General features: G+C 41.1%; 3 protein-coding genes across 4 annotated transcripts in view; 2 read left to right on the top strand and 1 right to left on the bottom strand.

Moving 5' to 3' along the window:
* Positions 1-22,936: 22,936 nt before the first annotated feature.
* Positions 22,937-40,132, top strand: erlin2 (ER lipid raft associated 2). Of its 2 annotated transcripts, none has more exons than XM_085293474.1 (12): positions 22,937-23,071; positions 27,160-27,267; positions 27,631-27,712; positions 30,390-30,436; positions 30,668-30,729; positions 30,833-30,958; positions 31,067-31,140; positions 34,193-34,251; positions 36,707-36,798; positions 36,909-36,998; positions 38,106-38,185; positions 38,273-40,132. In XM_085293474.1, the coding sequence occupies exons 1-12, from the start codon at positions 22,986-22,988 to the stop codon at positions 38,450-38,452; spliced, it is 1,086 nt and encodes a 361-aa protein (XP_085149600.1). In that variant the 5' UTR covers positions 22,937-22,985; the 3' UTR covers positions 38,453-40,132. The 2 variants fall into 2 exon arrangements, with proteins under 2 accessions (XP_085149600.1, XP_085149601.1); XM_085293475.1 differs by lacking the exon at positions 22,937-23,071 and adding an exon at positions 27,012-27,056.
* Positions 40,133-49,309: 9,177 nt separating this feature from the next.
* Positions 49,310-54,953, top strand: ch25hl3 (cholesterol 25-hydroxylase like 3). Its single transcript, XM_085293473.1, has 2 exons — positions 49,310-50,105; positions 53,238-54,953. The coding sequence occupies exons 1-2, from the start codon at positions 49,666-49,668 to the stop codon at positions 53,611-53,613; spliced, it is 816 nt and encodes a 271-aa protein (XP_085149599.1). The 5' UTR covers positions 49,310-49,665; the 3' UTR covers positions 53,614-54,953.
* A 4,728-nt stretch (positions 54,954-59,681) lies between these two features.
* Positions 59,682-59,998, bottom strand: part of bmp10 (bone morphogenetic protein 10) — a 3,992-nt gene continuing 3,675 nt past the window's right edge. The window contains exon 2 of the mRNA XM_085293472.1: positions 59,682-59,998. This exon is cut by the window's right edge and continues 2,308 nt beyond it. The gene's annotated coding sequence lies outside the window, so the exon portion shown is untranslated.

Here is a 59,998-nt window from a genome sequence, read left to right as displayed (position 1 = left end):
TGTTCTTTAAACTCATACGATATCAAAAAAATGGAAAACAAATGCTAATGTTTTCATTCAGTGTAGGACTGAAAGTGCTTCTAGTCATAAGGACAGCACAGTAATGTGCAGCAATGAAAGTAATCAGAGTAGTAGTAGTAGGTAGTATCAGTGGAGGTGGTGCTGGAGGGCACTAATATTTTCCTCTCTGTGCGTCAGTGCAGAGTGCCACTGTGAGGTCCTGAGCAGTGGCTGACAGGCTCGGTGATTAATGACGACAGGGTGTGGAGCTGCTCTTCAATTAGACGCCAGCTCTACCCCGGCTCACGTCTCTGCTGACAGCCAGGACAGAGAGAGAGAGAGAGAGAAGGGTTTTTCAGTCTCTCTCTCTCGTTCTCACTGTGTCTTCAGAACAAAACATTAACCTCAACTCCATGACTACCACCTCTGTGTTTAACATCAGGACACAATACAGAGCCTTCGGCATCCAACAGTGACCGCAGTGTTAAAGCAACCCAGATGGCGTGAACACATCCCTCATCAGGGCCTGTCACACAATCTCTGTTTTATTTCTCCACATAAGCCCTGTGACTGACTCCTCTACATGCCTGTGTCGATTCCGCTCTCATTCACGTCTGCAGCCAGCCATGCTGAAATGCTCTACGTGGAAAAAATAAAAGCCATATTAAAGACTTCCAGGTTGGTTTGCAGGGCGAAAGGTGGTTGGAACAAGTTCCTCCAACACCTCCAAGTGCAATCATGTGCACTTAATCAGAGGAAATAAACCTTTTGACAAATAAAATGCATGTGGACAATACATAGCTTTAGTTGGGTGGGTCTTGGTCATCTCTCTTGGAAATGTCATGTGTTTTTGTGGACAATAGCACAAAGACACTGGGCTACGATACAGTCCTGTCTCATAAAAAATTAAATTCCCATTCAAATAAATGGCAGATTTTCCCAATTATAGTCTTAGAACTCCAATTGTAGGACTAAAAGACTAAGACTCCAATTTTTCAGAAGAGGCTTTATCCGGAAGAGAAATCCGTGAAACCTGTTGAAGAATTAAGCAACAAAAGAAGTAACATTAGAAGTGTAATATCCAAGGATACAAGGTTTTTAAAAACCCTATTTAGGACAAAGTCAGGCAACTTTTTAAACATGTTTTGTCAGCTTCGAGTTGGATTCTATTCATGTGGTAGTGATGTCCTGGTCACCACCAAGATTAAATTTAAATGCGATAGTAATTCCAAATAACTGCCTGGAAGGATTTAAAGATGTCAGCTCAACGTGGGACATGATTCTAGAAGGACCTTAATTCTTCATTGCATAGATTCAAGATGATGCTAGAAATGCAGCTCAGAGATTTTGCTTCGCACCGACATGACAGCATCCGATTTGTCGGCTTCACATCCATGATGTGAAACTCGTCTTCCCCCACATCTCAAATGGACAATACAGTGAACTCATTGTCATGTTCAAGAAATTATTTTGAGATGATTTGAGCTGTAATTGGATACACGGTGGTCATAAAGACACGGCCAACAGCAATACTCACGAGGACTGTGGAGTTTAAATGATGCTCGGTTGGGCTGAAGGGGCTGAAAGTGTGCAAAGAAAGCATCCCCCATAATATTACACCACCGACAACAACCCGAACTGTTCATACCTGGTGTGGTCTTCTGCTTCCTTGGCCCATCAGCTTCAAGCGATCGATATGTCGTGCCTTCAGAGATACGCTACGGCATATGTTGGTCGTAACCAGTGTTTACTTGAGTTACTGCTGCCTTCCTATCAGCTCAAAGGAGTCTGGCCATTCTCTGACAGCAGCACGGCATTTTTGAGCAGATAAGAGCCACTCAGTGAATATTTTCGCTTTCTGGACATGTGAAGCCTGTAGATGGATCCATGGGAAAATCCCAATAAATCAGCAGTTTTTAAATACTCAGAGTAGCCACATTCAGAGTCACTTAGATCACCTTTCTCATATGTTTATATGTCTAAATGCTCGTCTGTACCCAAAAATTCTTCAATTTTTTAAAGTAATTTTCACATTTACACAGCTAAAGTTTATATAAAACTTGTGAGTTATTGGATGCAAAGTATTAACAGTCAACACAAATGAAATGTAATACATAACTAAAAATGTGATGAACCTGAACAAATTGTACAAACTTGATCGTTTGTACAATTCATTTTGGGGTTGAGTTATTTATTGATTAGTGACTGAGAGAGGCTGTCAGCTCAGCTGTATAGCTGCAGACAGAGAAACAGTGCTCTCGGTTTGATTTCCATCCAGCCCTGACCTTGGAGAGCCTCACTTGGCCTCGACGTGGAAAGCTGCCCGGAGCTGCTGCGGTCTACAAAGTTCTCGTGGTGAGAGCGAGCACCGTTAATAGACATACCCTCCCTAACCACCAGTGGAGAAATGAACGTTTCAATTACAGTACGGTGCTCTGCTAATAGCGCTTGAACCGTGCGTCCAGCTGGATTCCATTTGCCGCCACGCTGGGAGATCGCTGCAAAGATGTCACGGCCGTTCAGAAACGAACGTGCCTTGGCGGAGAGCGAGCAGCTGCTGACGATCAGGATTCATGCTCGGACTGACAACTTGGGTATTCCTTCCACTTTGGGACGGCCTGTGGTCATAATGTGCTTGGTGTCAGCATTGTGGGTCTAATTTCTGTTTTATGTCTCCATTTCATATTTCATGGTCCTTCCTGCTGCTTTCTTTTTTTCTTTTTTTCTTTTTGCAGGATTAGAATCTTTAATAAGAGGTTATGTGAACTGGAATTAATTCATCACAAATTGTCTGTGTGAGTGTATGTCTAAATGTGTTTGCAATGGCTGGGTGTGCCAAGGTCTCTCTTCGGTCACTTAACACACACGAGATGTTTGTTAGCTGACTGTCAGTTGAGTTGGACTTCAGCTGCCAGATCCAAACACTGTGCCTGTGTGCATCACTCAGCTGTGTGTTGTTCAGACACCACTGCAGAAATATGCATTATTCCACCTGTCAACACACTGTAGTACGCAGCTGCACACACGCACGCACGCACACACACACACACACACACACACACACACACACACACACACACACAGGTTTGCTGTATACATTACACATCTGTATATATTACATATAATTTAATACATGTGAGCTATTCTCAGCCTGTGTAACAATGCATTAAAGCTATGAATCATTAGGTATATTGGATGCATAAATAACGGTTATTTAAAGTGGAAATGACAACTGCTAATGAAATCCTTTTGTTTGGGTACTGCTCATGTCCTCTGTGCCAGAGTTGATATCTATCATTGTGAGAATGCTATCTTCCCTTTTGCTAAGAGAGAAGACGCCATTCAAGTTTCATTTTCTGTCAGGGACAAAGTAGTCAAAAGACACCGAGGCAGAAGCATAGCATATTATTCAAAAAACAGCTTGTAATCTACTCAAAAACCAAGAAGACATAATTACGAAATAAGCTGGCGCATACATCAGCTAAACAGAATACTACCCAACAAATCAATATCTAACTCAACAAACTAAACTTTTTTTAGCGTCTCCTTAATTTGTTATGGGTCAGAATAAAGCAGATGTTTGATTTGGCACAGGTTTTTACAACATGCCCTTCCTCAGAGTGTTTGTTAGGCAAACGTGTGAACCGCTACACTACAAGAAGAGGCTACACCAGAAACCTCCTTGTGATCACTTTGGTCACAATTAGATTCCCCTGACTTGCCAGAAAATATTCGCTAAACAACCCCAAAGCAGTAATGGAAATTGAAATGGAGTAACACAATCCGCTTGGTGTCAAAGTATAAGTTGTGCCTAACTGACACACTTCAAAAGGCTCAACTTTTACTTTGAAGGTGACCCAGAAGGAGTAGTATTTGCCATCAAGTCAGCGACTTCCATACAAACTACAGGTAATTGTAGAATAAAGAACAGCACTGCTTACCTCTTTGCAACCATTTTTACCACGTTGCCAGTGACTGACCTTTAGGCCTGTTTGACTCTAAGGGAAAATGTATGTTCTCCAACAAGTTGTGAGTGCCTGTAAAGGTTGCTGGCTGTCACTGCGAAATTGAGCCCCATTCATGCAGGGGGCTTTAGCAATCAGTGACCCCGTGGTAATCACCAGTTGCTAAAGTAAAATATTTTTATGTTATGTTTACATCTGGTTAGCAAGTGTTTGCTGGTTTGCATGCTGTCACTGGAGTGAAATTCATTGCAAAGTGATGGGACAACACCAAAACACTTCTTTGATTGCTAGCAGGTTGCCAACAGTTTGCATGGAGGTTGTCAACTTGTCTGCAAACACTGCTCACAATAGAAACTGGAAGTTGCACCATTTGAAACATGTTAACTTCAGCAGTAAGGCACAACTTTTTACTTTAACAATGAACAATCTCTATTGCACCTCTTCAAGGTCCATAACTGCTCAGAATAAATGGCACGTTTTGGAGATAAGTTGGATTCTTCCAGACAACCTACAAGAAACATCAGCAATCTGCTCGAGACCAAAGTACTTACAAAGCAGTTTTTGGTCCTCTGTTTGAGACAAATTTCACTTGGCAATCACTTGTCAACAGTTCAGGAGATAAACATTTCACCTAGCAACCGCACACTGCAAGGGGGTCGCCGACCAGTATCTGGAACTGTGTGAGTGAGGCTTTAATCAGCAAACAGGTGACATAAACTAAGTGGAAAAACTTGAATAGTAATTCATGACAAAATTGTGTGTGTGGATATGGCAGTCACACTCACTTTCTGCTTCACTTCCCATGTCTCCCTAAGCTGCTGCACTTGAAGCTCTGAGACCCTGGACAGGCCCGGCCCAGTGTGAAACAGGTTCCCTGATTTCTTTACATTAATAAGCTGTTCTGTCCTGCAGATGGACAGAAACCAGATACCCACCCAGCAAAAACTGGAACAAAGATGTTGGAGAGGATGTGCCCAGACATTTGAACACTGAGATTTGGTTAAAATAGTGAAAATTGAAAACCTTTGTCCTGAAGTCATTGAAAAAATGTCTACAAATAGACAACTAAAGTTGGTGAAGAATTTTTTAAACAGAAATCATTCTGTTGAACACTTCCTCAGATTTGTTGAAATCATCTTATTCTGAGGTAGCAACGCTAACCACAGCACCATCGTGCTGTTTAAGCATGTGGGAGTAGGGCTGGGCCATATCATACCGTTCATGGTAATACCGGTTTAATGTTGGGCAATGATAAGAAAATGAAATATCGCAATAGAATATGGGTACAATGCGCATGCACAGTGCCTTTGTTTTTTATACGCACATGGTGGAAAAAGCATGGCGGTGACGGAGAATGAGAAGGGCGAAAGTGGACCGTTGAATGAAACGGATGAACCAGAATTGGTTTGTGAAAATGCTGCAACTTCAGTGGTGTGGAACCGGAGAGAGGGCGGTAAGGGAAGCATGTTTTTAGACCTCTAATAAAACTGCTCAGTGGTTAAACATCAAATGGTGAATGGTCAAAATGAGGTTGAATTCAGGTCACTGCAATAGCCTGAAAAGACAACTCTTCTCCACTCACCCTTGAACCAAATTGTGACAACAGGCAGTATTAAAAAGTGGATACAACTTCTGGGTCTGAAAAGTGAAACCAAAGCAGAAGGGGCTTAACCCCGTAATATTTTTAAAGGCCGGCAGGCAGTGACTCATGCAGTTGCAAAAATACATTCAGTTGTGAGGGAAATCAGCCCTCGGCTCCTTTGCTCTTTCACCTCAGTAAACACTTTCCTGACAACTTTATGGTCTCTGTCACTAGCGTCGGGTCAAACTGAATAAAACATGAAGTTTGTTTTGTGAAATGTTGATCATTATTGGGGCGTCACGGTCCGGGTGTGCGGATGGAATTTTCCGTCAGGCTCCTGAGTCTACGCGGTATCCGCCCCTGGGCCGGGCCATCTGCTGACCCGATCGGGGTCAGCAGATGGCCCGGGTCACTCTGCGATCGGGTCAGAGTAATTTTAGCCGCACGTTGACGTTCATTCACCACTAGCTCGTCATCAACTCATGTTGGTAGCGGCACACATGCTTCAAGCTCTCTTTGTGAATACTCCACTTACCTTGTTTTCTTATGCCACAGTTCCTGGACTCACCACGACTCAAATCTCAAGCTTAAGCTCGTCTTTCCGATTCAGGATACCTTACCAACATCTTCAGTGGAAATCACTCAGTGCCTTGTCTGCCCTCCTGCCACCGCATACCATCAGGAACCTCTGGGAACTCAGGTCAGCCATCCCTACATCATCCTGCTCACTCCGGATTCACGTCACCCCTCCTCTCAATGCTTACTCTCTCCACCTGCAAGTAAGAAAACCATGCATTATACTCACCATCTTGCGCTTCTCCACTACCTCCCTAATTCAGTTGTCCTCTTTCCTCAGTGTGACTGCTTAACCACCACATTCCAGTCTACACCTCCGGCCCAATTCCCCCCCTCTCAATCCACGTCCACCTAGCCACGTTAACTAGGCCTCGCAACTCAAGTTCTGTGTTTTATTGCCTCTGCCCTTATCACGTTTGAAGTTTTGTGTTTAACCAATAAACACTGCAATAATTTCTGCTGTCTGTGTTCTGGGTTCCTGTACTTGAGTCCAGTTTTTGTACCAACCTTTTAGTTTTGTGACATTTTCTAACGACTTCTCAATCGCAAGTCACTAGCAAGTCAGTGACTTGTCTGGTTGGTTGGCTAATGAGTGGCCTACCAGGTATAACCCAGAAAAACGACATCGATGGGTGCCTGGTGCTTTGGAGGTAAAAGATGCATTCTGATTTTGTCTCACTGGGACATAACTGACGCAAAATTACACAAAACACAGCAAGTTATGCAATTTCAAACTCTATTTTTAGAAAATTTAAAGTAAATTCAGGTTTTTTTAATAGCCACTTGCCTCTGTGTTGTGTTTAAAGATGGACCTGTTCGTTTCAACCTGTCAGTGCTCAGATTGTCTCCAGTCACACGCTGTGCGTCACACTTCCTCATCACGTGTCACTGTATTTATTTTTTTACTTGTGACAAATCTTTACACACGATGGTTTGTGTTAGCAGCTGTAAGCCATCCATGACTTCTCTGTGTTTGATTTAGCAGGACTGTAACAGTGTGAGAGTGTGCGCTCGCATACACAAGTTTATATAAGCAGAGGCCTTGTGGTTTGTTGAGCGAGGGTGAAAAAACCCCAAACTGTTTTCCACAGGGCAGCGTGATTATTTTTACTTTTTTCAGAGGACCCTTTTTTGATGTAAGAGACCCCTCCCTCACCTCTACAATCCCTCCCCTACCTTCCCCTCTTCTAATAGCAAGCTATCCACATGCCTATGACTGCGCTTGGGGCAAAAAAATAAGAAAGAAAACGGGGATGGGGTATGGGAGGGGAGGGAGAGCCGGAGAGAGGGCGGTAAGGGAAACAGAGCTGATTATCCAAATACAGTCATTAAAGGGGAAATGTGTTTTTCAAGCTGTCAAGATGATTAATGGGCAAGAGCAGATCCTCACAAATGCTCTTGTTTAGTCTAACTGGCAGACACGATCCTGCCCATTGATTTATGGCAGGCCTGCTGTGTGAGACCATAGTGAGGTTAGAGGGTGTATGTGCTTAAGTTGCAGCGTATGTGAGTTTGTGCGGGTATTTGTGTGCACGCACATATGCATATGTGTGGTGGCTGTAGAGGGAGAAAAGGGTGTTTTTGGTCCATATGGCCAGAGGAGCGAGAAGGGATCAGAGAACACAGGAGAGCAGTGAGCAAATTCACCTCATCAGATTTCGCCCTGTGCACTGACGAATCAACACAAAACAGAGAAGGCGAGCTGAGGAGGTTGTTGTTGTTTTTTTAATCTACATTAGGGCTTCATGATTGAACATCAACAGCAGGATCGATGTTACATCCAGAACGAATCAAACAGCTGTCCAGAAGTACTTAGACTTTCATCTGTCACTTGCCAATATCCCTACCCACAGATGAGACTTGAACAGAATAAGAAATATTTCTCCCATTGCTCTGCTGTAACTGATTTTATCTCATGTTTCTTTGCTCTGTGTTGTTGATAACATTACCTAACAGAGTCTGAGTCAGTCAGAATTAAGAGGACAGTGGCCTGACATGTTTTTAATACAGATATTTGCTTTCTAGCTGAGAAATACACAAGAATATCAACACTACTGTCATTTACTATATCTGTGGCATGAATGTGAAGGTAGAGCCAGCAACGTTTGCTAGGAGTTTGATGAGAAAATAGAAACAGGATTTCATGGAACTATGAGTAAGCAGATTGCTACTTTTAGGGCATTTATGAACATGTCTAGATATTATCTGTTTGTTGTATGTAACAGATCTTAAGTGACCTTGAACTATGACAAAATAGCACGCAACCAAAATGTGCGAATCAAGAACGCAGCCTCTTATTTCAAAAAGCACCAAGCGGTGTAAAGAACATGCAACACCCTTAAGCCAGTGCAGAAGTACGAAAAACTGTACTTCTTTAAATGGCTGGCTACAAAATCTTGTCAGAATATTTATTTTTACATTGAAAATCAACAGTTTGAAGCCTGGAATAAAAACAATTTGGGCCTCTATGGCTAATTTTTCCCTTTAGGGCAGGTGATAAATAGCTTGTAGAGTTTTAGCAAATTTAATGTTTAATATTGTATTAAGACTGTTCTTTTGTTCAGTTTTTCTCGCAAATAGGCCTATGTTTTCTTATTATATTATTTTTCAATATTCAAATTAAGAATCTTTGTTAATTACATTGATTTGGAGGTGCAACTTGCCAGTGTTGCCAACTTAGCGACTTTGTCGCTATATTTAGCAAGTTTTCAGACCCTCTTAGCGACTTTTTTTCTAAAAAGCGACTAGTGACAAATCTGGCGACTTTTTCTGGTGTTATTGGAGACTTATTTATGACGACTTTTTGATGTGAAAGCGCATATCGCTCTTACTCTCAATAAGCAGCGGGTGCTGCGGTGGGCACCTCGACCGTTCAAAGCGCTCACGGGCGGAGGATAGTCCTCCCCCCACTGCTATCAGGGCAGGAGATGTTCACACCTATGCGTTCAAACGGCAAATGAATCGCGCATGACTGTTGTTGTGATTTGGCGCTATGTAAATAAAATTGAATTGAATTAACTGAGATTTCCCCATCATTTTGGCCAAAACAGGTCAAAATGCCAAATATAATGTGAAAAAAATACTAGCAACAATTCAATTCAATTCAATTTTATTTATATAGCGCCAAATTACAACAAAAGTCGCCTCAAGGCGCTTCATAGATACAGAGAAAAACCCAACAATCATATGACCCCCTATGAGCAAGCACTTTGGCGACAGTGGGAAGGAAAAACTCCCTTTTAACAGGAAGAAACCTCCAGCAGAACCAGGCTCAGGGAGGGGCGGCCATCTGCTGCGACCGGTTGGGGTGAGAGAAGGAAGACAGGATAAAAGACATGCTGTGAAAGAGAGACAGAGGTTAATAACAGATATGATTCAGTGCAGAGAGGTCTGTTAATACATAGTGAGTGAGAAAGGTGACTGGAAAGGAAAAACTCAATGCATCATGGGAATCCCCCGGCAGCCTACGTCTATTGCAGCATAACTAAGGGAGGATTCAGGGTCACCTGGTCCAGCCCTAACTATATGCTTTAGCAAAAAGGAAAGTTTTAAGCCTAATCTTGAAAGTAGAGATAGTGTCTGTCTCCCGAATCCAAACTGGAAGCTGGTTCCACAGAAGAGGGGCCTGAAAACTGAAGACTCTGCCTCCCATTCTACTTTTAAATACTCTAGGAACAACAAGTAGGCCTGCAGAGCGAGAGCGAAGTGCTCTAATAGGGTGATATGGTACTACAAGGTCATTAAGATAAGATGGGGCCTGATTATTTAAGACCTTGTATGTGAGGAGCAGGATTTTGAATTCAATTCTGGATTTAACAGGAAGCCAATGAAGGGAAGCCAAAACAGGAGAAATATGCTCTCTCTTTCTAGTCCCTGTCAGGACTCTTGCTGCAGCATTTTGGATTAGCTGAAGGCTTTTCAGTGAGTTTTTTGGACTTCCTGATAATAATGAATTACAGTCGTCCAGCCTGGAAGTAATAAATGCATGAACTAGTTTTTCAGCGTCACTCTGAGCCAGGATATTTCTAATTTTAGAGATGTTGCGCAAATGGAAGAAAGCAGTCTTACATATTTGTTTAATATGTGCGTTGAAGGACATGTCCTGGTCAAAAATGACTCCAAGGTTCCTCACAGTGTTACTGGAGGCCAAGGTAATGCCATCCAGAGTAAGAATCTGGTTAGATACCATATTTCTAAGATTTTCAGGGCCGAGTACAATAACCTCAGTTTTATCTGAATTAAGAAGCAGAAAGTTAGCGGCCATCCAGGTCTTTATGTCTTTAAGACATTCCTGCACTTTAACTAATTGGTGTGTGTTATCTGGCTTCATGGATAGATAGAGCTGTGTGTCATCTGCATAGCAGTAAAAATTTATGCTATGTATTCTAATGATGCTGCCTAGGGGAAGCATGTATAGTCTAAACAGAATTGGTCCTAGCACTGAACCCTGTGGAACTCCATCATTAACCTCAGTGTGTGAAGAGGACTCTCCATTTACATGCACAAATTGGAGTCTATTAGATAGATATGATACAAACCACTGCAGCACAGTACCTGTAATACCTACAGCATGTTCTAATCGCTCTAATAGGATATTATGGTCAACAGTATCGAACGCTGCACTGAGCTCTAGCAGGACAAGCACAGAGATGAGTCCACTGTCAGAGGCCATAAGAAGATCATTTGTAACCTTCACTAAAGCTGTTTCTGTGCTGTGATGAGCTCTGAAACCTGACTGAAACTCTTCAAATAAGCCATTCCTCTGCAGATGATCTGTTAGCAACATAACTTGGTATAGAATATGGCATGCTAATTATATCTCATGTCCTTGTAGCAGGCAGTCTAGAAGCTTAGCTTAGCAATTAGCTTAGCACTGACCCAGGAAACTGGGAATTAGGTAGACTCGCTCTATCTGCAGGGGACAGAAAGTGACAGTTTGTTCTGTATGAGCTACACAAACACCATGTAACCTGTTAAATTTAGAGCTGCTGATAGCAGACAAAGCTAGACTACCCATTTCCCCTTGTTTTAGGTACCAGCATCTGAGCTAGCTAACCAACTTCAGACTATAACCTTTAAACAGTATAAAGAAAACAAGCCTGCATCTGTCTTCTCACTCAACTTTCAGCAAAGTAGAATAATGTGTGAAACTTTTCCTAAGCTGAAAGAAAGAGTGGTTGCTGCAGGAATAGCACTGGATATAAGGGCGTCGATTCTAGCTCAAGTGAGCAGACAGGCTGAGTGAAGTTTTAATTTCTGTGGAATTTCCTGTCTCTTAATGACAACCAAAAACATTCAGTCCGAGCTTAACAAACTTTCCTTCACTTGCCTAAACCCGTTAGCTGACATTTTTCACCTGACTAACAAAATGACGTGTCTGCTGTTGCTGGTAGCAGTGCATAGTATTCCCATGAGTTGTCAGGGGAAATATGTATCTGACAAAAGATACTGTGTTACCATATTTTTTTTTCCTGCCCACACTCTTGTACTGGATGGTTTACAAGTTTTCCAATTAGTTTATGTCACGTCGTCCATTCCAAGAATCATTTAAAAACCAAACCTTATTTATGCAAATGGTTATAGACCCCACATGGATTACATCTAATATTCATTAATGAAATGTTTCACATGTTGGTTTGAATTCTTGCTTTTAGATTAAATCTCATGGTTTAAGGACATATTATTGTTCTTATTTTTCTAACAAAAAACTTTTCTAGGTATGAATTAAATTAATTTCTGAGAATACTTATCCGGCAAAGAAAGGCATGCACATAGAAACCGAAACTTCACTGATAATGTTTTTCACAGAAAAATATCAGGATCACATATCAGGATCTCCCACATTCTCTCTCTGGCTACTGAAAACAAGAAAAGAAATGTGTCTTTTCTAACAAAAACTTTTCTAGGAATGATTCATGTTAATTTCTGAGAGTACCTGGGAAAGAAAGGCACATCCAATACAAAGAAACCAAAACTTAACTGTGGAAATGTTTTTCAAGGAAATAGGTATCAGCATGTCCCACATTGTTTCTCTGACAAGTAAAAAACAAGAAGTATCTTTTAAAAAATGAATGTGAATTCATTCTTGTATTTCCTGCCACAAGTTGGTGTTGCTCTCCAGTGCTCCAGAAAAAAAGAACTCTGTTCCGTTAAACATACATAAAAAAGGTTTACATTTTTTTGCTTTTAGTATCTTGTTGCTGCTGCAACAAAGTCATAAATGATGTTTCCTCTCATTGCATCGGAATAAATGAGGCCTTCAAGGGATTTCAAGACAAACTCCATGAATTTATTACAAATACTTACTGACCCAGCTCTGATGGAAAGTCCCAGCACACTTGTCCCCTGAAGGTGAATACGTCACTGCTTAGCGGTGCAGGCTGGTCCAGATGGATGGCTAGCAGCTGTTGGCCTACAACCTCTTGCCTCAGCACAACCATTAGGCCTATCTGTCTGCAATTTCCTCATTCTTCCTCAGTTCCCTCTGAAGTCCACTGTGATCGCTTTCCCACACCCCCACAGCTCAGCTACGCACCACACTGTATGTACACTGCAGCATCGTTTGCCCTGAGCAGAGTCGAGCACATTCACAGGACCAATTACCCTGTCCACCCACACATTCACGCACACACACAGGCACGCATGCACACAATAGCACACAGGACCTCTAATAAATTTCACCATGAAGCAAAAGCAGAGAGACACCCATGAGGAGGATGTTAAAAGGAAAAATTTAAAACCAGGGGAAGATTAATGTAGCCCTGCAGAGAGGGGGCCAATTGTGTAATATTGTGCCAGGACATCCTCTGAGTCTCTGAAGCACCACAAAGAGCCGGATATCCCAAACTTTCACACGATAATAGGTACAGATGGTGCTGAGAGGAGGGAAAAGGAAAGGAGGATGGATCTTCAAATCTTTAAAGGTTAATCACAACTTATTGGTGTCAAGACATTTGTGTTAGCTTCCAAAGAGAGCAAAGAGGATGCAACGGATGGGTGGAATTTGCTATAATAAATATCATAATAACTCCAATGAGTGGCATTTATTTATGTGACAAAAAGGTGACTTCTTGTAACAAACCCACAGAAAATTAGCTGCTTCCCAACTTCAAATTCATTGTTTCCTGACTGTCAACTTCACTGTTCTGTCTCACCACCATCATCGGGCACAGCAGGCAGCTGTTTTCAAGAGAAAAAAAGAGAGAGAATATTTAGCTGTTGCAGAATCCAATATTTTTTTCATAGGTTATAACAGAAAACTGAGACTGAAAAGAGCCTGGACTTATATCAACAGGAGGCTCGAAAGTACATTTAGAAGGTTGGGACAATTAAATTAAATTAAATTCAAATTCAAATTCAAATTCAAATTCAAATTCAAATTCAAATTCAAATTTTATTTGTCACGTACACAGTCATACACAGTACGATATGTAGTGAAATGCTTGGACAACTGCTCGTGACCTAAAGAAAACAAAAAAGGAAAAGGCTATGAATAAGATAGGAAATAAATATGAAAAATTAAAAAGGGTAAATTTAACTAGGAAGGAATAAAATATAAATTAAGGTTAAAAATGAAATAACTGTACAACACAAATTAGAATGAAGGGTAAATTTAACTGGGAGAATAAGATAAAATATATAAATTAAAGTTGAAAATAAAATAACTGTACAACAAAATACACAATATAGAACTATATAAGAATGTATGAAGAAATATAAATAAATATATACACAATAACAGCAGCATATACACAATAACAGCAGCGTGATTTAAGTAATGAAGTGAAAACAATGTCCAGAATGTCCAGTGTGTGTGTAAGAACTATATGTGTGGGTCAGTACTGTGTGGTGGTGTGATTGAGAGACCGTATCGCCTGCGGGAAGAAGCTCCTCCTCAGCCTCTCTGTGTTGGTCTTCAGGGAGCGGAATCGCTTTCCTGACCTCAACAGAGAGAACAGTCTGTTGTTGGGATGGCTGAGGTCCTTCACGATCTTCCTGGCCTTGGTCCACCACCGCCTGCTGTAGATTGAGTGCAGGTCAGGGAGCTCGGAGCGGATGGTGCGCTCAGCTGACCGCACAACCTTCTGTAGAGCTCGTCTGTCCTGCATGGTGCTGTTCCCGAACCAGGTTAAGATGTTTCCCGTCAGGATGCTCTCTATGGTGCACGAGTAAAAGTTCCTGAGCACCTTGGAGGGCAGTTGGAAGTCTCTCAAGCGTCTGAGGTGGTAGAGACGCTGACGGGCCTTTTTCACCACGGTGTTGATGTGACAGGACCATGACAGGTCCTGCGTGATGTGAACTCCGAGGTATTTGAAGCTGTCCACTCTCTCCACTGGGCACTCGTTGATGACGGGGGTCTGGTAGTTCCTCTCCTGCTTAGTGCTGAAGTCCACTATCAGCTCCTTTGTCTTACTGACGTTTAGAAGGAGGTTGTTCCTCTGGCACCAGTTCTCCAGATTCCTCCAGATTCAATTATATTTATATCGAACCGAATCGCAACAGCAGTTGCCTCAAGGTGCTTTATATTGTCAACTAAAGGCCCCAGAGTAATACAGATAAAACTCCCACAATCAGACAACTCCCTATGGCCAAGACTTGGTGGTAGTGGAAAGGAAAAACTCCCTTTTAACAGGAAGAAACCTTTTAACAGGCTCAGGGAGGGGCGGCCATCTGTTACACTGGAGGTGGAGGTGGTGGTGGGGGGTGGGCACATATTAATAGTAACTAATGAAGTTATTTAATGTGATCATATTTAGCCTTAAGGTAGAAATGAACCATTGTCAGCTAAAAGCAGTGCTGCCTAAGTCAACCAGTAGGGGGCAACGGACCAGGAAACCTATGTTGATGTTATTAAATACAATATGATGTTAATATTTATCTTATGTAAAAGTCACAGAGGAAGATATCATATCAGTGCATTATCTCTGGTTTTAGAAAAATAGAGATGGCGTCAGTGAAAATGCACAACTCAAGACTCCCCAGTGAGACGTTACCAGCCAATAAGAAATATCACAGAGGATATGTCTTTTTATATGGTCTGTTGAGTGTCCATAATTCACATTGATGCTGAAGATACTGAAGATACTAACACATTTGTCATGTCAACTTAAGCATATATTTTTAGGTATTTAAGACATTCTGAAGACTGACACATCACAGGGACGACTCATTGGGGTTCATAGTTTGTGAATTTCACCCAATGTTTTTTTAAAACTTGGAACAACCGTAAGATTGCAGTGAGCAGACATAACTAAGATGGTGCCAAAATGCAACCTGAGCTGACCTGCAATGTGTTAGAGCCAGATAAGTGCTCTTAGTTTTTGGTGCAAATATGCAGCTCTGGAATAAAGAAAGAAGAGTGTAGGAGTTTGAAGAAGGAGTCCAACAAAGTATTTAGCTCTGCGGTGAGCTCACTCTCTGCTCTTCTGCATTTATACTCACTTGCTTCACACACTTAATGTGTGTATAAATGTTGCTGAGTTTATAGCAGCTGCACACTCAGCAACACTAAGCCTCATAAATGTGTTTGTGTTTGGAATATAAGTGATGTGTTCATGTGTCAAAGATCAGTGATTAATGACCTACAGCCCTGCTTTCTTCAACTTCCTTACTTTCCAAGCATGTCACACAAATCAGCACTATCACCACACGTCACCATAAGTGACGGCAGCAGGCGGCTGTTGCAGCTCCCGCTTGACCTCACGGTAATAGGAAAACCATAACATCCTTGTCATGTGAAAGCGCTCGTTTTAAGCTGGATTTGGAGTCTTTGCACATTAGTAGCCCCGTTACAAAACCAGTAAGCTGTTCTTTTCAGCTGTTGTTTGATAGACTGAAAACACAGTGTTAACTGCTTTCGTAATAAGAAAATATTTGGTGATATTCTTTGCAAGTATTATTGGCACTGTGATAGCGTGGACACTGACATTCAGGCCAGGGTGCAGCCTGTTTTTTTTATCCGGTGAGAGCTGGGATATGTCTCCCCAACCCGCAACCTTAAAGTGGACAAAAAATTGATGGATTGGCTTGGATGATGTTCCACTCAACTTACAGTGTTTGTAAGATGCACTTTTTCAGTTTCTCTGTAATTCTTTAACACAGAGAGCAACTAGGTTTAGTGTTGCAGAGAACACATCGATCAGCTACCACATTAAAACCACTGACAGGAGGATAATGTGCTCCATCACATTGCAGAAACTGCTTAGGAATGGTTGGTGGAACACCGAGGCATTGACCCGGTCTCTGAACCCCCCCAGATCCCAATCCGATCAGGCATCCGTGAAATGGACTGGAACAAACGTGATCCACAGGACCCAAAGGATCCATTGCCAACATCCTGGTGCCGGACAAGGACAACCCTGGAGGTCCTGTGGTCAGAGCTGTTTTGGCTGCAGTGACCTAGGCAGGTGGTTTTAATGCTTCAGCAAATGGGTGTAAGTTCCTTGCCATTATTTACCCTTTCCTACCTTGAGAAAATCATTACCACTCACATATCTGTCTATTAAAGCAACTATAATCAATTCAAAGAAAAAGAAAAGAAATAAAGGTAAATTAACAGATGTAATTTGAGAGACATTGTTGGAGCAATAAACTGCAGCTCTATACATCTTAAGTACCCTTTAGTTTTTAGTTTTTATCAAATGCCTTTCGTCAAGGTCATAATGGTACATATCCACTTAAGTCATAGTTAAATAAACCTCTTGAAATGAGAAACAAACAGTAGTCTGCCTTGTTAAGCCTACTGTTTGCTTGAGCCACACCTCTGGACTGACTTCCACCTTATGCTGATTTTACGTCATTACTCACAGCATGGTAAACTGCTGCTAGACTGTGCTGTTATAGTGTAAACTATTCGTTCTGAATGTTGCTTTGTAACTGCTGGACGTGTAAATCTGTATAGGTTACTTTTAAGTCTGTTTAAAAGTGGGATGAAAAGTCAAATAAAATTATTTCAGGTGTAAATGTGAAGCTACAGCTAGCTGGTGGTTAGCTAGCTTAGCATAAAGACTGCAAATAGGGAAAACCGCTCCTCTGATTCTATTTGAAGCTTTAAAAAGTTAGCTACCCTAAAGTTTATTCATGAACAGATTATCTAATATTTTGCCGTCTGCAAAGTCTAAAGAGAACAAGTTTTGGCTTTACTTTAGACTGGTTGAGTTTATCTTTCAGGATCAAATTTTCTGTCTATGCTAAGCTAAACTAATCGCTTGCTGACTCTTGTTCTATATTTGGCGGGATGAGAGTGCTATTGATCTTCTCGACTTACACTTGGCAAGAGAGCAAGTCAGTCGATTTCTCTAAATGTTGCTGTGGATAGAAAAACAAGGGTCAGTTTGTAATTTTAGCTGATATGGAAACAATAATTAGCCAGCATGTTTAGTAAAACCTCTACCAGTCCAGCTTAAACTGTGCTGGTGTTTCACACAGGCCCAGCACCCACATCTCATCCATCAAAAAGACACAGATTTTTCCAAATCCCTACCTGTCAAACACGCTTATGTATGGAAAGGCAAAGAAAAAGTGCTGCAAAAAGCAAGTGCGTGAGCATGCAGGCTGTCCCGGGCTGTCTGCTGACGTGCTGCAATGTGTTGCAAGCGTGTGTGACAGAAAGAAGGGGGTGAACGGGAGATAAAGAGAAAGAAAAGTAACAACAAAGAAAGAGCAGGAAGGGCGAGGGAAAGAAGGATAAAAAAGGGGGGGAAAGAATGAGCATTGGAAAAAAAGAAAGAAAGAGGGAGGAGAAAGAAAAGGGAACAGCAGAAAAAACAGAAAATAAGCAAGTCTTGCATGTGTGGTGGTTCCCAGCCCTGTCAGGGCCCTGTCAGCCTGTGATTTATGGCACCGAGACTGGGAGCAGTCTTCGCTGCCAGCTCAGTATTGTTACAACTGACAGCTAATGAGGCCGGACGGGCTTTCAAGCACAGCACTTAACAGAGGCCTCCATCTTCACGAGTCACAAGCTCGCCTCTTTCTTTTTCTCTCCTTCTTTCTCGGTCCCATTTATTTCTTCTTCTGGGGTGGCAGCAGCGTGGCGAGCTACCACAAGACTTCTGGGGGTGCAGGGAGAAAATAAGGGAGTCCGACAGAGATATATGGGCGGCACTCTGTTACTGCCGCACTTCCACTCTCTTCATCCTGCATGCTATTAAGCCAGAGGCTCAGCTCATATAAATGAGGGAGAGAGGGGAGAGATCCAGCCACTACACACTGCGTTGCACTTCTCCTCTCACTCCGAAATACCCCACTCCCTCTGAAATGACCCCGCCGAGCAGCCTCGAGTCTGACGTCTCTCTTCTCCGTCGACCTGTGTGCGAGCGAGTGTGATCTGCATGAAGGTAGCTGAAGTTTGCAGCCTCAGCTGCGGTGTCTTTTACCTTCCCTGGGCCGGGCTGCCTGGACCTCGTTCTATAATCACTACCAGAGTCTCTGGCAGAGCTCTCCTCCCCTCACTCCCCTCCACCTCCTCCCTCGGCCCCTGGTTTCTTGTCAGTCGTGATTAATGGCACTAGGGCCCCGGCGCGGCTTACACTGCCAGTTCCAGCGATGTTCCCTTGATACTTAATGAACTCTGACAAACTTCTTTTCCCTTGCTCTGTTGTTCCCTTTACCCTCCACCACCCCGCCCCTCTCTGTTTAAAATGCACAACACAGAGCTGCCACTGCGGCACCTTGGGGTTAGCTCTAGTCCTGTGCAAATTTCTCAGTAGGCCAACGTCTAAAAATAAAGCACCACAACCATTAAAGTGTCAAGACCTCTAGCTGTGTACAACCGCTAGTGGGTTGTTGGTGATTAAAGATTAACTGATGTTTCTTTTCTAATTGCCCCCTATTTCATTTTTGTTATTAGACGTAAGACTTTCATTTGGTTGGGTTTTTCCCATGGTCAGCCTTATCTGTTTCACCTTAATGGCAAATCTGCTGCGAGCCAGCAGGGACTGCCTGTGAAATGTTCAAATCTGGGCAGGCTGAAGTAGCAGGAAAATGAAGCCTTCTGCATGGTGTCCTCAGGGGAAATGAAGCAGTGCTCTTCCGATGGTCTCTGCTGCCACCTGCTGTTTACTTAAAGAAAGTGAAGCTTTGCACTTGTGAGCTTTTGCCTGCATTTCTAATTCACAAAGTTGGATCATATACTATGTGGGCTCGTTAGTGCGAGTTCCAGCTCGTCAACTCAACTCAGGCTGCAACAGGCAATGGCAACAACTGCACGGAGAGTAAAAATAGAGCCATCAGCGGCATTCAATATGTTATGATTTTGTCAACAGACCCAGCCAGCATTATTAGGTTTACAGTGGAAGCATCAAACATGGAGCATGAAGGCCTGAACTGGTCTTACAGTAGGTCAAGTGTTGCCCTCTGGATGGCTTTACAAAGCATAAAACTTGCTGTGGAGTAAGTGAAGATGAGTTGCGTACTTTTAAAAGCTGTATATGTTAATGTTTGGTGCTTTTAAACATCAGCTGTGAAATGCAGCGCACGTGAAACAAGAAGCACCAAAGCCAGTATTCACTTTGAATGGAATTATTATGTTTTGCATCTATTCATAGAAATCTATAGTGCAGTAAAAAACAAACAAAAAAAAACACCCATTTTGTTGTCAACTTGAAAGAAACGCAGCTGTGTAACATCAAAAAGGGTCAGAGGTCAAATGCGACATAATATTTTAATGCAAACTATAATGTGATATTCAGAATCTCCATAAACCAGCATCATTTTATCAGTGTTCCCAATAGAAACAAAGCCACCAGAATTTTAATCATAATCTAAGGTCATAATAATACATATTTGACCTTGAAGAAGAGGTCAGAGGTTCAAAGTAGTGTGATATTTAGAATCCCCATGTATCATTCCCTGTATTGGGAATAAGGCTTTGTGCTTATTTCTTTGTGGATTTGGGGTTTTTGTGATGTCTTAAGTTTTTGTGAGAATCCTACACTCTTGTTTGTCTCTCTTTACAAATGAATATGTACGTTAGCGTTCTTAGCATATCCTTTGTAGTCTCAGTTTATCTTCTGGCCCTTCCTGGGTCTGGAATATTTAATTTTGTGATCTCTTTGTTTCCCTCGGTCAGGCCTCCTTGTCTGTCTGGTCTGTGTTTTGTCTCTGTGTGCATCTGTCCCTGTGTCAAGTCTGCATATCCTAGTCGCAATCTTAGTATTAATAATGTTTCCTGTTTTATGATCCTCTCTTGTCTACTGTGTGTTCTGTTGGGCCTAACTTTCCCATCTCGTTATTGATGATTTGATCCTGCTGTGTTTCCCATGTGTCTCCACTTCCCCATAATCGCCCTCCTGTCTCAGTCTCCCCCGTCCTTTGGCAGAGTGAGTTGTTTGGTTTCATCATGTTTTCTTGCTCAACATTGGTTTCGTTCTTATTTTCCCATTGAATTTGTATTTTCCTGTGGCTAGTTTTCACATCAAAAGGCCCTTTGTTCATTTTCACCTGCCTTCCTGTGTCTGCATTTGCCTTCAACACACCAAACTCTAGCAATATGCCTGTATGCATATTTTTAAATGGTCCTATATAGCATGACTATCACTTTGAGCCTCAGATCAATCTACTGATCTTGAATGAGAGGTCAAAGGTCAAATGTGACATGATATTTAAAACTTTTATACTGTACTTTCTATATGTGGATAATACAGAGCACACTTGTAACCTTCACAGTTTCTAAATTATGTTTTTGTGTTTATTTTTGACCAATAAATCATTAAGTTGACATTGAAGACCTCATTGGATGTAAGGCAAATTTGAATGGATTGTTAACAGGACCCACCTCTACACCTGTACAAGGTTTTATAAGATGATATAAGATAACCTTTATTAGTCCCACACTTGGGAAATGTGTTGTTTCACAGCAGAAAGTGGACAGTGCAAAGTTACAGTAGCAAAAATTAAGAAAAACACTGGAATAGGATAAGATAATAAAAATAAGATACTATGTACAATAGAATATGTTATATTATGTTATGATGTCAGAAAAAGAGGATTGCACTTAGTGTTATTGCACATGTGTAGATGTGTGTGTTTGGTCAGCTGTGAAGTCCTTGTTGTTGAGTCTGACAGCAGTAGGAAGGAAAGACCTGTGGAATCTCTCCGTCCCACACCGTGGGTGCCACAACCTGCCACTGAAGGAGCTGCTCAGTGCTGTCAGAGTCTCCTGCATGGGGTGGGAGATGTTGTCCAACAGGGAAGACAGCTTAGCCACCATTCTCCTGTCACTCACCACCTCCACTGGGTCCAGAGGCATCCTAGAAGACAGCTGACCCTCCGGATCAACCTGTTCAGTCTCTCCCTGAGATTTATTGTTTACAGACAGAAAGAATGACACACGCACACATGTCGTCTTTGACAAATATAATAAGACAAAAAGCTGAAGTTGCACTTATTGCTGTCCTCATTCTGCTTTATAATTGATCTTTCCTTGTATGTTACATGTTTGAAAAGTTTTTTATTTTATTTTGGGCTTGTTTTTTTTAAACTGCTCAACCAAATACTCTATACAAAGTCTGCATATTTCATATAAGCTATAATCTGACCCAGACTATATATGGGCCATTAAGTAAAGAGAATTTATTGGTTCATGGTTCAAGGTTCTTTATTTGTCACATGCATAGTTATACAAGTATAACACACAGTGAAATGTAACCTGACACGCTCCTCGACATGTGCAAAAATTGGGGGGTAGGGGAAGAACATTATATATATATAGTATATATATTGGGTGAATGTGCAATAGTAGCAGCAAGCAGGTGAATTCTGTACATTAATAAGAATAGACATCTGACTATTTTACAGGATATACAATATAAACATATTTAAAATTAAAGGAATTTGAAATGTACATTGTGCCTGGTTTAGAGTGTCTGGAAGAGAGTCCTGTCTCAGTCAATTAGAGATGATGTGAGAGGGTGGGTGTGGGTGTGTTTAGGGCCCGGATGGCTTGGGGATAGAAGCTCCTTGGTGAAAGAACCCATTTCTTCTTCACTTGCACCTATTATGAGAATACTAGTATTTCATTTAAAATGCTTTATTCACTTTCACATTGATAAGTTGGTGGGTAACTGTGCTTTAGCTCTAGGTATTTAGTATTTAAAAGCACCACATGGATGTTTAGTGATAGAACTGTGATGTTTAAGTAGTTCATAAGACCGAAATGTGTCACCCTATATGAGAGTACTGAAAAAAACATTATTTTAGGTATTCACAGGTGATCCTAGCTTCTCCTATAAATATATACAGTTATAACAAATTTGCTTTGTTCTGTGCAAACATGTAATAACTCCACAGCAAACCACTGTGAAAAAGAGCCTTTGGGATTTAACCATAGTCTGTGGCTGTCTTTCCTGTTGTGGCAGTGTCAGAGGTGTCACCTAATCAGCGTGATAATAACCCCCACCATATTAATCTCCTAGGACCTGGCGTCCACATATGTGGACACCACATTTTGGGTTATTTAGACCAAAGTACTCAATTTTGCTCTACAAGGGCCTGATATCCTTTTACAAGGACATTATACTGCTACTGTTCTATCAAAATTTTAAGTGAATATCCTCATATGTGGCTCTTATTTTTCTTAAAAACAAAAATAAGGTAAAAAAAAAAAAAATAAATAAATCTGGTAATTCTTTGTTTTTACATACCCCAATATGCCCAAATATCAAAGAGAAATTAAAAATGCATGCCGTGGAAGAGTTCTGGTCTTAGGAGGTTAAAACTGTGGTGCACACAGTAAATCATCTGCCCTACAACACTAACAAAACAAAACTGCATCTTCAACTTGACCCCGTAGATAGCTCTGGCTCAGTGAGGGACATGCGGTTTGCTGGCTGTCCGCCAGAGGGCGCAAGTAAAAAAAGCAAAAGATGCCGCACAGTCAAAAGGAAAACGAAAAAGAAAGTACCGGAGGTGTTTCTTATTTGTGTTGCTGTCATCTTAGCAGAAACTACAGGTAAGATGTTGTTGAGCTACCGAAATGTGCCTTCCTGCATATTTAAACTATGTACCATCGCCGTTTCACATGCCACTAGCATGTTAGAAGAAAAGAGACTGGCTAAGGTTGTTTTACTTAGCAGTGTTAGCTAAACATGATTTAGTGTTTGGCCTCGTGTTAAGCTTTTAAAACGGACACTCAAGTGAAGGTTGAGACATCTTGATAAGGTCTGCCACTGAAAGAGGCTCCTTTCTGTGGGGCAGCAATAATGTAACAACTTATATCCCGCTGTTGCTAAGCCACGAAGCCCATGAATCTGAATCCCATTCAAATATTTGGATTTTTTCATTTGGTTTAGTTGTATGTCGTACGTGGCTGTCCCATTTTAATAATTTTCATGCTACAGTCAGATGTTTAGGGTCTTTCCTTTTATTCGGCGCACATGTTTCGCCTAAGTGTGTTTTAAATTTAATCCAACGTTAACTTGAACTTTGAAATGCTGCAATGGTGGTGTGTTCGTTTATTTGAGGAAGCAGTGCACACAACTTGTTTTAAACGTTTAATACTGGAAGCAAACCCAGTTTCATTGTTTTTAAAGTTTGCAGCGTTAATAAATATATCCAACACTATTGTATATTAAAAAGCAAAAGGTTGTAGATCAGTAGAGAAATCAAAATTGGATTATATCTCTCCATATGTTTTTAAGTATTGTATTTATAAAAGCCATTTGAGTTAGCAGGGTTACCAGATTACATCTCTGCAAATCTTTACTAAGCAAAGCTGAAATGGCTCCATATCTAGCTCCATCAGGTCAAGTTAGTCAACAGGAAGTTTGCAGTTGTGGTCACAAGTTTAGACACACTCAGCATGGGCATAAATGTGTTGGATGCAATTTGGAGTTTTCAGTGAGCTGTTAGTGTGAAATGGTTGTACAGTCAGCTTTAATGATCGTATGAAAACAAGGGTTGGGTCCACAAATTTAAATTTATTTGGGATTTTCGTTGATCCACACAAGGTCAAGAGTGTACATGCAGGCTCAAATACATCATACGCTCACTTAGATATTTCCATAAATGGCGCCAAAAGTTCTACAATTTGTTTTAACTCGACAAGGCCAAGGACTTTTAATTTAGTCCTCATGACTGGTATGTTATCTTTGCCAAAAGATTTATTTGACAGCACTGACTGTATTCGCCGGTACTCAGCACAATGAGACAGTTCCAGGAGCACGGTGCAGATCTAAGGAGGAGAATTTCACAATTTGGGATGGTCTGTACGTAGGTGGAGTTATTCACACGTTTCACCACTTGGAGTCTTCTTCCAGACCTTGGCAAATTGTTACCCCACAGATGAGAGTAAATTCATAATGGGGTGTTCAGGAACTACTAAGACTCAAGCCTGCCATGATCCAGAAACTGCAGGAATACCAGTGAAGCCAGTTTTACATCACCATGTACTGAGAGGATGTCGACCAAGAAAGAAGTGATGCTCCCAAATCAACGCCTGTAAGCTTCACTGAAATCTGCAGCTGTCCACATGGGCAAGCCAAATGCCTTCTGGAGAAAAGTTTTAGGGTCAGATAAGGACAAGATTTAGTTATTTGAGCACAGTGACAAAATATATGTTTGAAGTGGTCAAGGCAAGGATTTAAAAACTTCTGAACCAGCTGCCAAGAATGGTGGTGACATCATGTTCTTGGGCTGTTTTGCTGCCCTGTTACTGGAACACTGCACAAAGTGGATGGAGTAATGAAGAAAGGGGGCTAACTCCAAATTTTCCAACTCAAATTAGCAGCTAGATGTTTAATAGTTGTACACAACTGTGTGTTGAAACAGAGCAGTGATCCCAAACACACATTAAAACTTGTTTTAGAACGGATAAAACAGGCTAGCACTAATGCTCTGGAATAGTTTTCTCAAAGCCTCGACCTCAAGTATGGAAACTTTAAACTGTGTTTAAAAGCCGAGTCTGTGCCGGGAAGCCTAACAATTTAGTGAACTCTGCCAATTCTGCCAAGAAAAGTGGTCAAATATCAAAGCTTGTTGGTGCTACTTAAGACATTAAATCAAATACAAGCAGGCCTGTATGTGTAAATTTGTGCCTGTATATACATGTGAGCCTCGTGGATTAGAGAAAGTCCAAAATAAAAATAACGTGTGCACCACACTTTTTTTTTCTTTTTTTTTCTCTTAAGATGTGTACTGTGCAATCTTCCACCCCAGAAAAAGAACAGTTCAAATAAAATAATTAAAAACACAAAATTACAATGACATTCATGCTCATAATGATTTTATGGAAACATCTGACCACAAGTGGATATAGAAATCTATCCTATATTAATATATCTAAATATCTAATTAGTATTAACACACCTGAACACTGCCCTGTTGAGAAAGAAGTGGTGTGCAGCACATCAGTAAGTTTGAATCCAGCCTTCTTTCCTCCACATGCTGTAACCTGTAGACATCGATTTTTTGACATCAGTAAAATGAGTGCAGTTGTTTCTCATGCTGTAATGGTTCCAGCACAAATAAGATCCTGTAGAAACAGCTTGAGCGTGTAGAGACAGAAACAACTTGTCATACTTGGAAAACCACAACCACTGGAGGGGAGATTAATTTGTAACACAGTTTAAAACCAGAGACTGTAGAGCTAATGAACTAATTATGTCACTCGCTAGTTGGTGTCGTCTTGTTGTGAAGCTGACATTACTAGCTATCACCATGTTTCCAAACTGGATCTGAAGACTCGGGGGTGGAGCTGAACAGAAAACTCTCTCTCTCTTTTTTTGTTCTTTTTTGGTTAATCCGTTTAACTCTTGAATCAATTGAGCAGAAAACTCAAGGGATGAACCAGTGTTGTTTCTGCACCTAACAGACAACTGAGCAGAGACTATATTGAACTCTTGCCTTTTGTCACTTTGTTACTGGCAGCGTGTCACAACAAGTCATCATAAGTTCTCATTTGTTTAGTTACATCTATGAGAAATGACAAAGATAACAGTTTTACAGGCACAAAGAACTATTGGCTGAAACAGAGGACAAAATATTAAGTAGATTAAGTAGCAGGCCTGAAAAACTATCTAATGCAGATGAGCAGAATATGAAAGTTATGTTCCTCGGAAATAGGAAAAACTCCAAAGACCTGAAACAGGACTTGGGGCCCTTTTGTTGATCCCACCAGTTCTTTGCTGAGGTCGCATCAGAAATGATCTCAGTGAGAGGGTAGCTGTCAAAGCCATTCTGAAGGAAGGGAAACGGGGAGAAAAGACAGAGATTTGCCAAATTACGCAAGGACTGGACTGAAAATATGTGATAACAGGCCTTAAGGAGTGATGAATCCAAATTTTATTGAAGCAGTGTGGGATCAACATAACAGGAAACTGAACAAAAGGCAGAAACATCGAAAGAAGGAGTTTGAATCTCCTTCGGGAAGCCTGGAGAACAATTTCTGAATCACTGTCACTCAGTGACAAACGAGCTCAGTATACTCCAGTTTAAAAAACCAAACAAACAAAAATGGACTAAACACCAGCCAGCCAAGAACATGTCTTCATTCATTTGGCGACAGATGTTGCACATTAAAACTACAAATCGACTAAAAATCTATGAACAGACCAGGATGCTGTTGTTTGGTTTTTTTCCGATGTGTTAGGACTTTTGAAGTTATTGAAGTCAGCTGCTTGTCAGCTTAAATGTCAAATTCAACTTTTTGCTTGGAAAAATTTTTTGTTGCTACTTCCATGGCGCGTTTGAGTTTGTGTTGGCTCGCGTTCTGACCATTTGCACGTGTTTTCTTAAGTGGCAATGCGTTGAGCTGTCTCTAGGCCAACGGTGCTCAATCCTCTTTAAGTGTGACAAGGTCACAGCTGATGTCTGGCTAAGCCTGAGCTGAGAGGAGATAAACCAGTGAGGTAGAAGGAAGCTCCAGTGTGTTACTGCTGCACTTTGTGGCCCGCTGGCAGGATAGACAGTTGTTCTGCGACATGTAGCTGGATGATTGTGTGAGCATTTGATTGTAATTAGGACCGTCGGTGTGAAAACACCAGAAGAGAAGCTCCATCTGCTCATTATTTTCACATGCTGTCTCTCCTGTCTTCTTGCCAGGATGGCACAGTGGGGTGCCGTATTCTCAATAATTGCTGCTCTTGGTGGAGCAGCGCTGTTGGCCTCTGTGCACAAGATTGATGAGGGGCACACTGGAGTTTACTACAGGTGAGCTGTTTTACTTGTTATGTGGGAGATTAGCGTTACACTCCTCTGTTGCACAACTTTCCAGAATCAAGCACCTGCTTCAGATCACTTTGCTTTTAGCATCTTGTCTGTCCCACGGTGAACACTGTAATTACCAGCTGTTAGCTATTATAAGCCATCTTAGCTTCAGGATATTTTGATGTCATCACTTGCATGGACATGCAGTAAATAATTGGTTCATTGCATATTTTTCCTGTTTAATTGGAGCTCTTTACACAAATGAGTCCTCTGAAGCCTGGAAAATTTCTAGGTTGATGTTTCTAATTTGAGGTTGGAAGTTTTCTGTTTTAATGATTTTACTGATTCTAACTGTGTGTCACACAGGGGAGGGGCTCTCCTGACCACCACGAGCGGTCCTGGTTTCCATCTTATGCTTCCTTTCATCACCACATACAAGTCTGTGCAGGTGAGTCATGCCGGTCCTTTTATTGGAACTCTCAGGTTAATAATCTGAACATTGCTCGCTTTATGTCACATTTTGTCTGTGGGATACAAAATAAATAAAAAGAGTATAAATATTATTAATGTCATACTGTTATTGGTAACACAAAAGTAAACAATTTCACGGTGATTTTGCAGTAAAACAAACAATATTTCCTTACCTTGCGTCATAAATATGCTGTGCTTTCCATGGGGTGGGCTGTATTATGGAGTGATGATGTGAATGCTGGATGTTCTGTTGTTCAATTGTTCTTTTCTTTGAATGAATATCCATGTGAGGAGGATTGTTCTCCCCATGCAAACTTATGAAAAAATACCACCAAAGTCTTATGTGACCATATAAGCCAAGTGTAAATGATTTCTTTCTTTCTCAATCACTGTTTAAACATAACTTTCAAAAGGTGTGTGCAGAGGAGTGTCTCCTCTACTGTAAAATATAAGTGGGCATGGTTAAGCCATTATATGGCCCGCTCCCAGAAGATTACAGTGTACTTGCAACGTAAGATGGGAAAATATATTAGACACATGAAAAGCTCTTTGTTTAGCTTCACACTAAGTTGTTATATCTTCAAACTGTATTGCGTTTAAAACAAAAGCAGTCTGAGTAAAGATTAGCACGGTGAAGCCAAATTTTGTTAAACATTAATCACTTCCATGACCTTAACAGCAAGTTGGGCCACCTTTAGCAGCAGCTACAACCAGACGCTTCAGGTAACTGGAGCTCGGTCTCTGGTGTCAGTGTCCACCCTTCTTGTAGCCCTGTAGGAGAGAAGCTTCTCTTTTCAGATCCAGACACTCGTCTCTACAGAATGTTTTCATACACTGTTCATTCTTGATTGTTGATCTCTTCTTTCTTTTCAGGGACTGGCTGCAAAATACGCTAATCATAAACAAAGCAAAGATGCTTTGTATCAGATTTAGCTACAAGCTACTACCTGCAGTCGTTGGGGAAAAATGAAAATGCAGTTTTATGCAATTAGTGGTTTGAATGCAGCTGATGGTAATCAAGAGTTTCTTGTTAAAGCTGAAGCAACTTATCAGGTTGAGTTCTGTCTTTGTTTTGGCTTTAGTAGCTAGGGGCATGGATATTATTTGTTTTCCATACAGCCCAATTGCTTTGAGGTAAACCACTGTATTTGTGAAACATTATTGCTTCTAGCAAGGGAGTTATGGTTTTGGTAGCCTTTGCATGCATGTTATCGTTCTGTTTGTAGCTCAGTAATAATCATATTGTTCCAAGAAACTGGACAAACCGCAAGACTTTTGGAAAAATGTCCTTTGGACAGATGAGACTTAAGTGGAGATGTAATGCAGAGTGCCACAGGTGGTGAAAACCAAACACAGCATATCAGAAAAACACCTCATATTAGCACGGTGGTGGGGGGCTGAGGACCTGGGCACCTTGCTATCCTAGTATCATAGGGTCAAATCTGTCTGACAGCTTAAGCTCGGCCAAAATTGTGTCATGCAGCAGGACAATGACCCCAATGATGTCACATGCATGAACAGGACCAGATCAATGTTTTATTGTGTCCTTATATATGAAGCTTTGGGACTGAAAGAGGGTGCGCTTTATTTTCTGCATGACTGTGCATAGACAGAAATATGATGCAGAGATAGCGGTCTACGTCCTGAAAGATATAGAATAAATATTTCTGAGAAACACTGAGCAGTGTATTCTTTCCATTTTTGGCGAGTGCGTATGACAGCTGTGAATGGAGGCGTAATTCATCATTCCTCCTTGTGAACATGATATCTTAGGGATTAATGGAATGTTTGGCACAAGCATCGAGTTGAACTGAAGGTGGAGCTGATTACAATTTGGTGGTCACAGGTCACTGAGGGCTCAGTGACCTCACAAAGGACATTTTGACTATGACTGATGAAGTGATGCCCTTTTACGTCCAAAAGGTTAGAGGTCAAATTCACTGTGGCATCACAATGATTTCCAAAAAGACTGTTAGTTGGGGTTATTTGGTGTTACAACCAAAAAATGTCCATTACTCTTGTTAAATAATCCCATCCTTCCATCCAAGTCATCCTCCATCCTCCATATTTTGTCTCCATTTCTGTCTTCATTTATTTATTTGTACTATTTGTATCTATATTTTCTATTTCTATTGTAGAGAAAGAGCTATCAATCTGTCAATCCTTTCCGTGTCTGGGCCGGGTGAGGTTTCCCGTGTTGAGGCAAATTGTATATATTAATTGGCATCTGTGGGTGGACAGCAAAGAAAGAATTTCATTGCACAGAGAAATGCCCTTTCTCTTGTGACACATGACAATAAACACTTTGAATCTTGAATCTTCTGTAATGTTAAGACAAAGACTGCAGGACCACATCTCATCATGTGTATACGGAGTGCTCTTGAGTTCTGATATTAGCAGGGAATGATCTCCACGTATTTAGAATTAAGACCACATTAATTAGGCTTACGAGGAGAAACAAAATGATTCCAGACTGAGATGTTGGTCAGGCTCTCTGTGGTGCTGCACTGGTATATAATTACAATGTGATGTCCTGTTGCTGTGTTTCCTCTGAGTCCTACTGGTTGAGTGTTTTTATTAGCATGTTGGAACCAATAAAAGGAGTTTGAAGTGTTGAAAAACAACATGTCGAATATGTGATCTTTATCTCGTAGACGACGCTGCAGACAGATGAAGTGAAGAACGTACCATGTGGAACAAGGTTAGTTTGCTGTTTTTGGATTAAGCAGTATCAGATGTGGTTTCGAGCCTTATTAAACTCAGCATTTATCATGACACAATAGAGACTCCCACACACAACCTCCAACGCTGCAGGGATCAGAGGTTCACCAACGTGTGTCTGAACAACCAAAAAAATAGCCCCTGTCAGTTCACACTGGTGTTTGGGTAAAAGCTTTTGAATGATATGCTGCTTTTTTGTCTCTGTTTTCAGTGGAGGCGTGATGATTTACTTTGATCGCATAGAAGTGGTGAACTACCTCATTCCATCGGCGGGTAATTTCAGCGTTTCACCACACAGTGTGTTTATCCTAATATCATCGGGACAGCTGTAACTCCATATATAAAAATGTAATTTTTAAAACTTCTATCTCTACAGTGTATGACATAGTGAGGAACTTCACTGCAGACTATGACAAAGCCTTGATATTCAACAAAGTTCACCACGAACTCAACCAGTTCTGCAGCGTTCACTCTCTGCAGGAGGTCTACATCGGCCTGTTTGGTGAGGGGCGCGGGGGCTTCAGGGCGCCATTGTTAACAGTTGGAGAGCCAGAAGTATTTCAGAGCTTTTCATCTTTACCTGCCTTTTTTGCACACTTTTCTGCCACAGACCAAATTGATGAAAATCTGAAGTTGACGCTACAAGAGGATCTAACAAACATGGCGCCTGGACTTATCATTCAGGTAAAGGCAGAGGATCAGACAGACCCCAGGCCAGAATGAAGTTCAGTGTGATTGTAAATATGAGGTCAAAGCTTTGTCAGTTCCAGTTTGCTGACAGCACAGGGTGTACCACACAGCAGGGCTTTCTTTGCATTAGCTGACTCGACAAAACCCAAGACTCAATGAGAGATAATGGGGAATGCATGATCGGGTACACCCTTTGAATACCAATAAACCCTACTGAGCCTTAAAGTCTAGACCAGACTTAGAAATCAGGTCTAAAAAGTTTTTCTACATTACTAATTAAGTGCATGGTCATTTGTAGTAATGTGCAGTTCTTACTGCTCCAACATATACTCATACTACAGTATAGTAAAACACAGCTCTACAGGTTTGCATATTCCTCTGTCCTCTCTCAGACTCTGTTCCATGTACATCATGTACATGGAAACATTACCTGCTCTGGATCAGTCAACTTATATTATGCTAACATTGTGATCCACATTGTGATTTCTTATCATAATGTCTCATCATACAGTCCCGATCCAGTTTAAGGCCACTTGAAAAATGTTAAAAAGTCATATTTTGCATGGTTGGATCTTAACACGTTTCCAAGTAGAGCTTCAACATGCAACAAGAAGAAATGGGAGTGTGACAAAACATTTTTTGAGCATGCAATATATTGAGAAAAAAAAAACACTTAAACTGAAACAGGCTGTTTTACAGCTGATCAAAAGTTTAGGATCACACCTCCAAAAAACCCTGTAAGCCCCTCAAAAGTTCCAAACATGAACTCAGTAATGAGCAGCTCCACCGTTTTTGTTTTCACTTCAAAAATCAGTTGCGGTATGCTTAATGCAAGTGTTTCCATGAGGTGAGTGGGACCATTTCACCAAGTGGTAGATGAAGACGAAGGCGGCAGCATGAAGGGCATCTACTGTCTGGAACTGTTGTCCATTTTTGTAAACTTCACTTGCCATTCATCTCTAAAGGCTCTCAATTGGATTTAGATCAAGGGAACAAGCAGAATGGTCCAAAAGAGTGATGTTATTATCCTGGAAGAAGTCCCTTGTCCTGCAGTCATTGTGTACTGTAGCGTTGTCCTAGTGAAAAACACAGGCGTTAACACAAAGACGAGGGCCCTCAGTCATGAGGGATGCTCTCTGTGACATCTGGACATGTTTGATACCCCTGCACCTCCTCAAGCTTCATTGTTCCACTGAAGGAAAAAGCAGAGAAGAAAATGTTCTTCCAACTTTACTGACCCATGTTTGGTGCTCTCCTCCAAAGTCCAAACAGTTAGTTTTGTGGCGTTCAAGGAGGCGAGGCCTTTGAAGACATTTTTTGTCTTTGACGCCCTTCAGTCTCAGATGCCGTCTGATGGTTATGGGGCTGCAGTCGGCACCGGTAACAGCCTTAATTTGGGCTGAGGATCCAGTGTCTTGACGGACAGCCATGAGACAGTCATGACAGTGTGACTATCTGACAGAAAATGACAATGAATCCACATTTTTGCACAGATTTGACCTTTTAAAGCATGTGGTCCTGAACTTTTGATCAGCTGTAAAACAGCCTGTTTCAGTTTAAGCTTTGTTTTTAATAAATTGCATGCTCCAAAAAATGTTTGGTCCCACTCCCATTTCACCTTGTATGTTGAAGCTCTGCTTGGAACCTTGTTAAGATCCAAACATGCAAAATATTTTTTTTGTTGTTGTTGCCATTCAAGTGGTCTTAAACATTTGACCAGGACTGTATGTTATTATGTCTTCATTAAAGTGGAAGCTGTGGCTTTAGTCTCTGCATGCCTTGTTAATTAGCATACCTTTGTGACTGAGTAAGACTGTGTTGATAAGATAACTTGGTTAAAAGAGTTTATTTACATTATAAAGAAGGCCTGACTGTAGATCTGTCAGCCGTTTTAAAATTGCTGTTGCTTAACCTTCCTAAGATCTTCATTTTGTTTGCTTACTCTGTAGAAGAAGCAAAGTGTAATCATGCTGGTGCAGCTAGAACTCCTCCGAAAAACAGTCAGTGCCAGATGTTCAATCTCACTTCCAGCCTTTGTGCTGCTTTAGCTTTCTCCTTGTTTTTGTTGCTGGACACATGTTAGAGTGGTGTCTGTGTCCTCTAACGGTTGCCAAGAGCACCAACGAGAGTTATTCCTAGGTTACTGATGCAACAGAAATTACAGTTCGTCTGGGAAATGAAACACTAGTTTATTATACAACTGAGCTGTCTGAGTCAAACAAAATGCAATACATGGTTCACATTTGTGAATCAAATTCTGACCTGTAGATATTTATTATAAAGGATTGAATTTAGTTATTCCGAGACGTTCGGATTGGTCCAACCCCAGACCTGATTTTAATGTTTTTAGAGTACACATATTATATAAAAAAGACACTAGAGGCTTTGTGTTGTCTTTTTAGCTTGGATGCTTTCACTTTCAGTTTAGGTGAAGTTCCCTGAGGGGCGTTATTATTCATCCTCTGTCGACCTTTTCTGATCTTGAATGCTGACTGAATATCTGGATGGCAGGGGGTCTGACTCTGAATCATTCTTTTGGAAAGTGCCAAATGTTTTCTTGTTCTAATAAAGGGAAAGCTCAAATGAGGCGACAGAGAGGAACATTACACATTTGTAATCATTTACACGTGATAATTTTAGCCTAATTAAACCCAGTCTTCAGTCCATAAAATTGATTTACAAAGGCTCTCTCCCATAGTTTGGATCAAATCACAAAACAGTGTTTCTTTAAAGTTACAAGGGAGCCTGATGATTTTTTTTTCTTCTTCCCCACTGTTAATTCACCTCCTCACTGCACTCATCAGTGTAGCCATGTGTCAGTCCAGAGTGTTAAGGTCTTCACTGGGCTTTACTCCTCCACACATGGTTACTCTAAATCAACAGGAACTGCTGAAATAACAGTTTCGGTTGAGAGTTCTTAAACAGGACTTCACTGGGCCTGGGCTCCTCTCCAGCAGGAGCTTCTCTGGTGGTAAAAAGCTCTTTTTATGGTCTTGTTGGTCGTTGCATTCCATCTGAATGTTTTTTCTGTCCCGTTTATCCACAGGCGGTCCGTGTCACAAAGCCCAACATCCCAGAGAGCATTCGCCGGAACTACGAGCTTATGTGAGTTTTGTTTTTTGATTTGTTTTTCTTCTAATTATTCCACAAGGAATATGAAATGGGGAGGAAAAAATAATATGATTCTTCTAGACTTCTCCTTTGGGGATGTTTATAAGGACTGAATGAGAAGAATATAAAAAAATAACTTGAAATTAAATAATTTAATACACTTAAGTCTTCCATGGACGCCCATATGTTGTTACATAACGGACAGAATTTAGATGGTACTTAGTCATCTGGTCTTTGTTACCCGTGGGTGCATTTACTCTATTACACAATACTATGTGTAACTCTGACTTGTCTTACTGGGAAAGCATGCTTAAATGAAGATCCTTTAAGCTCTTTATGTGAGGCGATGGCAAACATTCAACGCAACTGTAGAAAAGTGAATAATTCACAGAGATCTGTTGTGTGTGAACATGTAGCAGAAGATCCACAGCAGTGAAGTGAGCACCCACATTCACTCTGACCTTAAAACAAACTACTTTAAATCATCACAACATTAATAATGACCCTAAATCCATCAGAGCAGAACATCATGTGTAGACCTGCATATGTGATCACCATCACTTACTCACTACATTTGTTAAACATTCCATAGCACGACATTCAAACAGATTTCTATATTCTTTCATTACTACATGGAAAACTGTGTAACTGTGACCCACTGCCACCAGCACAACTAAAAGAAAAAACACACAACTGAACTCTTGACCTCATGCTGGTGGTGTACGCTCCTACAGACGGCACAGGTGAGCTGTTGTCCACTTGGAGTCTGTGTGAAGGACGCGTGTGTGTTTGGTGTCACATGGACAGGCTGAGTGGTCACAAAAAAAATCATCGGTGTGCTCGTGGACTTGTTTGCTGCTTTCCTTCAGATTCTTACAAAGTTTACGGCACTCAGACGCCCATGTTGTGCATACTGACAAAATAGAAACTGTGGTTTCTACGTTGGCCATAAGTGAGAGAACGGGGGTAGAATAAGCAGTAAATCAGCTATTTTTGCCCCGATGTAGGTACAGCATTCATATCAACCTGTGAGTGGAGGGAAAGCAGTGCTGAAGCTCTGAGTTTTATTGGGAGCTCCTCTCTTATTCACATGTGGTCACTACAACGGAAACGCAACATATTTTTGATTCGTCTCATTAATTTATTTTATTTTTTTAAATTAATTTTACACACCAGATGCTCTTTCTGACACAACACCTCTGATCTGATTCTCTATTCAGTGATGTTTCTTATGAAAGGCAAATGTGTTGATACACCGTAGAGCTGTGAAGCATCCAAGTCTTCCAACTCAAACATGGGGCTCTACCTGCCGTGGCGCTTCTGAATAAGGGAGCAGCCAAAACAAGCTTGTGCTGCTGAGGAGTTCGATTGATAAAACTTTTTGGGTGGGAGCCTAAAAAAGTGAGTTTTATTTTTCTGACCTTCTAAAAAGTGGAGGTTCTTGGTTAAGCAGTGATGTGTGTGGAAGAGTTAAAAAGCTGCACGGATTAAAACCAACGTTTTTTTCAACTCGTTGATGCAGTCATGGAAAAACTGGACCCAGAAGGGAAACGGCTCTAGCCAAGGGCTCTGCAGTAACTCACATCTATTTAAGCAAAGAGTGTATGCATGCATGCATGAGTGCATGTGTGCATGCGTAAAATTATGAAGAAATGTTCACACTAGCCACAACAGTGAGCTGTGTACTTCGACAGCTTGATAAGAATCTAGTCTCTTGTAATAAACTGATTCCTTTTTAAATAAGTCTCCAGTATCGCTACTTTCACTTTGTTAGATTCGGTCACTAAAGTACCTTTCTGACCTGTGGGAGGCAGTAGCATCTGTATTTCTGGTACTTTGTTTAGACAGCAGCACAGGAAGTCAGGCTTTTTATCCTGTTTTCCTCTATAACTGCTGTTTGTGGAGGGTAATTAGATCTTCGATTCACGTGTTTCTTTCAGTTTTGTTTCCACGACAGACTTCGTTTTGGTTTTTGTTCTGGACAGTAATAAAAACATCGTGAATTTGAAACTTGAGATCATAGTGTTACAAAAGGCAGTCCAGTCTGTGGGAAAGGCATTAGTCATTAGTCTCCTGAGTGGACACTAGTGGCTCCTCTGAGGCTGAAGGTAAAACAGAGAATTAGTGTGCAGGAATTTTGCTGCAAGACGTGGTTTGGATGCCAGAATAACAGATTTGAGATAAAGGTTTGGAAAGTTGTGGGGGCAGACGCAGGGTTGAGCTCCTTTGCCAGTGTCTGAGTGCTGTGTCATGCCCTTCCACAAACCTTGGAGCTTCTTTGGTAATGATGTTGATTTCTGTGGAAGTTAATATTGAAACAAACCACAGACATCCGGCAGCAAGCAGCTCCCAAAGTCAAGCTTGCACACAGAAGTCACATGTAGCTCTCAGTTAAAGCATTTTTGTTTTGTTTTGTTTTTTTATTAACTGCTCTTTAACATGTTCGCAGGGAGAGCGAGAAGACCAAGCTGCTGATCTCCCAGCAGACACAGAAGGTTGTGGAGAAGGAGGCAGAGACGGAGAGGATTAAAGCGGTGATAGGTGAGAAACTGAAGCGAGACTGTCGTGTTGAGAGCGCTTTGTTCGGAGTTAGTTGCACTCAACGTGCTAACATGCTTGGATGTTTTGGGGTTTTGTTTTGTTTTTTGTAGAGGCTGAGAAAGTGGCTCAAGTTGCAGAAATCAAGTTTGGACAGAAAGTCATGGAGAAGGAAACGGAAAAAAGAATCTCTGAGATTGAAGGTTTGTATCCAGCAGTGAAGGAAGAAGAAAGAGGAGCGATTGTGGTGCTTTGCATTCAGCGAGGAGAAACGATTCATTCATCACCAGCATGAGTCAGAACCATTGATACAATGTAGGAGGGAGACATGCTTTTACTGTGTTATTGCCAAATTCTGACCCTGCTATTCAAATGCGGTGGCAGAAATGGAGCCTCATCAGACCAGGCAACATTTTTCTAATCGTCTAGCCTCAGCTTTCTGTTCTTAGCTGATAGGAGTGACACCCAGTGTGGTCTTCTGTTTCTGTAGCCCAGATGCAGATATCTTGGCTGGACACGCTCTGTGTTTTGAAATACTCCTCTGCATACCCTGGATATTGGGTATAAGTTGTTATTTGATATACTGTTGCCTTCATATCAACTCAAATCAGTCTTGCTATTCTCTTGATGGCATTTTCACCCAGATAACTGAGGCTTACTGGATATTTTCAAACCATTTTCTGTAAACACAAGAGATGCTTGTGTGGGGAAAATCCCAGCAGTTTCTCAAATACTCAGAGCACATGCAGTCACTTATATCATCATTCTGATCCTCGCTTTGAACCGCAGGTCGACTCGATTACATGCAAATACACAGATTTTCTGCTGACTGCTCATTAGTTTAAATGTCTAGTTGAACAGGTGTACCTAACAAAGTGGCCAGTGAATGTCTGACGTCAGTGTTTCATACAAATGCACTTTTATTAAAACAGAATGATTTCATAAGAATGACTTGATTTAATTTACTGGGCTCATTTTTAAAGTATTCTGTTTAAATTTTAAAGGGATCCTATTTCTTTGATCTCTAAAATGAATGTATCCATCAAGTGAACTGCATTGTGAGTACGGTACAGGTACAGTTTTATAAATCTGATAATGGAAAGTGTAAAACTCAGCAGTAAGTACTGCCACATGTTTGCTCTTTTCCAAGGGCATTTGTTTTGGCTGCTGCATTTGGGAGTTAGCGGTTGGGTCAAATACATATTTGCAGAAAATCCTCCAGCTTCCCGCTCTCTGACGCCTACGGTAGAGTTTTTGTTAAACTGCCATGCCGCTAATGATTCATATGAGTTTGTGTTTGTGGTTCATAGACGGTGCTTTCTTGGCCCGGCAGAAAGCCAAGGCTGATGCAGAGTTCTACACGTCTCAGCGAGCGGCTGAGGCCAATAAGGTAAAGACACAAACACATATTGTGGTTGACAAATGTGGGCTGCAAAATTACCTTCCTTCACTGGAATCCTGTCGCTCCCTCTCACAGCTCAAGCTAACACCAGAGTACCTGCAGCTGATGAAATACAAGGCCATCGCAGCCAACAGCAAAATCTACTTTGGGAGCGACATACCACAGATGTTTGTGGACTCTGGCTCAGCAGGGAGCTCCATCAAGGCCTCGGCAGCCATGGACATTGTTGCCGAGCACATCATGGACCTGGATTAGGCAGGAAAGTAGTGGCACCTGCTGGAATGTTCAAAGGCAGAGCACTATCAGCTGAAGGAGATCTGCCTACTGGGGGTCTGTACTTCTCAACACATCTGAATTACTGCTAGGAATCCCTGTTCTCCAGCCTCAGAGCAGACAACATGAGCATTCGCTCTGTCCTGATGGCCACTGAAGTCCTCTAAACACAGTGTGATTAAAATCCGTTATTGTCATTTAGCAAAATAAGAATTTAAAAACATGTCCTTGCTACTGCTGCTGCTCAGTTTTTGATTTTTTTATGGTCTGTGCATCAAGTCTACGTAGCCAAAGCATCAAGGATCCCAAATCCATCAATACTTTGTTTGTACCATCCATTCCACTAAAGTAATGGCTGTATTCCTCAAGCATGCCCACAGCCAACAATGTCAAAGGTTGTTCTTTTTAAAGGGTACCTTTAAACACTGCCCGTCTCTATGGGGAAGTCAGCTGATTGGTCTCATTCATGTCAGGGTAGATAAACATGCTTTAATTAGTTTTTGATACGGTCATTATTTAAAAAGCAAAATAACCATCACAAAGCAGGTTGAGTGTTTGGGTGAATGTTCTGCAGAAACCATGCTGTTACTCAGTTACGTGTTTCACATTTCCACACAGACTGTAATCAAGAGTGTTTTTTCTCTGCTCTCTGCCTGAAAGACGGACCAAATGTGTCTCTGAGGATGAATGTACTGAGGTAGCTGTTCACTGTCACATTTGACAACATCACTGGATTGCTGCAGTTTGTTTTTTCAACTTGTTTTGAACGCTGGATTTGTGCACCTGTGTGAAGTTGTTATATATTTTCTGTATACGTGTTTCTCACATTGAATAACTGATTAAGAGACTATTTGTTTCTGGAGTTTTCTTCTTCTTTTTCCACCCCCACTGTGAAAGAAATATGACATAACCAAAGTATTCATGTGTGACATCAGCTTCTCACAAAACTATTAAGCAAAATTTTTATGCAACCAATTTCGTGGGCGTCCTGTAAGACTCTTCATAAGACAAGAATTAATAATTGCCTTTTAGTCTTTGGTGGCGTGACGCAGCTGTGGAGGAGGAACACTCTAGGATGTAGTAATGATGACGAGTTTTTAACCATCCATAAACTCAGTCTGTAGTTTTCCGTTACTCACTTCAGTGATCTTATAAACGTCATACGATCCAGTGATTCTGAAAACAATCTGTTGGGAAATCTTCATGAGTCCACGTTGAGTCATCTCTGAGGTTTTACAGCCAGGACGGTTTGCAGAATGCACGACTGAGCGCTGATAACCATGTGCTTAAATTTCCAAAGAACCAATTGGTGTGAAGGACCGACTGGTTTAGGGGAATTGGCGTGCTTGGTATAAGCAGCGTCACTGTGAGCAAATATTTCTTTAGGCCAGGAGCCAAATGGCATTTTTACAAAAAGTTATTATTATTTTAAGATTTTCCATAATCTGATTCGTCTGTCATTTTTTAATTTCTTGTAGCTATATCTTCACATCATGTGTTAGTGGACACACTTTTAAAGAAAGTGGACCACTTTGCTGTCAGTGATGTTTTTCAAAGGGACTGGCACCCACCCACGCAAATGTTTTTGTACTGACTTCAGCTGTGAATGTACAATCAAGGCATTGTCTTCTGATAATAAAGTACTGTGTTTTCTTCTTTGCAGTTTAGTGTATAAGATTTATATATTTATATATTAAAACTGGTTTTAGATTTGGCCCCAGGGCTTAAATTTGGGTGACGGTTTCTTTTAAGAAGTTTGAGTTTTCACTATAAAGTTTCCTCTAATCTCTTAAAATGTGATTTGTTTGTTGTTGTTTTTGTGTTTGTTTGTTTGTTTGTTTGTTTTTCACTGTTTTTAACCTACTACTCCATGACTTTTTAATTTTTTGGGAAAAAAACATTTCTCCTTATTTTGGGGGAGCTTTAGGGCCCCTAATAATATATCAATCATAACATTTGACACAATTTGACAAAATACATCAAACATTTGACCCTAACCCCATGATCGTGCGCAAACACACACACACATGTTGTGTTTCCATCCCTTTTGGGGACATTACATTAACTTACATTCATTTCCTGGAGACTTATCCTGGCCCTTCCCATCACAACTGGAATATTTCTAACATTTTGAGTTATTTTCAGCACTGCTCAGTGTCAGTCATTGTTAATCTTCAAAAGTGACTAGGTTACTTTTAAACATATAACACTGTCAAAAGTGTTCATTTAACACTCAACAGTGTTGTATTTAACACTCAGAGGAGTGGACCCATATAGACACTCTCTAGTGTTAATTTAACACTGGAGATTTTGCTGTGTTACAATTTGCGAGACCGCACAATGTGAGTGTGTAAACAAATTTGTGCCCCAACAACAATAAGTAATACACGACCACAGACACAGTTACTTTACCAACTGACCCCTGAGCTCCTAAGTGTCCCTCAAACCTGATTCAGGGATCCACTACTTCACTGTCACTCCCTGAAAGCTCACTGCCCTCACTTTCTGAGGACAGAAAGTGCAGTTTCCTTCCATAAAAGGTTTTTACATTCATGTCCTGTAATTATGAGTAGATTGTAAAGTAAAAAACATTGACTATGATTATATAAATACACCCAAACACATCTCTACACACATATGCAGATGCATTATATTGCCTGAAAAAAAATAGGCTAACTGCACAGTGTTGCCTTGAGGCAACGAATGAAAATTAACAGTTTTGCTGTATAAATAAATTTTAAAAAGTAGAACAAACATTCAAATATGCTTCTTAACATATTCATGCACATACAAGTATTTTTATATACATTTATTTCACTATAAACATGTAAAATTGTGATCTTTATCTTGCCTCCTAATGGTATGGAAGCCCGTTTCCGCCACAAAAAAAAAAAAAAAGGATCCATAACTCAAAATTTCGAGTTATTTTCTCGAAATTTCGAGTTATTATCTCGAAATTTCGACATATTAACTCAAAATTTTGAGAAAAGCAACTTGAAATTTCGAGTTAGCGCTGCCAATCAGTAATCTACGTGAATGACGTCATTTCCATGTTACCCGGAAGCTGAAGCCCTCAGCTACAAATGCTACAGCTAAGCTACCGGTATTACATCCAGTCGTGAATGCACAGATTGCTGAGTGTTTTCAGCCTGGCTTCACAAATGATGAAATCCCTGTGTTATTAGCTGAATCACATGGTGTTACTATCAGCAAACATACTTTAATTTGTTGGGATCCGTTTTTGAGTGCGCGGTCCTGCGCCATATGCTTCCGGGTAACAAGAAAGCGACCTCATTCACGTATATTTTTGATTGGCAGAGCTAACTCGAAATTTTGAGAAAAGTAACTCGAAATTTCGAGTTATGGATACTAGCTTTTTTTTATTTTTTTTAGTGGCGGAAACGGGCTTCCATAGTATGGAGATGTCGCTCGTAGTGCAGCTTGCAGAAAGTCACACCACCTTCAACTCATCATTTTATTGGAAAGAGATGTGCCCGGTAGCATTATTTGAAGAAAAAAAAAAGGTTGTTTTGTTTTGTTTTTTGAAGGGCCAGTGTAAGGCATGAACATGTGGTTTGTTGCCTCAGGGCAACGCTATGCAGCGGAGGGTTAAAGAGTCTTCTAGAATAAAAATCAAGTTTTGTGTAAGTTCCAGGGAAGGAGAAAGGAGTGACATTTAATTGCTCGATGAGGCGGGGGTGAATTACATGGGAACCACACTAATGAGGCTTTAAAATGCAGGCTCTTTTTCCCTTTTATTTTCCTTCTCTTTTTATTTTCTTTCCCCAAAAGAATCAAAGCTTAGAAACAAGTCACAATGGCTTTTATATACACAGATTTGTATTTTGAATTGAATTCCAAAGGACTGTTTGAGGAACACTTGCTTTGGAGAGGACCGCTGTTATGTCACAAAGTGTGAATGTGAAGAAGCCTCTGTGTTGTAGATTTGCTGAAGAAATGTTTAAGTAAAGCTCCATCACTACTTTATACGTGGGAGAGCATACGACGCCAGCGAGCAGAGAAGCGGAGGGAGCTGTTCTGCTGCTGGAATAACAACGAGGCCAGATCACGCTACGGTGGGGAATCAGTGGCAGCGGGACAGCGCCCTACCTCCCACGGCGAGACGGGCTGGTGCCGATTGGCGTGCTACAGGAAAGCGGCGGGCAGAATTAAGAGCTCTGCCCATCCGGGCACGCCGAAGCAGAGACACTGATAGGACGGCGAGGACGCCGCCGGGTTTCCCCTTCTGCTCTGATTGGCTGGATTTTTAACTTTTAGTGACTTTTACGCCGTGGCGGACGCCACTGGACTTTTAATGTTTGTGTTTTATTGATTTTTATTGTGTGTTTTCCCTGGCCAGGGTTGTTTTAATTCCTTTTACATTTTTAACTGTTTTTGTATAATAAATTATATTTTAGTGAGGTAATTTTTAATTCAGTCTATTCCCTTGGCTGCTCCACAGCTCTATCCGTTTTTTGTGAGGGTTTCCCTCCTTTAATAATGTCAATAATATTCACTATACACCAAATTGTTCCTCTTGACTCTATCGTGGCCATTTTTGGCCAATTGAAACCCATTATAACCACCTTTTTTGATTCCTTGTTATTGACAGTACTATAACATGCGGTTTAGGTAAAATTGCTTTTATTCTAAACTCAACACATGAAAATTGTAGTTTTTAATGTTTGTTTTTTTTTTACCAAATTACATCATTTACCCATTTTTGGCCAAGCAAGCAATTTCATGTAATATTCCGAGTTTCTAGTAGCGGCATTTGATGGCTTACCACACTCCAATGGACCAAAATAATGAAACAATTTTGACGTAGACTGGAATAAATAATGACGCATCAAACATTACATAGGCTGCAGTGAATTTCTGTGGATGCAGGCTATTGAGCTTTGAGGTTCCCAGTCAAACTTAGCTTTGAAGCACATGTTAAAAGCACTTTTACTCTTGTATTTTTCATAAAAAGATGCCATACCCAAAATAACTCTAAAAAACCAAAAACCAAAAAAGAAACCTAATTACAGGACACTTTGTAGAGTTCAAAGCTGCAGCTGCAGCACAAACAACGACAAACACTGTTTGTAAACGTGTCCTGGAGTTTCTGCAGGTGCAGACAGAGCTACTGCTGTAAGTAAGCCTAACAGCTTCCAGATCATTTATTCTGGCCATATGGCAAGAAGGTCATCACTGCTTCAAGCACTGTCTATATGATCTGGTCAGAGAGCAAGGACAGCAAGCAGTGCTCTGCCCTTGAAGAAGAGACATCTGCCCAAGATGAAGAAACTTCCTCTCCAGAAGATGAGGGGACAATCTCCAAAGAGGCTGACTGCATCACCACTGAAGATGAGTACTAGCCAGTGTGTGAATCCTCTTCTTTGGGGGAGGATTGGGGTTTGGGGGCATGGAGGTGGAGGCCGAGCAGCTGATGGAAAAGAACATAGGAGCATTTTCTGAGACCGAGGAGCCGGTGACTGAGTGGATCCCTCATGAAAGGAAAACCATGTGGGTCCCACTGAAGAGAGACTGCTCTACAATCCAGTACCCACTGGTATCAAACCAGATGTCACCCTGTATGCAGTTCCCTGCACTAGCAGCCTGAGATATACTTTTGACTTTTTTATAACAAAGGAGATCTTTTAGCTGCTGTGCACCCTTACAAACCTGCACGGGAGGCAAAGGTGTGAGGATTGGAGGATTATAGATGAAGTGGAGATGTGAGCCTAAACCAGAATAAAGCAATATATAGCATGTTGGATGACAACACTGGAAGTTCTCAGGAAGTAAAAAAGGGAAAGGGGTTCAGACTCCAACTGACGGAGGAGCTCCGAGGACAAACTCTTGGTCACTCCTCAAATGAAAACTGGCACAGGGGAAACAGGAAACAATAAACAGGGGGTGGCCATTTTTGGCCACGAACAAGCTGAGAGGGATTTTTTTGTTTTTCTGTTACTGCAAAAAAAAACAAAGATGCATAAAACTCATTGATACTTTTAATTATTGCTATGCATCTAACCTCCATCATGGTTAGAAAATAAATCAGTTTGCATGTATTATTTAGAAAAAAAAATGGGGATTTTATGCTTTTATCCCTATGTAAATCATTAAAATTATGTGATCTAACTGGTATTTAAAGGGTTACAATTATGGATTTAATTGAAATTTTGGTCTTGATGAACAGCACTGATGCTAATCTAAAAAATCAAGTCAAAAAAAGTGGAAATTTAATAAACAAGGGGTGGCCATTTTTGGCCACGAACAATCTGAGAGGGAGTTTTTATGTTTTTCTGTCACTGCACAAAAAAACAAAGATGTATAAAAGTCACTGATACTGTTAATTATTGCTATACATCTAACCTCCACCATGGGTAGATAATAAATCAGATGGCATGTTTTATTTGGGGGAAAAAATGGGGTTTTATGATTTTTTCCATTTATGAGTTCCTAGGATTATGTGATCTAACTGGTATTTAAAGGGTTAAAATTCTGAATTTGAATGAAATTTTGATTTTCATGAACAGCACAATCTAAAAAATCAAGTAAAAAAAGGTGGAAATTTTTCTTAATATATGAATTTTATAGCATTTTGTAAACGTAAACAAGGGGTGGCCATTTTTGGCCACGAACAAGCTGAGAGGGAGTTTTTATGTTTTTGCTCTCTCTGCACAAAAATAACAATCCATTATAATCAATGTTGATGAGAATCAATTACATGCCCCAGACTCTACTATTAATAATACAAGAAATTTCAGTAGCAATGCAATTATATAAAATTGCGAGATTTGAGGTTATCTTCCAGCTGGTGCAATGGACAAACAAACTGGTGTTTAAAGGGTTAAAATTTAAAAAGTAATAATTATTTTATATTTATTAACTCATTCACTGCCAGCCATTGGCAGTGAATGAGTTAAACCCATTGACTCATGCACTGCCATTGACGGCTATAGACGTCAATGGCAGTGAATGAGTTAAATAATTATAAATAATTATTATAATTATAATGTCAGGCAGAGAGGCGTGCAGTCTTACACGCCTCTCTGCAGCTTCTCTCCTCCTGCTACCCCCCCCCCCCCCCCAAAAAAAAACCCATCTCCATAGAGACTGTGTCAGCTTCCAAAAAGACAAAAAACAAACTAAAAACCAGCAACAAACAACTTAAACATAAACAATCACAAAGAAAGAACAATACAGTATCCACATCTGAACCAAAGAGTAAAACAGTGAAATGTGGATTATTAAATATTAGGTCTCTCTCCTCCAAGTCTCTGTTAGTACATGACTTAATAATTGATCAACAAATCGATTTACTCTGCCTTACAGAAACCTGGTTGCAGCAGGATGATTATGTTAGTTTAAATGAATCAACACCCCCGAGTCATTCTAACTACCAGAAATCTCGAAGCACAGGCCGAGGGGGCGGTGTGGCAGCAATTTTTCACACCAGCCTATTAATTAATGAAAGACCAAGACAGACTTTTAATTCATTTGAAAGCCTGATGCTTAACATCGTCCACCCCAGCTGTAAAACTCAGAAACCAGTCTTACCGTACTTGTTATCATCTATCGTCCACCTGGGCCTTACACAGAGTTTCTGTCTGATTTCTCAGACTTTATATCTAATTTAGTTCTGAGCTCAGATAAAATAATTATTGTGGGTGATTTTAACATCCATGTAGATGCTAAAAATGACAGCCTCAACATGGCATTTAATCTGTTATTAGACTCTATTGGCTTCTCTCAAAATGTAAAAGAACCCACCCACCACTTTAATCACACTCTAGATCTTGTTTTAACATATGGCATAGAAACTGAACATTTAACAGTGTTTCCTGAAAACCCTCTCCTGTCTGATCATTTCCTGATAACATTTACATTTACAATAATTGATTACACAGCAGTGGAGAGTAGACTTTATCAAAGTAGATGTCTTTCTGAAAGCGCTGTAACTAAGTTTAAGAATATAATCCACCCACTGTTATCATCTTCAATGCCCTGTACCAACACAGAGCAGAGTAGCTATCTGAACGCTACCCCAACAGAGGTCGATCATCTTGTTAATAATTTCACCTCCTCACTACGTACGACTCTGGATACTGTAGCTCCTGTGAAAACTAAGGTCTCAAATCAAAAGTACCTGACTCCGTGGTATAATTCTCAAACACGTACCCTAAAGCAGATGACTCGTAATCTGGAGAGGAAATGGCATGTCACAAATTTAGAAGATCATCATTTAGCCTGGAGAAATAGTTTGCTGCTGTATAAGAAAGCCCTCCGCAAAGCCAGAACATCTTACTATTCGTCACTGATTGAAGAAAATAAGAACAACCCCAGGTTTCTCTTCAGCACTGTAGCCAGGCTGACAAAAAGTCAGAGCTCTTTTGAGCCAAACATCCCTTTAACGTTAACTAGTAATGACTTCATGAACTTCTTCACAAATAAAATTTTTATCATTAGAGAAAAAATTACCAATAATCATCCCACAGATGTAATATTATCTACAGCTACTCTTAGTACCATTGATGTTAAGTTAGACTCTTTTTCTCCAATTGATCTTTCTGTGTTAACTTCAATAATTACTTCCTCCAAACCATCAACGTGTCTTTTAGACCCCATTCCTACAAAACTGCTCAAAGAAGTCCTGCCATTAATTAATTCTTCGATCTTAAATATGATCAACCTATCTCTAATAATCGGCTATGTACCACAGGCCTTCAAGCTGGCTGTAGTTAAACCTTTACTCAAAAAGCCATCTCTAGACCCAGCAGTCTTAGCTAATTATAGGCCAATCTCCAACCTTCCTTTCATATCAAAAATCCTTGAAAGAGTAGTTGTCAAACAGCTAACAGATCATCTGCAGAGGAATGGCTTATTTGAAGAGTTTCAGTCAGATTTCAGAGCTCATCACAGCACAGAAACAGCTTTAGTGAAGGTTACAAATGATCTTCTTATGGCCTCTGACAGTGGACTCATCTCTGTGCTTGTCCTGCTAGACCTTAGTGCAGCATTCGATACTGTTGACCATAATATTCTAATAGAGCGATTAGAACATGCTGTAGGTATTACAGGTACTGTGCTGCAGTGGTTTGTATCATATCTATCTAATAGACTCCAGTTTGTGCATGTAAATGGAGAGTCCTCTTCACACACTGAGGTTAATGATGGAGTTCCACAGGGTTCAGTGCTAGGACCAATTCTGTTTACATTATACATGCTTCCCTTAGGCAGTATCATTAGAAGACATAGCATACATTCTCACTGCTATGCAGATGACACACAGCTCTATCTATCCATGAAGCCAGATAACACACATCAATTAGTTAAAGTGCAGGAATGTCTTAAAGACATAAAGACCTGGATGGCCGCTAACTTTCTGCTTCTTAATTCAGATAAAACTGAGGTTATTGTACTCGGCCCTGAAAAGCCTAGAAATATGGTATCTAAGCAGATTCTTACTCTGGATGGCATTACCTTGGCCTCCAGTAACGCTGTGAGGAACTTTGGAGTCATTTTTGACCAGGACATGTCCTTCAATGCACATATTGAACAAATATGTAAGACTGCTTTCCTCCATTTGCGCAACATCTCTAAAATTAGAAATATCCTGGCTCAGAGTGACGCTGAAAAACTAGTTCATGCATTTATTACTTCCAGGCTGGACGACTGTAATTCATTATTATCAGGATGTCCAAAAAACTCACTGAAAAGCCTTCAGCTAATCCAAAATGCTGCAGCAAGAGTCCTGACAGGGACTAGAAAGAGAGAGCATATTTCTCCTGTTTTGGCTTCCCTTCGTTGGCTTCCTGTTAAATCCAGAATTGAATTCAAAATCCTGCTCCTCACATACAAGGTCTTAAATAATCAGGCCCCATCTTATCTTAATGACCTTGTAGTACCATATCACCCTATTAGAGCACTTCGCTCTCGCTCTGCAGGCCTACTTGTTGTTCCTAGAGTAATTAAAAGTAGAATGGGAGGCAGAGCCTTCAGTTTTCAGGCCCCTCTTCTGTGGAACCAGCTTCCAGTTTGGATTCGGGAGACAGACACTATCTCTACTTTCAAGATTAGGCTTAAAACTTTCCTTTTTGCTAAAGCATATAGTTAGGGCTGGACCAGGTGACCCTGAATCCTCCCTTAGTTATGCTGCAATAGACGTAGGCTGCCGGGGATTCCCATGATGCATTGAGTTTTTCCTTTCCAGTCACCTTTCTCACTCACTATGTGTTAACAGACCTCTCTGCATTGAATCATATCTGTTATTAACCTCTGTCTCTCTTCCACAGCATGTCTTTTATCCTGTCTTCCTTCTCTCACCCCAACCGGTCGCAGCAGATGGCCCCGCCCCTCCCTGAGCCTGGTTCTGCCGGAGGTTTCTTCCTGTTAAAAGGGAGTTTTTCCTTCCCACTGTCGCCAAAGTGCTTGCTCATAGGGGGTCATATGATTGTTGGGTTTTTCTCTGTATCTATGAAGCGCCTTGAGGCGACTTTTGTTGTGATTTGGCGCTATATAAATAAAATTGAATTGAATTGAATTGAATTGAATTGAATTTTAAAAAGAAATGAAGTTACTTAAAAGCTTTATGCAGAAAAAATGGCAAAAAACAAAACAAAACATAAAAATAATAAAAATTACAGACCTAATCTGTTGGTGGCCACTTTTGGCCACGAACAAGCTGAAAGGGTAGTGATTTTGAACAAGCCCAGAATAACACATATGTTAAATCAAAATCACATTCCACCGTTACATAAAGCACCTCAAGTCTAAATATGCGTAACGAGAACACGCTCTTGAGAAGGTATGAAAAAAGGAAAAACAAGAAAATAAATCGTTTTTATTCCTGTCGGTGCACATTTATAGACCCTGAGAGCCATGTGCGCACAGTGAAGCCACCAGCAGCCACCGCAGCGGGCGTCATCGGAGGAGTGGATGGCTGGGAAAAAAAGAAAAAGTGACAGTCCTGTCTCAGAATTCCCCTTTAATCCCAGCACTGAAATCTGAGGATTTACTTCACCTTTTCACAAGAAACGAAGCTCCACCCACAGCATCGTGTCTCTCCCTGTGGAGCAGCTCTAAGTTACTTCTCCGGGAAGAAAAACATTTAAAGGAGGATACAGATCCTTTTAGAGCATCTGGTCAAAACGGCCGCACGCATGAGAGGATGTAGAGGACGAGACTATGGTTAGAAGGTCGTGATGGTCGTACCCTGCACTGAGTATGGAGAGGCACAGGCGCCTGTCCTCCTGGGGCTGTGGGAGTATGTGAAGAGCGGACAGGAGGACGTGCTCCGCTCACCGTTCCTGCCCGCGTCTTTTGCGTTCCTGGCGCACGTGCTGCTCTGCGTACCTTTCCTCGCGCTGGATGCGCTGGGGAGCGTCTGTCAGCGGGTTCGGTCATGGAGGATGACCGCGGGCTCGGGTCCGCCGCCGTCTCTGAGCCGATGGTTAGAGTGTTTCTGCAGGGTTTTGTATAAATACGTGACCGTGGTCCTGCCCGTCACTGCGCTCTTCAACACCCTAATAAACCTCAAGTTACCTGATGTGGCCCCCAGCTGCTGGCAGCTCTGCGTGGAGGTGGTGGCATGCCTGCTGCTTTTTGACATGCTCTTCTTCATGTGGCACTACGTCATGCACAGGTGAGCAGCACGCGCATTTGTTGGGCTTCCTTCCTCCCCCAACATGAACCCGGGTTTAAAAGAAGACATTCGGTCCAGCGGGCTGCTTGTGAGGTCCTGAGGGTTTGTCTGCACCAGTCTGCTGCTGCTTAACGCTTTAATTATTTTTGAAATGTGCTTTACACAGAAATGATAACATTTGGCATCCCTTCACAAAACACACACACCTATTGTAACCTGACAGACACATGTTTTTTTTTATTAGACAAGAATCAAATAAAACATAACAGCTCCGTCCCGAGGGAAGAAGCTGAAAATTCACCCTATAGAGGACGGGAACCATTTTTAATAATTGATAAAGCCATCCTTACCTGTTTAGAGTACAGGGAGGCTAAACATGGCTGTGACTCACCTATCAGACGACTGGACCATCTCACTATCTGATTCAGTGAGTTTTCCTCTGTAACAGAGGTCTGACCGAACCATGGCACCAAACAAAAGATAAAACGGACTCAATACAAGAACGATAAAACAAAGTTCAAATTGTTCAATGTGGAAACGAGCAAGTTTCCTGAGGCAGTAAAGGTGCTGGTGACCCTTTTTGCAGACCGATTTGCAATTTTAATCATAATTCAGTTTTACGTTTATTACGGTCCTGAGATATTTATATGATTGCACTTGCTCTATTTTCTGACCTTTTAAACAGCAGACCAGAGAGAAAACAAGAGAGTCCGCTGCTGATACTTGTTACGCATGTACATTTTAAGGACTGATTTCGGGTTTTTTGTCCTACAAAGGATTTTCTTGCGTTAGAAAGAATGTAAACCACTTCGCCAGAAGTGTCAAGCATGAACTCCAGCTTCCCAGTAACAGTATCTTTATTCACATCATTCCAATATAAAATCAGTGTTGGGTTCCTGATCTTTGCCCTTGATAAATCACTTGTGCGGCTAATAGCTGTAACACTGGCTCTAACAGTGCCAGTTAAAGTACCAGTAGCACTCGTTTTCTGTTTTTGTCTGTAGATATTATATAATTCTGACTTCTGAGAACTTTCCAGCAGAGGCGGAGCCAGACATTTGAAACACCAGGGGCTTAGCCCTAAAGGGTAGTATGCATGTGGGATTTTTTTTTTTTTTTTTTTTGGGGGGGGGGGGGGGGGTAGAAATGACTGAAAGATTAATTGGCTCTGTTTTGAGTTTTGTTCAAAAAGAAATGACTTCATATAGGGAAAAATATATATCACATGTGCAGGACACCTTAAACTAGTTTTTTAATTAAGCAGCAAGGCAGAACAAAATCAGGGCTGCATCAGGACACGAGGACTAAACCCCAATTCAACCAGACCCAAAACTGATCCGGAATTAAAACAGGACTACAACAGTTCAAAATCAGGACTACTGAGCACTTAACTAAGACAGAACCAGAATCAGAACTAGATGATAGTAGCACTAAAAATCTTCATAGACCCGCACTACACTTATTTTTTAATTCTACCAAAGTCCACTATTTAGATTGAGAAAAGTTTATATAATTATTTATCCTTGTTGTGCAAACAAGCCTGCATAACTTAATAAATGTAGAATTTGAAAAATAGCAAACCTAAAAAGAAACACTAGGTACGAGATACATGAGTACCTATGATACGGTGATACTTTTGGTAAACAACCATTTGACTAACATGTGTGTCTCACCTGCTCTTGTTCATCTCTGTTCTGTCCTCATTCTCCTCTCTCTCCCTCTCTGTTCCTCTCTCTCCCTCTTTGTGCTGACAATCATCAAATATACAGTTGAAACCAGATATTTACACACTCTTCAGATCAAAACACAAACACTTTTTTAATTGTAACCTCAAATCAGACTAAATGTTTATTTTTTTAGATTGATAAATATAAAAAACATATTTGTTAACTTTAAGAGTAAAGAGAGAAACTGTCTGTATTTCTTAATTTTAAATGGCACCAAATTGTATTCAAACTTGAGCCACACTTATGGAGCTCCACAGTTCTCTTCCTGGTGTTTTGGTTGACATCTCTTAATTTTCCCATGTCAAAGAAACAGGCTCTGTGTTTTGCCTTATATGCATCCACAGCTGTGCCACCAATTTACTCACATGGACTCTACGAACCTATCAGAAGCTTCTTCAGCTCAGAATGGAATCGTCTGGAGTTTTCTTGTTAATTAACAATAAACTTAGTGTACATGTACTCCTAAATTTGATGAAAGTGATAAAAAAATAGACAGCTCTGTCTCTCTTTATTCTGACATTTAACTAATCCAAAAGATATTTCAATATTTATTTATCCAAAAACAAAACAAGTTTACTCTAAATTGATGTTCTTGTATTTTCCATAAAGTGTATGTAAATATCTGGTTTCAACTGTGGATATACTGCTGTGTATTGAAGTTCCTCTTGTTTTGCATAGAAATATACTGAACAACATACAAAGCATAATATATAAAATACTACCAGAGTTTTTTCTTTGAAAGAAGCTCCTTATGTCCATTCTTGTATATCAGTACATTACTGAAACCGATTTATTTAGCCGTGGAGGGTAACAACTGAAAATATGAAATAAACACACGTGTAAGCTAAGACTCTCTAAAGAAACAGCATTGTTGTTGTTCGGCTTTTCATTTCGCCATTTGTTGATTCACTTGAAGAGCAAGTAACGTAATATGGGTCAAGTGATCAGTTTAACATCAATCTTTCGTGATACACCGTCATATTTACATTATTTGTACAGGATGAATGATTTGCTTTGGTACCTGGTCAAACTTCAGTTCTCCTCTGTCTGCCTGGCTCTGTTTCTCCAACAGCGCACTCGCAGGCAGCAGCTCCCCCGCTTAGTGCCTGAGCTCGGATCATACTAATATTAGGGGGGATTTACGCACAGTCGTAAATTCACATAGTGCACAGTGTGCACTATGTGCTTTGAATATTGTGCGTATTTTTTTGCTTTATACAGTTGTCAGCCAGGCATCTAACTATGAAAAAATTACACTCCAAAAGACCCCGGGCTTCTGACAAAACAACCCGGGCTTAAGCCCAGCATGCCACCCCCCCACCCCCCTGCTCCACCACTGCTTTCCAGTAATTTTCCATTACAGCACCACTGTAACCATAATCGGTGTGTGGGTTTTCATCCTTAGAGTTTCCTGGCTGTACCGCAACATCCACCAGATGCACCACCAGCACCACACTCCCTTCGCTCTGGCAGCTCAGGACTGCAGCTCGGCCGAGCTGTTGTCTCTACTGTTGCTGTCTCTGAGCAGCGCCTGGATGGTGGGATGTCACCCTCTCAGCGAGGCCCTCTTCCACCTCATCAACACCTGGCTTGCCGTGGAGGACCACTGCGGCTACGACCTGCCCTGGGCTCTGCACAGACTGCTGCCCTGTCTGGGAGGAGCCCCCCACCACCACGCACACCACAGTTTGCAAATCATAAATTACGCCCCTCTCTTCACGCACTGGGACCACCTCTTTGGGACGTATCGCGCATCGGTGCTGAATTCACGTCCACAGTGACAAGCCTGTTGCATTTTTTTTTTCTCAGATTCAATGAAGGATGTTATCTTTTGGCTGATGTTAACGTGTAATCTCACTATTCGCTCATTTATTACTACACATGTCGCAATCAATAATACAATACAATCACAACTGATACTTTATGTATGTAACCACTGTATCGTAGGCTGTAAGTGAAGACCCCCAGCATTTTCACCTTTGTCGCCAGAGCTTTCAGGGACTGTCAGAGACTGGAGCTGATTGTGAAACTAAGCACCACCGGATGCTGACTGCTCCAGCCGGTGTACCCTGATTCATCCTTCTTTATGACTCAATCACATACAAAATGAGCTGGGTCAGTAAAGTCATCAAGAAAGCATTTGCTCTGGTTACAGAGCAATGGAGCCAAAGACTGTTTACAGACACTGTGCCATGCAACTACAAGTCTTTATGCAACAAGAGGAGCCTGCCCCCTGCTGGCTTGTTTCAGAACTTATAAACTGAGCTATGGACAGGAAATCAGATCACCTTTACCTTGGGGAATAAAACAATGAGCCATTGTAGTTATGCTGAAGCGAGACATGTTTCATGCAACTGAAAATGCACCCCACCCCCACATATTCTCATAAACTCAGAGTGACTTTGTTACTTTGGAGGAGTGAATCCGAAACAAAGACCTGTTTATACAACCCAGTACAGTGAATCTCATTTTACAGTTCATCAGTTTAATACTTTAAGCTCGGGCTTTTTAATGTGGCCAGTATATTGTTATTGTACAGCGGATAACAATCACGGCGAGGAGATCTGGACACATTTCAGATCCCCCACATCCAAAACAGAAAACTTAATTAAAAACTAAACTGAAACAAGTAAACCAGTCCAGGCAGAGCAAATTCAAGTGCAAGCTTTGTTTTTTGAACTCTAAATGCATTTAGACTGAAAATCTTTAGACAGATCAGCTATTTTGTGAGGAAAAGGTATATATTTTAAGTAGGCTTAGTTAGACACCTATATATTTTATTTTTCCTGTTACATTCAGGACCTGTTTATGAGTGATTGTAAAGTTGTGTTGGAAATCTGCCCGACTGCTGTAGTGAATGAAAGCAGGACACAGACCGGGGTTTTTTTGCCTCAGGCTCATGTTTCCACCGTGCTGCTGCGGTTAGTCATTTGTATAGCACATTTTGAGCCTTTCAGTAATCAGTTATATGCTCTGCTAACACGGTTCCTTGGTGCCTACAGTGGGGCAAAAAAGTATTTAGTCAGCCACCGATTGTGCAAGTTCCCCCACTTAAAATGATGACAGAGGTCAGTAATTTGCACCAGAGGTACACTTCAACTGTGAGAGACAGAATGTGAAAAAAAAATCCATGAATTCACATGGTAGGATTTGTAAAGAATTTATTCGTAAATTAGGGTGGAAAATAAGTATTTGGTCACCTCAAACAAGGAAAATCTCTGGCTCTCACAGACCTGTAACGTCTTCTGTAAGAAGCTTTTCTGTCCCCCACTCGTTACCTGTATGAATGGCACCTGTTTGAACTCATCATCTGTATAAAAGACACCTGTCCACAGCCTCAAACAGTCAGACTCCAAACTCCGCCATGGCCAAGACCAAAGAGCTTTCGAAGGACACCAGGAAAAGTATTGTAGACCTGCACCAGACTGGGAAGAGTGAATCTACAATAGGCAAGCAGCTTGGTGTGAAAAAATCAACTGTGGGAGCAATCATCAGAAAATGGAAGACATACAAGACCACTGATAATCTCCCTCGATCTGGGGCTCCACGCAAGATCTCATCCCGTGGGGTCAAAATGATCATGAGAACGGTGAGCAAAGATCCCAGAACCACACGGGGGGACCTGGTGAATGACCTGCAGAGAGCTGGGACCAAAGTAACAAAGCTCACCATCAGTAACACACTACAACGGCAGGGAATCAAATCCCGCAGCCAGACGTGTTCCGCTGCTGAAGCCAGTGCATGTCCAGGCCCGTCTGAAGTTTGCCAGAGAGCACATGGATGATACAGCAGAGGATTGGGAGAATGTCATGTGGTCAGATGAAACCAAAGTAGAACTTTTTGGTATAAACTCAACTCGTCGTGTTTGGAGGAAGAAGAATACTGAGTTGCATCCCAAGAACACCATACCTACTGTGAAGCATGGGGGTGGAAACATCATGCTATGGGGCTGTTTTTCTGCCAAGGGGACAGGACGACTGATCCGTGTTAAGGACAGAATGAATGGGGCCATGTATCGTGAGATTTTGAGCCAAAACCTCCTTCCATCAGTGAGAACTTTGAAGATGGAACGAGGCTGGGTCTTCCAACATGACAATGATCCAAAACACACCGCCCGGGCAACAAAGGAGTGGCTCCGTAAGAAGCATTTGAAAGTCCTGGAGTGGCCTAGCCAGTCTCCAGACCTCAACCCCATAGAAAATCTGTGGCGGGAGTTGAAAGTCCGTGTTGCTCGGCGACAGCCCCAAAACATCACTGCTCTCGAGAAGATCTGCATGGAGGAATGGGCCAAAATACCAGCTACTGTGTGTGCAAACCTGGTAAAGACCTATAGTAAACGTTTGACCTCTGTTATTGCCAACAAAGGTTATGTTACAAAGTATTGAGTTGTATTTTTGTTATTGACCAAATACTTATTTTCCACCCTGATTTACCAATAAATTCTTTACAAATCCTACCATGTGGATTCATGGATTTTTTTTTTTCACATTCTGTCTCTCACAGTTGAAGTGTACCTCTGGTGCAAATTACTGACCTCTGTCATCATTTTAGGTGGGGGAACTTGCACAATCGGTGGCTGACTAAATACTTTTTTGCCCCACTGTAGAAGAAAGGTCTGTTTTTTCCATGGTTTCTGCAGTTGCAATTTTCAGCTGGCATCATGTCACCAGCTACCTGAGGATCCTTTACATATAACAAATAGAGAGTTTGTCAAGACTCTTGCATTTCACAGCAGTGTTAAGTCTAGCCATTATTTATGGCCCATTATCGCAAGTTTGCCTTAAGAGAATACAGTGCCTGTAACACACCATGTTTACAGGCAAGCAAGAGGGAGGCAGAGTCAGTGTTGCAATCTTCAGGATGGCAAAAGAAAGGGCTGCAAACAGTAATGAGAAGTATAAGTAGGTGAGCCTGTTTATGATTTTGGAAGGAGCACGGCTTATATAATGAATCAAGCATGTCATTCACAAGCAAGAGCAGTGTTGATAGTAAAGATGAAATCTCTTCCAAAGAAGCTAAAATACAGATCAAAACAATGGGAGTGAGGCAAAGGGAAAATAAAGGAAGTTCTCGGGAAGACTCGTGTCCAAAGGCAAGCAAAGATGGCAAGAGAAAAGAGGCACATACAGCTTGCATGCACATGTGCTTAAAAGACATGTTTAAGGGGCCAAATACAATTTATAGAGCAGGGGGTCAAACATAAGCCCTCAGGACACAAATCCTTCAAAAAAGACTCCAATCTAGCCCACCGGCAGCTTTGAAAATGTGAACAAGGGCACACATTTTGGAATTTCTGACTGTATTTTCACAGCCTCTTCTCCTGATAAAGAAGGCTCTCATGGCTTTTCTACTTGACAGAACCTTTCCTTTGTTTGTTTGGTTGGTTTTTTTTCACACATTTACTCAAGTTCAGTTGTTTTCGGGGCCGCCCCTCCGTGAGCCTGGTTCTGCCAGTGGTTTCTTCCTGTTAAAAGGGAGTTTTTCCTTTCCACTGTCGCCAAGTGCTTGTTTTCAAGGAGCTGTCTGATTGTTGGGGTTCTGCCTCTATTACTGCAGCGTTCCTTTTTTGTACAGTATTATGATATCATAGGGATTTAATGTATAGTTAAATGTCTTTACAGTGACAGAAAGGGGAGTTTTACTAATCTGACCAATTTAGGATTAAAGTGGGCTGTATGTGGCCCACCGTCTAAAGTGAGAGATTCCCAGAAAGATAACAACCTCATGTATCAGTCACATTAAACCTTTCAAACAGGTACTTTACACCACCTTAGCTCAGTGGGTGAGCAGGTAAGAGCATCGGCTCGTGCTCCAGTCCAAACTACAGCCCTTTTTTGCGCAACTTTCCTTTCACTTCACTGTCCAATAAAGGCAAAAATGCCAAAAAACAAAAACAAAGAAGCTTTTAATATATTTCTTTGGAAACTTTGAAAAGTGAGGGCCATTACTTTAATGAAGAATGACATGTGAATACTTTCAACGAGCTGAATTTGCTAAGTCATCCTTGGCTGGGACTACTGCAGTCATCTGTTTGTCATTACAATGGGCTCTCTGAAGTTTCGCAACAGCAGACCCAAATGTTTCAAAGGTGCTTAAACATTTGGAGGAGATTTTTTGTTTCTGTTGCTCATGATGATCATGCAGTGCCTGGGAAAACTGCGCTTTTCCTGAGAAGATTTGAGGACAGAGCAGCAAGAGATGAGCGCTGGGTGGTGGAGCCAGGAGATTTAACGATAAGCATGTGATCCAAAACGGAAACAATCAGGCCTTATTACAGACCCAACGTCAGAGTTTAGGGCGAGTCACTCAGCTGTGGGTGACACACACCAAAACACACGTTCACAGCGGGACGCACGTCGGGGTCCAGCAGTCGGCGTCGTGATGTCAAGCCCGAGGAGAATTACTGAAGCACTTTGAAGCGTCTGTACACGGGGAACTGCTCTGAATGTTTACTTGTTAGGTGGGCTCTTAAACTTGGCACGTAGGCTGAATGCTCCACATGAAGTAACAGTTCATAAAATCCTTTCAAATCAAGAGTGAGAAACAACAAGAGCTCTGCAGTAGTCCTTATCAAAGGAGCACAAACCAAAGACTTCCCATTTCATCATATTCCCTGAAAGCTTGCCATTCAGTGACAAAGGCCAGATTCATATTTCTTCCATAGTTCTGTAAATATTCAATTAGCAAGCTTCGCATAGCTGAGGCCGCCTGTTGTCTCAGTAATTGAGGTTCCTGCTCTCTTGTTGCCATTTTTAGCCGACCTCTGCTCTCGTCTTGCGTGAGGGGCCATCCAGCGCCCGAGTTGTTTGCTTCTCAAACATTTTGGTGCACTTGTCATCAGCTGGCTGTGGCCAAAACAGTTTTTTTCCTCTTCTTTTTGGCAAAAGCAACTTAAAACAAGCGCAGCTATTTTGTAAATACGACATTCTGAAAGGCAGCGGAAGGATTGCAAAACGATAGGACTGTAATAATTTAGCTATGCTATGATTTCAAAAGATGCATTTTAAACATTACACTTCTCACATTTATTTGCTGTATTTGTGATCAGAATCATTGGGTTTTGTACCAAGTGTGCAGGCAGCTAGGCTACAGTTAGCTTGGCCTTTAACAGAGGATACAAACAGGTTGTGTGTGCGTTTTCTTAATATTCATTTGTGACTACGTTTATTTTATAGTCGCTTGCCTCCATTCTTTTCCTAGCTTTCTATAGTTCACTTCACACATTTAAGTCTCCATATTTCATCTTTGACCTAATTTCCTGCAGCTTTAGCAGTTTTATTTACTAGAGGTGGGCGGATTGATGCAAATATCGATAGTCTCTATATCATTAGTTGTGGTGGATTGATACTACTGCGACAGGATCGATACTTTGTTTCAATCCTCTGTGTAGTCCACGAAAAAATATGCCTCAAACATGCTCTTTGAACCGTTTTGTGTTGACTGTCACGTCTACTTTTTTAAAATAACTTATAATACCTTCAAAAAACAGAAATGTATCCAAAGAGCTTTACAGACAGACACATTTGCATTAAAGGTCTCCAAAAAAACAGTTTCAAAATACATGAAAAGCTGAAATGTGTTTGGAGCGGCCATTAAAATGTGCTCAGAATTTGCAAAGTTGTAACCCATGACACACTGATCTCCCCTACACAAGCTTCCTTTATAAGTAAAAAGTATCAGTACCAGCAAGACTGGCCCTGTGTTTACTTGGAATCAGATACCAAAAATGAGTAATATCGCACAGCACTATCATTTACCCAAACTGAGCACAAGTGCCTTTCATAGAACTTTATTGTGATCCACATGATTAACAAATCAGAAAGAACAGAAAGAGTTCAGCATTTCAGGTCTGAACTGCATCTTTTATTTAAATCTTCAGTGTGCATTGGTGCGTGAAAACAACATCACAGCCAGTCTTGCGATTGCAATCCCACAGACATTCACAGAAACCTCTGCAGCAGCAGAAAGAGATTTCTTTGCTTTTTTTTGTTTGTTTTTGCTTTTTATGAACAGGTTTTCCATCATTGCTATCTGCGGCCTGCGACCTGTCAGTGCGAGCAGTAGCTCGTCCGTTTTAATCATTAGCGGGGCCACAACTTATTTTCCCATGGTTCTTTGTTTGCTTGTGGTGCACGAACTGTGACCTGCAAGCTGATACTGCTGGCC

This window comes from Mchenga conophoros, linkage group LG12 (genome assembly GCF_057382185.1).
Source record: "Mchenga conophoros isolate Kocher_MC1m ecotype Shallow Benthic linkage group LG12, M_conophoros_male_GT1.1, whole genome shotgun sequence".
Lineage (NCBI taxonomy): Eukaryota > Metazoa > Chordata > Actinopteri > Cichliformes > Cichlidae > Mchenga > Mchenga conophoros.
The sequence above is the reverse complement of the archived record's forward strand: the minus strand, read 5'-3'. Positions and strand labels throughout refer to the sequence as shown.

Excerpts from the sequence above, each read along its gene's own strand:
- erlin2 (XM_085293474.1), top strand. The coding sequence starts at position 22,986 with ATGCCGCACAGTCAAAAGGAAAACGAAAAAGAAAGTACCGGAGGTGTT. Across the intron at positions 23,072-27,159 it reads CATCTTAGCAGAAACTACAG|GATGGCACAGTGGGGTGCCG; the intron begins GTAAGATGTTGT and ends TCTTCTTGCCAG. Across the intron at positions 30,730-30,832 it reads CTACCTCATTCCATCGGCGG|TGTATGACATAGTGAGGAAC; the intron begins GTAATTTCAGCG and ends CTATCTCTACAG.
- ch25hl3 (XM_085293473.1), top strand. The coding sequence starts at position 49,666 with ATGGTCGTACCCTGCACTGAGTATGGAGAGGCACAGGCGCCTGTCCTC. Across the intron at positions 50,106-53,237 it reads TGGCACTACGTCATGCACAG|AGTTTCCTGGCTGTACCGCA; the intron begins GTGAGCAGCACG and ends TTTCATCCTTAG.